The sequence below is a fragment of the Varanus komodoensis genome, unplaced genomic scaffold (assembly GCF_004798865.1).
Source record: "Varanus komodoensis strain SLA01 unplaced genomic scaffold, ASM479886v1 scaffold2, whole genome shotgun sequence".
In the NCBI taxonomy this organism is placed as follows: Eukaryota; Metazoa; Chordata; class Lepidosauria; order Squamata; family Varanidae; genus Varanus; species Varanus komodoensis.
Window position 1 is genome coordinate 116,751 of NW_025335568.1, and position 68,128 is coordinate 184,878.

The 68,128-nt window shown below is 59.3% G+C and overlaps 3 protein-coding genes across 3 annotated transcripts in view; 2 read left to right on the forward strand and 1 right to left on the reverse strand.

The window, feature by feature from the left end:
* Positions 1–10,761: 10,761 nt before the first annotated feature.
* Positions 10,762–31,218, forward strand: LOC123022580 (meiosis 1 associated protein). Its single transcript, XM_044428416.1, has 9 exons — positions 10,762–11,007; positions 19,093–19,278; positions 20,871–21,237; positions 22,651–22,827; positions 28,394–28,544; positions 29,406–29,547; positions 29,906–30,106; positions 30,733–30,876; positions 31,090–31,218. The coding sequence occupies exons 1-9, from the start codon at positions 10,762–10,764 to the stop codon at positions 31,216–31,218; spliced, it is 1,743 nt and encodes a 580-aa protein (XP_044284351.1).
* Positions 31,219–32,183: 965 nt separating this feature from the next.
* On the reverse strand, positions 32,184–38,506 carry DOK1 (docking protein 1). The gene is made up of 5 exons (XM_044429453.1): positions 38,407–38,506; positions 34,910–35,206; positions 34,476–34,572; positions 33,970–34,142; positions 32,184–33,487 (listed from the first exon to the last, which is right to left on the reverse strand). The coding sequence occupies exons 1-5, from the start codon at positions 38,476–38,478 to the stop codon at positions 32,402–32,404; spliced, it is 1,725 nt and encodes a 574-aa protein (XP_044285388.1). The 5' UTR covers positions 38,479–38,506; the 3' UTR covers positions 32,184–32,401.
* Positions 38,507–46,956: 8,450 nt separating this feature from the next.
* Positions 46,957–68,128, forward strand: part of LOXL3 (lysyl oxidase like 3) — a 23,026-nt gene continuing 1,854 nt past the window's right edge. The window contains exons 1-12 of the mRNA XM_044429452.1: positions 46,957–47,075; positions 49,824–50,150; positions 50,516–50,679; positions 55,437–55,648; positions 60,482–60,710; positions 63,343–63,523; positions 63,831–63,985; positions 65,371–65,526; positions 65,697–65,856; positions 66,145–66,388; positions 66,507–66,622; positions 66,830–66,966. Of these exons, the coding sequence (XP_044285387.1) occupies positions 47,063–47,075; positions 49,824–50,150; positions 50,516–50,679; positions 55,437–55,648; positions 60,482–60,710; positions 63,343–63,523; positions 63,831–63,985; positions 65,371–65,526; positions 65,697–65,856; positions 66,145–66,388; positions 66,507–66,622; positions 66,830–66,966 (2,094 nt within the window). The 5' untranslated portion in view covers positions 46,957–47,062. The remainder of the gene's footprint in view (positions 47,076–49,823; positions 50,151–50,515; positions 50,680–55,436; positions 55,649–60,481; positions 60,711–63,342; positions 63,524–63,830; positions 63,986–65,370; positions 65,527–65,696; positions 65,857–66,144; positions 66,389–66,506; positions 66,623–66,829; positions 66,967–68,128) is intronic.

Genomic DNA, 68,128 nt, shown 5'->3' on the forward strand with positions numbered 1-68,128 from the left:
ATAAATAATAATAATATAATTTAAAAGAACAAATATTTAAAAACCCCCGGTGCATTCTCGGCTAATTTTAAAATCCTACATAATTCAATAATTTAGCAAAATAAGTTTTAAATAAAAAGGTCTTAGCCTGGCGCTGAAAAACAAATAACGATGATGTCAGGCAGACATCTCTGGGGAGCGCATTCCATAGATGGGGCGCCACCGCAGAGAAAGCCCTCCCCCGGGTACTTACCCTCCTAATATTCACAGAGGGTTCCCGGAGAAGGGCATCTGTTGCTGATCTCAAGGGGCGGGAGGGCATATATGGGTGCAAGCGTTCCTTTAGCTATCCAGGTCCCAAGCCGTTGAGGGCTTTCTAGGTCATAACCAACACCTTGAATTGGGCCCGGACTTCAACTGGAAGCCAGTGGAGCTGATGGAGAACGGGTTATATGAGAATAATGCCCAGTCCCCATCAGCAACCTGGCAGCTCTATTTTGCACCAATTGAAGTATCCGGACCATCTTCAAGGGTAGCCCCACACAGAGCGCGTTACAGAAATCTAATCGGGAAGTTACCAGCGCGTGTGTCACTGTCGCCAGGCAGTCGTTCTCCAGGAAGGGACGCAGCTGATGTATCAGCTGAAGCTGAAGGAAGGCACTCTTTGCCACTGCCGTCACCTGAGCTTCTAGAGACAGCTCAGGGTCGAGGAGCACTCCTAAGCTGTGAACCCTGTCCTTCAGAGGGAGTGCAACCCCATTTAGGACAGGGCCCAAGTCCCCCACCCCGAGGCCCTAGCCACCCACCAACAGGACCTCTGTCTTGTCTGGATTGAGCTTCAGTTTATTGGCCCTCATCCAGCCCATTACCTCAGCTAGGCACCGGTTCAGCACAGCCACTGCCTCACCTGGATTGGTGGAAAACGAGAGGTAGAGCTGGGTATCATCAGCGTACTGATGATTCTGCAGCCCACACCTCCTGATGACCTCTCCCACTGGTTTTATGTAGATGTTAAATAGCAAAGGGGACAAAATGGACCCCTGCGGAACTCCATGGCATAACTGCCATGGCGCAGAGCCATAGTCCCCCAGCACCACCTTCTGGAATCGGCCATTGAGATAGGAGCGGAACCACCGCAACGCGGTGCCTCCAACTCCCAATCCCGCTAGCCTATTCAGAAGGATACCATGGTCGATGGTATCGAAAGCCGCTGAGAGGTCCAGGAGAACTAACGGGGACGCACTCCCCGTCTCTCTCCCTGCACAGGTCATCATACAGGGCGACCAAGGCAGATTCAGTGCCATACCCGGGTCTGAAGCCAGACTGAAATGGGTCCAGATAATCAGTTTCATCCAAGAGTGCTTGGAATTGTCCCGCCACCACCCGCTCTAGCACCTTGCCCAGGAACAGGATGTTGGCCACCGGTCTATAATTGGCAGCCACCTCTGGATTCAGGGATGCCTTCTTTAGGACTGGCTGGACTACCACCTCCTTTAAAGGGGCAGGTACCTGGCCGTCTCTTAAAGAGGCATTGACCACCTCCAGGATCCAGGCCCCAACCCCGTCCTTGGCTTTCTTAAGTAGCCAAGATGGGCAAGGGTCTAGTAAGCAGGTGGTAGAACGTACTTGTCCAAGCACCTTGTCCACATCATCAGGCCGCAACAACTGAAATTCATCCATTAATTGTGGACTCAACGGCGTCGATGGCGTCTCCCCAGCAGAATCTGATTCAATAGTAGAGTCAAGCCCATGGCGAATCTGAGCGATTTTCTCCCTGAAATGCTTGGCAAAGTTGTCACGGCGGGCCTTCAAGGGTGGCACAAGATCTTTCTTCGAGCCCGGATGTATCAGCCCCTGCACCACCCAAAAAAGCTCCGCCGGACGGCATTGTGAAGTGGCAATGAAAATGGAGAAGAATTTCTTCTTCACCATCCTCACTGCCACAGCATAGGCCCGATAATGGGCTCTTAAGTTTGTTCGGTCAGAATCACCCTGTGATCTCCTCCACCTACACTCTAGACGTCTCCCAACCTGCTTCATCACCTGTAATTCAGGTGTATACCAAGGAGATGAACGGGCTCTGCCAGGTGGGAGAGGACGCTTGGGATCAATCGTGTCAATAGCCCTGGTCATCTCCTCATTCCACAGTTCAACCAGGGCATCGACAGGATCACCAGCCTTGTCAACCAGAAAATCCCCCAGAGCTTCCAGGAATCCATCAGGATCCATCCGGCTCCGGAGGCGGACCAATACAATCAGGTCCACACCCTTGCAGAGGGAAAGGCCGCTCTCGAGCTCAAACCTTATGAGGAAGTGATCTGACCATGAAAAGGGCGTCAAGCTTAAATTCCTCACCCTCAGATCACCCTCTTCCTGCCCCGTCGAGAAAACCAGGTCCAGAGTGTGTCCACGTTCATGGGTCGGGCCAATGATGTGTTGAGACAGCCCCATGGCCGCCATGGAGGCCATGAAGTCCTGAGCCGCCCCGGTTAGAACCGTCTTGGCATGGAGACTGAAGTCCCCCAGGACCAACATCCTAGGAGTCTTCAACACCAGGTCTGAGACGATCTCTGTCAGCTCAGGCAGGGAGTCTGTTGGGCAGAAGGGTGCATGGTACACCAACAGAATCCCCAATCTCTCTCGGTTGCCCAACACCAAGTGGAGGCACTCCAGCCCCAGTCTCGAGAGGACAGGAAGCCCCACAAGGGAAATAGAAGCTCGATTTTTACCTCCTTTGTCAAATGCCAGCCTTATTCATACTCCAGCACCAGACTAAGACATGTTTATTTAAGGAGCATTTTAATTGTTGATTATTTTAATTGGAATTTAATTTTAATTATAGTTAATGTAAAATAATTTTAATGTAATGATTTTTATGCAGCTGGTTTTTATCCTGTAAGCCGTCCAGAAAGCCATGCGGCTATGAGGCGGTGTGCAAAAGCTATAGACAAGCAACAGGAGCCCCACTGGCCCTCCCAGTGACTTGCTTCCATTTCATGCATGCTCAACATGCAGTGCTCATTTTTATTCAGAAAGTGTATCAGCCACCGGAAAAGGCCAGACAGAGACGGGACTGATGTCATATCTCAAGTGCCCGAATGACATTCTAAGCAGCTCCTGCCTTCCCTTGACGGGGGGAATGTAGGTTAAGGACTGATGAAGGCAGCATGGATCAGAGGTGCAGCAGGGTCCTTTGCTGGGGGGGGGGGGGGCAGCGGGCCCCCCTGGGGGGCAGATGCGGGGGGGGGGGAGGGGTCAGATTAATGTCAGGGCTGCCGTGGGCCACAGGGAGGCCCTCCCGCTCTGGGAGAGCTGAGGATTTTGACCCCTAATACCACCGCCGCACCTCGGGGCTCGTAGCTATTGCTCATTGCCACTAATATTCACGTCACAGCCATCCTCGTTGGCTTCCGGTTCATTTGCACCTCAGTGCCAGGGGCCGGTGCTTACCTTGAAGTTCTGCCGGGCTCAGGGCCCTGGTGCCAGAAGGAAGGCCTGCTTTCGCATCGGCTGCCCGTATGCTGGGTTACCTGCAGTTAGCAGGTGTGCCGGGTGGTGGCTCCTTTGCTGCGCGGCCCACCCGGCACCAGGCTTCTCTGCGCTCTGCTAGTCAGACGTGAGCACCAGAAACTGAGCAGCAGCCACAGGAACTCAAGCAGAAGAGCACTGGAAACACTGCCTCTGCTCTTGCAGCTCAGTGTATTTGGGGGCAGAATTTCTTTGGGGATCCTTTGCAATCGCGGGGGTGGCTCCTCCCCGTGGCGGTACCTCCCCAGCCCCTTTCCTGCCAGCCGCTGCCGCTTCCTGCGGGAGGACAGAGCTGATCGGCTGGGGGGGCCCAGCCTGGCCGCAGGAGCCTGTCTCTGGTGAGGAAACAAGCCAGGCTTGGGCAAGTGCAGGCCGGGGCCTTTCCTGCTGCCCGCTGCAGGCGGCCTGCAGCCCACGCCATCCTTCCTTCTCCCCTCCAGAGTCCCTCCCCAGTTGCGGCCTGGCTCCCCATTGCCTCCAGGCGCTCAGAAGGCCAGATCTGCCCCCAAAATGGCAGGCCCGCCCAGCCAGGGGGCCCCGTTGGAAGGGAGGCAAAGGCAGGGGCCTGGCCATGTCGTGCAGTGCAGTGCAGTGCAGTGCGGCTCGGCTCGGCTCGGGTCGGGTCGGCCGGCTGGCCTGCCCCGCCCCGCCAGGAACCCCGCGGTCCTTTCAGTTCGGGGCCTTTGCTGCACGACGCGGCTGAGGGGGGCAGGGGCCGTGGGGCTGCTCCTGCCTGCTTTCCTGTGGGGACAGAAGGGTGCGGGGATGGCTAGGCGGCCCGAGACCGTAGCCTGCTGCCAGTCCGGGGGGGCTGCCAGCTGTTGAGGAACCCCGTTTGGTTCTCCTTCCTTGGAGGCAAGAGGCCCCCTGCCACCCGGCCTAGGGAGGGCAAGCCCCTGGCCAGGAGGCTCGCCAGTTAGGCGATGCCAGTGGCCCAAATGGGCCGTGGAGTAGATATCCAGGGGCCACTGGGCTTTGCCAGGGGGAGTGAAGAGGCTGCTGGCTTGTCCTCTGGATCCCCAGTTCTGCCCCTTGAGCTGCTGGCCCACCGATGGAGACCACGCAGGCCCCCCAGTCCCAGTGACGGTTTGCTTTGGGCAGGGCAGGGGAGCAGTACGTCTTCCTTCTCCATGCGGAACCAGCTGCCGGGCCTGCGGCTTGCGTCTGTAAACTCCTGCAGGGAAGTCCCTGGAGGAAGTGGGCAGCCGCCTGGGCTGGGCCAGGCCAGGCCGGGCCGGGACCTTTCTGGGATTCGCCCTCCACTCCTGCCTTGCCGGCAGTCAGTCTCAGCCATTCCTCTCTTGCATCCTGCGTTGGCATTCTGGTGACCGGCCTTCCTTTCGCACAACTGGTAAGCGGGATGTGGGGCTCTGCCGTTTATCTCCACGGGAGAGCAGGTTGGCGAGTTGCCAGGCAAGGCTAGTGTGTGGCAAGGCCAGAGGCTGCTGCTTGTTTCTGAGAGTAACCTCACAACCGCTTCCCCTTTGCCTCAGCCATTTCCCGCTCTGGTCGCCGGCTAGGCCGCTCTGCAGCTGTGGCTCCGGCTTATTAACAAATCCATAAGAAATGTGTACACTGCCCTCCCGCCAAGCGCTCAACCACTTAAATTTAATGTGAATAATAATGAGAATACAAAATACATTTGCAAGATTACAGTGCAAGCCACAGAAGCATTAGAAAGAACTGGCATCTTCAGTACCTGAGAGAAGCAGCCTGGTTGCCCCTGCCTCCAGAGGAGTCTTCCGGGAGAGGGGATTCCTGGGCCGGCCCCACCACCCAAGGTTCCCTCTCCGGGTGCCGCCTGCCTTGTTCCAGCTGGCAATGAGAAAGAGCCCCCAGGCACGCAGGCTGAAATGGGGCAGCATCACCCCCCTTCCTTTCCCACCTCCCGCTCCTGCTGCCTGAAATGCTTGCAAAAACTGCTACACCATGCCCACTTCCTGTGGGTTCAAACTTCTCCTTGTCGTTCTTGGTGGTGGTGCTGATGGCAGGACAGACACCTGTGCAGCTTCAGGAGGATGGGATTGTACAATTTTGCTGGGGGGGGTATCTGTGGATCCTTGGCCCAGCTTGGCTTAGCAAACGCTTAATTGTGCAGCAGCTACATCCCTGGAGAACATGAGCCTGAACTCATTGGGTAGCTATTTCATTAGGCACCGATCACTTCCTGTAGAAATCGGTGCATTTTCAGGCAGAGATGCAGAACTAGCACATCAAACTTCCTGAATTTAGCTTTGCTTTTGATTCAAAGAGTAACCTCTACCAGCTTGCAAAGAATGTCTAGAATATCATAGATTCATGGAATAGATGACTTGGAAGGGGCCATCAGGTACAACTTCCTACTCAGTGCAGGACTCCAGGTTCAAGCATCCCTCACAGCTGCATCTCAAATGCCTCAAATGCCTCCCAGGGTCATGGGCTCCATTGTTGTACTGCTCTGTCAGGAATTTTTTTCTGATATCGACCCAGAATCTGGCTTCCTGTGACTTGAGCCTGTTAAGTCCATGTTCTGTACCTGGGATGACTGGGAAGAGATCCTGTCCTTCCTTGTTCTGACAACTTTTCAAGTACTATCATGTCCCCGCTCAGTTCTCTTCTCCAAGCAAAAACATGCCCAGTTCTTTCCACCTCTCCTCACAGGGCTTTGTTTCCAGTCCCTGGATCATCCTTGTTGTCTTCCTCTGAACTCCTTCCAGCTCGTCTGCATCCTTCTTAAACCGTGGTGCCCAGAATAGGACACGGGACCCCAGAGGAGGCATAACCAAGTGCTGAGTAGAGGAGAAGTGATCTGGAAGAGATGTTCCTATAATGCAGCCTAAAATAGCATTTGCCCTTTTTGCAGTCACATCACCCTGGTGACTCTCATTCAGCTTATGAGATACAACAATCCCAAGGTCTTTCTCACATGCAGTATTGCTGAGACAAGTATTCCCCGTCTGCAAGGATGCCGTGCCTTTCCTGCTAAAGCGAAAGACTTGCCATTCTCCTCCTTGTGTGGGTCTCTACCAGAAAGGGTCACGGTGCTTCAGCGGCTGTGGCACTGGACTCGCTGCCTTCTTGTCCTGTCAAATAGTCCCCCCCGCTCCTCCTCCTCCTCCTCCTCCTCAGGAAGAGATGGCCTTAGAGGGAAGGAGGTGCTGCTGAGCTGAAGGAGATCTCATTATCTCATGTGATCTAATTTAAACCAGTCAGCTCTGCCTTTTGGAATGAAGTCAGCACATCTTTTCAGCTTTCTTGCTAGAATGATGCCTCTCTTGAAGTGCAGATTCCAAGACTGGTCCAAATATTGGGCTGTTTAGGTGGGGGAAATGAGGGTGCCTGCAAAAGAAACCCTGGCTGGCTGCTGACTTTCTGCTCTAGGGAAGCCACTTACAATGGTCCTAATCCCACAGCTCATGTAAGGAATGCCACTTTCTTTCTTCTAAATGCTCCACACCTGCTCCAGCAAGCCAACCACTAGGGTGGACTTGCTGCCTCTTGTTTACTGTGTCACCAATGGTTGGTACATCACAGCTGAAAGCCCCTCCCTTGATGCCACCCACATCTTCTCGCTGGCTCTCTTCCCCTCTTTTGCCTGAAGCTTGAGATCTGCTTACGGACTGCTCAGTCCCTGAGCACAGCCAAGGGGTCACGCAGCTTAATGGAGGTGGGAAGGGCCTCGTGCTTGCTCCACAGTGAGTATTCTGCCAGCTGAAAGCACAGGAGACCCTGTGATGGAGCCCCTGCTTTGCATGCAGAAGATTATTTGCAAGCCCTGGTGGCATCTCCAGGGAGGGCTGAGAAAAGGGGTCTTACCTGAAACCCCAGTGTCCTGCTTTACAGGATCATGAAGTGGGGGGTAAGCGACAGTGGCCAACCTCCCTGCCACATGTATCAGAGGATGTTGCACAAGTCTCAGGAGTCCCGCATTGAGCAGGGGGTTGGACTAGATGCCCTTACAAGCCTCTTCTAATGCTACTGTTCCGTGGTTCTATGGTTCCACGCTTGCTGGCACAGCTTGCCTGGTTGGGCAAACCTAGAGAGGGTGGCTCATGATCACAGTTTCCATAGCTTGTTAGCCAGACCAACAAGCCACCCTTTCTCAGCAAGCACCACGTGGCAAGTTGCACTGGTGAGAATAATCACGCCGTTCCTCCCAGCATGCAACCAACACGTGCAGCAGGAGAAATCACAGTATCACAGAGTGGGAAATGGCCAGAGGGCCATCGGGTCCAACCCCCTGCTAAGCGCAGGACACCAAGTTAAACCGTCCCTCAGACGGCCGTCCAGTTGCATCTTGAATGTCTCTAGTGCGGGAGAGCCCACAGCCTCCCTAGGCAACTGGTTCCACTGTCGTATCACTCTGTATCGTCTGCAGATTTGATGATCATTCCTTGTACTTCTTCATCTAAATCAGTTATGGTGAACCTTTTCAAGACCGAGTGCCAAATTGCAACCCAAAACCCACTTATTTATCGCAAAGTGCCAACACTACAATAATACCTGAAAACTGAGGTTTTAGTTTAGAAAAAACAAGTCAACCAATCCAAGCAATATATATATATATTAACTGGCATGTGAAAGCTCGGACATGTTGCGGCTCGTGACATCATCGCCAAGTGCTGCTGCTCCTTTCTGAGCATGCGCATGGCCCATATGTGCACTGTTATCCAATGCTTGACTGCTGGGGCAATGCTGGGGTGACTTCTCAAGCGTGCTGACAGAGAGGGCTCTGCATGCACGCAGTGGGACGCATACCATAGGTTCACCACTACTGCTCTAAGCCTACCATGGTACATTCCCCTCAACCTAATAGAGGGCGAATGTTCCATTGAAAGGGGGGCGATTTTGAAAAAGCCTTCCTTAAGTAGTCTTTTCTCACAGCTCATCATTTCTGCCCATTCTGAACACATTCCAACCCTCAAAATCACGCCAGGACGCCTCGTTTTTCTAACCCTAACGCTACCCCAGCGCAAACCTAGCCCTACTTACTATAGGGCAAAAGTTCCATTGAAAAGAGGGTGATTTTGAAAAAGCCTTCCTTGAATAGATTTTTCTGCACTGCTCATCATTTCTGCCTTTTCTAAACACATTCCAACTATCAAAATCATGCCAGAACACCTCATTTTCCTAACCCTAACCCTACCCTGGTGCACACCCCAAACCCTAATATATGGCGACAGTTCAACTGAAAATAATGCAATTTTTAAAAAGCCTTCCTTGAGTAGCTTTTTCTGCACTGCTCCTCATTTCTGCCCATTCTAAACACATTGCAGGCATCAAAACCATGCCAGGAGACCTCGTTTTTCCAACCCTAACCCTACTGTGGTGCACACCCCTAACCCTAATATAGGGCGAATGTTCCATTGAAAAGAGGGCAATTTTGAAAAAGCCATCCTTGAGGAGCTTTTTCTGCAAAGCTTATCATTTCTGCCTGTTCTGAACACATTCCAACCATCAAAATCATGCCAGGACACCTCGTTTTTCTAAGCCTAACCCAGTGATGGTGAACCTTTTAGAGACTGAGTGCCCAAACTGCAACCCAAAACCCACTTATTCATTGCAAAGTCCCAACACTGCAATCAAACCTGGAAACGGAGGTTTTAGTTTAGAAGAAACAACTCATAGCCAGTCCAAGGAAATATATATCCTTGGCAGCGCACTGACTGGCCATGCGCAAGCTTGGATGAGTCATGGCTAATGAATCATGGCTCGTGACATCATCGCCTGGCGCCGCTATTCCTTTCCAAGCATGCGCACGGCTCCTACATGCACTGTTATCCAATGCTTGGCTGCTGGGGTGATGCTGGGGCGACTTGGCTCTCATGCTGACAGAGAGGGCTCTGTGTGCCTGCTGTGGCATGTGTGCCGTAGGTTCGCCGCCACTGATCTAAATCATTAATAAGGATGTGGTAGAGCCCTGTTTCTAGGGCTGAACCCTGCAGCACCCCAATAGTTACCTTCCTCCAGTTTGAGAAGGTACCATTGAGCATGCTTCCTGACCAAATTTGGAGGCCTGATAGCTTTTCTGTCTGGTCCCCATTTTGCTAATTTGCTTATCTGAATGTCATGGGGCATTATGTCGAAAGCTTTGTTAAAGTAGAGATTGATTATGTTCACAGTGTTCCCTCTGTCCATTTGGGAGGTTATCCAGTCAAAACGTGAGATTAAATTATTCTGACAGGATTTATTTTGATAAATCCATGTTGGCTTTTATTAATCTCTGCATTTTCTTTGATGTGCTTACAGATTGATTTATTTAAACTTGAGCCCATTGTTCCATGTCATAGTATCACAGAATAGTAGAGTTGGAAGTGTCCTAGAAGGCCATCAGGTCTGCCCTCCAACTGTTGCCCTGTGAGGAGAATTCATTGTCATGTCTGGTTTGTTTACATGTTCATGGAATGAACTTGATCTCAGAACCCACCAACTTCCAGCACCATGGGACCTTTGTGGCATAAGAAATCTTGCAAAGGCAGAACAAGCTGTTTCCTTGACTGCTGGAATTCACTCTTCCCCAAAGATACGTATCAAGTGACCAGATGTTTCCAGCTAGATACTTTTCATGAATTTGCCCATTTGCTCAGCCACAGAATTTTAGAGGAGGCCCGGGAGTTGCTGAGGCTCCATCAGTGAGGGTGTTCAAAGATAGGCTGGACATGCACATGGTGGGCATGTCATGAGCGGAGCCAGGGGTCAGACTAGATGGCCCGGGAGACCCCTTCTGACTCGCTCTGTTTCTCTGTTTCTAAGTTTCAGCCTTCAGTTTGTAACACACTGAGCTTTCCCATCACATTTTCCATTTTTGCGCAAAACATCTATTGAGGAAGAAAAGACGGGATCGCTGAACAAGTTTTCGGGGGGCAGCACTAGAGATCTGCCGCTGGAAGCACATTGTGTGGGCGAGTAAGAAACCCCTTGAAATCCCTCCTTTCGGCCTCTGTAGACAGAACTAGGGATAGGAGCTGAGCATGCTGCGCCATGATGTCAATTACATAGAAACGTAGGAACAGAGCGAGTCAGAAGGGGTCTCCCGGGCCATCTAGTCTGACCCCCTCCTTTGTGCCTCCTTCTAACCTTGCATTCCCCCGGGGGATAGATGTGAGCGAGGTGCCTGCGACATTCCTCTTTTCTGTGGTATCTTGCTGAAGCTCACCTTGCGTTTCCTTCCATCTCCCCTGCCCTCGAGATTCATCCACAGACAATGAAGGTTGAAAGAGTCATGTGCATTCTAGCTCCTCTCTTCCAGGGACCCTCAATTTCACCTGGAACAGCATGAAGGCCGGAAGACGAGGAGGTGCTGCTAACAAAAACATGGCCATCGCAGCTCGCTCCCAGCAGCCCCCACGGATCCTTGTGGTGGACATCCGACCCCCTCACTGGGCCCACACCTCTCACCGGCTCTGTGATGCCCTGGAAAACGTCTTCTCCCTGGCTTGTGGCTTGGCAGGTCCTCCCCGCATCCCCCTGTTCAGCCTCTATGTGGCCCAGAACCAGCAGGAGTGCCTTCTGCCCTTTGTGGTGAGTGCAGAATATGAAGGCGCTCGCTTGTTGACTTGTCTGCACTCCCCACACAAGCCCATTCCAAAGGGCTTTAAATGTCCGCTCTGAAGCAGTTTGTTCTGTTTCTTTATTTTAATTTTCTGGAGGGGTAAAGCATTGGCAATGCAAAGCACAGTACTCCTGGGGGAAGTAGAGATGCTGCTAGAGCATCTGAAAGTGGCTGACTTCCTGTTACTTTACCTATTTTAAAAGCATTGCAAACATCAGTGCAGCTGAGGACAGCTTTTCCCTGGGAGCTCCGATGGGCAAGGGAAAGCCACGCCATTTGGCAGTGGGTCCCGTCAAGCCCCTCCCACTCCTGCTCAGGCCGAAGGTGGAAGGAGCTGGCTGCTGCTGGCAGAGCCGCTGCCTGGCCGTGGGGAGGTCCAGAGGAAGCCCGCGAATGCCAGGCTCGGCCCGTGAGCGCAGGGAGCATCGCAGAAGCCCATGCGCAGGAGCTGGTGGTGCTGCCCATCATTGCAGTGCACACCTGGAGAAGCAGGCGCCCGTGGAAATGCAGCCTTTGCTGCGGTGGTGGCCATGCACCGCCGGATGCAGCAGCTCTTTCCTGAAGAGGGCCAAGCAGGGCTGCTTCCTGGGTCATGATAAGTGGGGGCATCGACTTGGTGGGCTCCCCGCTGCTGCTCTCCGGCCGATCCAAGCTGGAGCTGCACTGTGCCCTCCCCAGCCCACGGACACTGAGGGGGCAGGAAGCATCCTGCCCCACCGCCCCGCCTGCAGCGTCTGGCAAAGAGCAGCCCCCTTCCTCTGCACTGTGGCATTGGGGGCGACCACGGGACCCCCACCTGGGCCCCCCGGCCCGCGTATGAGACCCTTCCCTGGCTGCCCCTACCCACTGAGGTGGCCCTTTTCTGTAAGGAGCAGCCTTTTTCGACTCAGGAATGTCCTTTTAAGGGGCAGTGAGCAGAACTGTACGCAAGTGCAGTCACACCAAAGACTTGTACGAGGGAAGTTCCAACTTGGCAGTTTTATTTTCAACACCGTCAGTTCCTTTCCAAATTACGCCTAATATTGAGCTTGCCATTTTCACAGCCACTGTGCGTTGGGTTGTAACGGAGCTGCCCACCACAACCGCAGGGTTCCTTTCCTGCTCAGCCACTGCCAGCTCAGATCCCAGCAGCCGATACTTGGGCTTTTTGCTCCAACATGCGTTACTTTACACTTGCCTACGAGGAACTGCGTTTGTCGACTTGATCCCCATTCCCAGCTCAGAGGGCTCCCTTAGGCGCTCCTCACAGTTTCTTTTGGTTTTAAGCACCCCAAATAGTCGGGTGTCATCTGCAGACTTGGCCACTCCCCTGCTTACTCCTGATCCCAGATTAATTATGAATAGGTTGAAAAGCATTGGCCCTATTACAGAACCCTCTGGGACCCCGCAATTGGCATCTTCCCGTCAGGAGACGTTACCATTCATCCCCACTCTGTGTCTTCTGCTCTTTAACCATTTACTGATCCAAAAGAGGACATGCCTCTCTACCGTTTTTACAATCCTATTATCATCCTGTTTTTTTAAGGCTTAAAACGGAGCTCTCAGTTTGTTATTTTTGTTATCTCTGTCCATACTATCTTATAAGGTTGCAATATAATGCTTGGTGTAAATTTTATTTGATTTGCTACATAATATCATATTTGGAATACCCAATCCTCTCATTTTTTGTGACTTATACCATCTTTTCTTCCTAATACTTGCTTTCTTATCTCCATTACAAAATATATTAGTCATATTTTGCCAATCTTCCAATTCTTTCCCTAATATCTTAATCAGTAACATCTCAAATAAAAAGTGAATCTTGGGTAAAATTTTCATTTTACAAACTGCTATTCTACCAAACCAAGATAATGCTATTTTTCTAAATTGCTTCATTTTCTCCTTTATTTTGGATTTCAATATTTATATTGAAATTAATAATTTAATAATTTTACATATCTTAATTTGAAATTTATTCTTAATTCTCTCCTTTTCTTCTTAAATCAGCAACATCTCAGATTTATCCCAATTAACCTATATACCCATTATCTCTCCAAATTCCACTAAATGATTTGTAATCTCATCCATAGCTGTAAATGACTCTTTAATTGTTCACAATATATCATCAGCAAATAAGCTAATCTTAATTTTATTCTTAAGTCCAGTACCTTTTATAGTACTGTCATTTCTTTTACTATTTGGAAACAATTCTATAAGCTAAATACTCTGTATGATACAAAATCCCTGTTTGATTAATTAGCCTAATTGTCTTCTTGTGGTCTGATTGCATAAATGATTTCAGGAAGAAATGCAGCTTTGTGTGTACATCATGAACCCAGTGATCAAGCAACCCCTCACGGTCTCATGCAAGCCCAAATTCCAAAATGCAAGGAAGCTGGAAAGCAGGCTTGGCGCCAGCTGGTGTGGGGCGTGCTCTGGGGAGGCCTCCAGCGTGGCCCAGCCACCCCTGGCTGCTTCCGCAGCACCATCAGCATGCTGGGCAGGTGACGGACTATGGCAAGGGGGACCCAGGGAAAGACACAAGGCCCTCGTCCCCTCCCAGCAGCTTGTCAGGCTGAACTTCCACGGAGCAGGAGTAGTAGGAGGCTTTGTGCTTGGGAGGGAGAAGGCACTGCTCCAGCTCCTCCGCCCGGAGGCTCCTGGCCATGGGGTGGGCAAGAGGTCCCCTCCCTGCCCGCTACAGAGGCTTTCCAGCCCAGGCTGCCCAGAGCAGCAGCCCAGGAGGGCCAGCCAGGCTGCGCCATTCCGTTTGTCTCCCCACAGAGCAGCCGCTTGCCTCCACTCCCCCCCTTGCACTCTGATCAGCGGTGCTCCGCAGAGACACTACCCGGAGCGGAGCGTTTTTATGATAGAGAGTCCATAGGCTCTCATCCCATGTTTAAACCCTGTTTTTAAAAATTTGCAATCAATTTGGCAAAAATCAAAATAACAGCTCACCAACTACAATAGAAGAGGAATCTTCCTGTATCAGATAGTTATAATTCCTTCATAAAGAGTGTGCAAGCAAAGTCAATTTCTCAGTGTTAACTCTGAACAAATGGGATTGTTTTTCTTTTAAACTCTAAACCGCTTTTTCTTCCTCATTGTTGCTCCAATCTTCCTCAAATGTTTAGGTGATGTAATTCAACACTTCTTTCTGGCACATGTAAATGTTAGTAGGATTAGTGCCACCATTCCAATTTTATTAAGGCAAGTCTGATCAAACCCTCAATTATCATTTTAAAATAATGGAGCCTGTTTTTTAATGACCCTTTACTAAACGGAGCCCGCCCTCAGTGGTGCGGACAGCACGCTGTCTAGCCCACACCTCCTTCTCTGTGGTGGAAGCCCCCGCCGGCTCGGTCTGCGCACTGTGAACAGCGGCAGCGTGTCGCCTCGTGCAGTTCGGTCTCTGCCCAGGCAGGGCCCCCTCTCAGCCTGGCCCTCGGTGCTGTGGCTGCTTCAGGGAGCTCAGGGACCAGATGCTCGCTGCACAAAGGAGAACAGCTTGAGGGGCCTGCCTGGAGAAGGAGGCCAGGGATTAAGAATTAATCCTGGTTTCAGGCCCCTCCCCATGAGCCAGCTCAGCTCAGGCTTAGAGGCTGGCCTGCTGAACTAATGAAAGTGCTGTCTTTCCAGGGTGCTGTCTTTGTGACAGTCCTCTCTGCAGAGGTTTTCAGGCGCATCTGTTGGGGATGCTCTCATAGGAGATCAGCTGAATGGCTCCCAGCACCCTCAGGACATCTGGATCCTTTCCTTCCTCCAAGCCTGTCTGTGAGTCACCAAGGGCAGGGAAGACCCTGCTTCCTAGTCAAATGGGGGCTTCCCTTAGGCCAAAGTGCCGCTTCCTTCCTCAGGGGATTTCCTGGATGTGCCCCCCACTCCCTTTCCTTGCTTTCTGCACCACCAAGCTGGTGTGGCACTGAGCATGCGGCTGTGCACACGCTAATATCCTTAGCGGAGAAGGAAATTAAGCAGAGCCCGACAGTCACCAAGCCCTTGACTATTTCAGTCCGTGTGAAAAGCAGCCGACATCGCACTCTGTCTCAGCCGGAACTGGGTAACTTTGCCACCTGCAGCACCAGCCACATGATTCTGATGGGCCGTGACCACACTTGGCAGGGCTTGCTTTCCTCCCGTTAACGGCGAGGTTCGACTTGGCAGCATATTGTGCATTAACACTCACTTCCCGTTCAGGCATGCAAAAGGACAGCTTGCTGGACCCACCCGCAGCTCCGTCACTGCTATCCAGTCATCACGCTCCTTGCCAATACGCAGAGCTGCTAAATGGCAGGCCTGTCCAGCATTTGTTTCCACAGCTTGCTAATGGCTTGCAGCTCGAAGCCTCTTACGTATCTTTGTTCCTAGATTCCGTTGAAGCTCCCAATATTGGGAGGAACGCATTTGTTATGTAAAACATTCCTATGCCACCAGTCACTTCAAAATTTGCAGGGCTCTTCACAGTGGCTACTGAAAACATGGAGAGGCGATGCTAACAACAAACAGCACGGCAGAAAGGGAAATGCATTCTGGGAATCATCTGGGAAAATCAAAGCCCGGCACCTGCACAACCGGCTGTGTGGTGGCCAGGTGAGGCTGCCCAGAAAAGAGCACTTTGGAAGAAACGGGCCAGTGCAGCTCTGTCAAAAAGGAGGGGATGCGAGGGGTCTGGATAAACGCACTTCTGATATGTTAATTTATAACTGGGCTCACTGGTGGAAAATATTAAAGATAAAATCATCGAGCCTATAGAAGGACAAATCTTGCTGAAGAAGACTTAGCATGGCTACTGCAAAGCTAAGTCCCTCTGCACAAGAGTCCTTCGAGGGTGGGTGGGAGGGTTATCTGGTAGACATGAGTTATTTGGACATAGAAATGTTCCCTGACACAGACTTGTCAGCAGGCTTAGCAGGGATGCAGTAAGTGGAAGGTCCCCTTGCAGACTGACCCGCCATCTCCAGTGCCAGAATATCAGTTGCTGGGGGACACGGGTGGGAAGGTGCTGCTGTGCTCATGCTTGGGCCACCTGGTTGTCCATTGTTTGAACAGAATACTGGCATAGCAAGGCCTTTTCGTAGTTCAGGCTTCCAGGCTCTTCCTATGTTCTTAAGCCCTTTCTCCTACTCATTGTCCTTTTATGCCCTGTCATTGCTTATCCCATTTTTAGCAGCATGGCTGCTAATCTGTGGCCTCTCCGAAGCCTGTCCCACCCCAAAACTGTCTCCCCTCATCTTAGAATCATAGAATTCTTAGAAAAGTTGGAAGGGGCCAGGAAGGCTCCCGATTGAAGTCCAGGCCCAATTCAAGGTGTCGGTTATGACCTATAAAGCCCTAAACGGCTTGGGACCTGGATATCTAAAGGAACCCTTGTGCCCATATATGCCCTCCCACCCCTTGAGATCAGCAACGGATGCCCTTCTCTGGGAACCCTCTGTGAATGATATTAGGAGGGTGAGTACCCGGAGGAGGGCTTTCTCTGCGGTGGCGCCCCATCTATGGAATGCGCTCCCCAGAGAAGTCTGCCTGGTGCCGTCATTATTTGTTTTTTGGTGCCAGGCTAAGACCTTTTTATTTAAAACTTATTTTAATTGCTAAATTATTGTATTTATTAGGATTTTAAAATTAGCTGAAAATGCACCAGGGGTTTTAATTTTTTTTTCTTTTAAATTGTTATATTGTTATTGTTTATGTATGTTTTTTTGTATTTTTTGTAAGCTGCCTCGAGGCTTTGTTGCGATGGGGGCGGCATAGAAATGTTTTAAATAAACAAACTCCCTCCTGCTACAGGACACCAATTTACACTATCCCACTCGGAGGGCTGTCCAGCTTCTTTAATGTCTCCAGTGTGGGAGAGCCCAGCGCCTCTGCAGGCAGCTGGTTCCACTTTTGTATTACTCCGGCAGTGAGGAAACTTTTCCTGAGATCTAGCCTGAATCTGGGGTACCACAGCTTGACTTGATGATTCCGTGTCCTGCACTCTGGCATCAGCAAGACGAGATCTTGACCCTCTGAGGTGCTTATAGAGGGATATCACATCCCCCTCCATCTTCTCTTCTCAGGGCTGAACATGCCCAGTTCTCTGTATCTCCTCACAGGCCAGCGTTTCCAAACCCTGGATCATTTTTGTTGCCCTCCTCTGGGCACTTTCTAATTTTTCTGCATCTTTCTTAAATCTCAGTACCCAGAACTGGACAAAGTATTCCAGATGACTAGATTTGACTAGTGAGGGGTATAGGGGAACTACTACTTCTTGTGGTTTGGAAGTAATACTTCTGTTAATGTATCCCAAAATAGCATTTGCCCTTTTGATGGCTGCATCACATTGTTGGCTCATACTTAGCCCATTGTGCACAATTACTCCAAGATCTTTTTCTTTTTTCAGTTCTGCTGCACCACGTATTCCCCATCTTTTATCAATGCCTTTGGTTTCTTTTTCTTGGGTGGAGGACTTGGCACTTGTCCCTATTGAATCTCATTCTGTTGCTTTCAGCCCAGTGTCCAAGTTTATCAAGATCGCCCTGGATCTTCATTCTGTCTTCTAGGGTGTTTGCTATTCCACCCAGTTTTGTACCATCTGCAAATTAGATTCTCTTTCCTTGTACTTCCTCATCTAAGTCTTTAATAAAGGTGTTGGAGAGCTCTGGGCCCAGGACTGAGCCCTGCGGCACCCCACTAGTTACCTCCATCCAGTTTGAGAAGGTGCCATTGATTAGCCCTCTTTGTGACCAATTTACCAAGTGATTTTGGATCCACCTAATAGTTGTCTATCTAGTCCAGCTTTTACTGATTTGCTTATCAGAATGCCATGTGGCACTGTGCTGAAATTCTTGCTAAAGTCCAGGTAGATTATGTCCACAGGTTTCCCTCTGTCCATTTGGGAGATTACTGAGTCAAAAAATGAGATTAAATTCTTCTGACAGGATTTATTTTGATAATTCCATGTTGGCTGCTCTTAATCACAGCATTTTCTTCAAGACAGTTGCAGATGGATTTTGTAATAATTTGCTCCAGAATTTTTCCAGGGATTTCTGTCAGACTAACTGGTCTGTTTTTCCCAGTTTCATCTTTTTTCCCCTTTTTGAAGATGGGGCAACATTAGCCTTTCTCCAGTATTTTGTTGGGATGCATGTGAAAATCAGTCAAAGCACAATTGATGGGGAAATGTGATGCCCCACACATTTCTAACTGTGTTTATTTATTGCTTCCACCGTCTTCTTTCAAGTGGCATGGCAGAGCTTTGTGCTGCGGTTGGTTCCCTGCACTATATGCTGACCAGACCATTTCCTGGTCCTTCGTACTCTCAGTGTGTACCTCTTGCTGCCCAGCCATACAGCTGATAGGGCCCCAAACAAATCCCCTGAATTCTGAACCTGGCCACAGTATTCTGGAATTGGAGGTAGGCGGTCTGGTTTCCTGTTTATTTTATTTTATTTATTTTTCGATTTATATCCTGCCTTTTTCCTACAAAGGACTCAAGGCAGCTTACATCATTCTTCTCCTCCATCTTATCCCCACAACAACAACCCTGTGAGGTAGGTTGGGTTGAGAGTCTGTGACTGGCCCAAAGTCACCCAGTTGGCTCCATGGCTGAGCGGGGACTCGAACCCAGATCATCCCATGCTCTTAACCACTCCACCACACTGCCTCTCATCTTCCACAGTGGAGGTCGCCACTCCATGTTTTCCATGGGTTGTGCAGTTCCTGGTGTAGTGCTGTGACTTGTACCGAGTCCAGGCTGAAAGACAGACCAGCCCCATGCCCATAGCTCCAAAGGTGGCTCCAGGTGGAGGGCGCTACCCGACCCAGGAAAAGCCTCCGTGAAACTCTTCCATCCCCTCTCCTGTAGTGGATCTTCTGAGATGGGGAATTGGTGGGGAAACTACCTGCAAAACCTGGTGGGTCACCGGTGGAAGATGTCCCCATCGTGCAATTTCTTAAGGAGGCAAGAAGATGGTGCGAGAAAAGCCTCACCTGGGAGCCCCCCGCCCCCACACCTCCCTTCTCATTCCTGCCTCCGTCCCGGGCATGGGGCGGGGCACTGAGTGGGCCTTGGGTCCCCTCTTCTGTCTCCGCAGCCCGTGCGGGGATGCTTTTCTCGGCTCCAGCGCTGCATCGCAGAGCTGCGCAGCTTCGCGGCGGAAGGAGCGTCCCGGGCTGGTCAAGACGTGCTCAGCCGGGCAGTGCAGGACGGGCTGCAGCAGTTCAAGCAATACACCGGGCAGGGCTTGGCAGGTGCCTCACGGTGCGGCTCTTCTGTGGAGGTAAGCTGGGCACGAAGCGTCATGTGTGGGTGCAAGCCGTGGGGAGGGGAGGGCCTCCCTACAATTTGCTGCCCAGCCCGTACCTGCAGAGGCTGCCTCAAGCACCAAGAGCAGGACACCGTGGACTTCACGGCCCCTTGCTTCCATGCCAGTGCCGCAGGGCTCATGCGCAGGCGCTGGGGCTGCGGGGCTTCCCTTGGTTCATCATGCAGGGAGAACCGCTGGCAGTGTCCAGACTCCACAGGCCCGTCTCCCCTGGCCTGCCCACTCTGTCAAACCCAAAGCTGTCATGGCTTAGGGAATGCCACTAATGTGCGGAGAAGAAGCACGTTGGGTCATAGAAACAGAGTGAGTCAGAAGGGATCTCCTGGGCCATCTAGTCTGACCCCTGACTTCAGCCATCACCACTCATGACATGCTTGCCATGTGCATGTCCAGCCTATCCTTAAACACCTTCACCACTGGGGCTTCAACCACCCCCCGTGGAAGCCCATTCCTTACCTAGGGGCCCTAACCATGAGGAAGTACTTCCTGGCATCCACCCTAAATCTCGGTCCCCTGAGCTTTGCTCCACTGGAGCATGTCCTGCCCTCCACTGCAGGGGGAAAAAGGTCATGCCCCACCTCTGCGTGGCACCTCCTCACGTACCTGTGTGTTGCGAACAGGTCCCCTCTGAGCCTCCTCCTCTCAAGGCTGAAAGGACCCAGCTCCCTCAGTCTCTTCCCATATGGCTTTCCCTGCAATCTGGCCACCATCCTTGGGGCCTTCGCTGCACTGACTCCAACCTTGCTATATCCCTCTTGTAATGTTGGGCCCAGAACTGAACACAGCACTCCAGTTGCGGGCGCACCGGAGTCGCACAGAGTGGCAGTAACTCCTCTCTCGATGTGGAAGCCACGCTTCTGACTATGCCCACACAACACCCAGTGCGTTGGGTCTCTGGACTCAAGCCTCAGGGACGCAGCCCTCTGGGACAGGCACTCTGGGAATGGGCTCAGAATAGCTTCCCCCAGTTCTGCCTTTTCTTCTGAGGGGTGTTACTTGGAGTGCTGTTACTGGCTTCATTTCTGCACTGCCCATGGCCAGAGCTCTCTGGGCAGTTTGCAGCAGAGAGGAACCGGCGACACTGGTGGGAGCACTGGGTGTCACTAGCTTTTCGTCCGTTCCTGCGAGGAGCTCCCTGCCTCTTTCCGCACCCGCTTTATGCGCTTGACATCCTTGTGAGGCACGTCTGGCTGACCATGGGACCCCTTTTTCAGGATGGTCACAGATCTTCCTTTGAGAGGAGGCTGAGCCAAAGTGGAGGCTGAGCAGTGCTGCCTTTTCTGTCACTGGTTCTCTTTTTCTGAACCACCCTGAGCAGATGGACCCTTTGCTTTTCCAAGGTTTCATCCTCGTGTTCTCCATGGCTGGGCGGTTGGTACGAGATGCCAACAACGGGGTCCCTTTTATCCCTTGTTCCATGTGCATTAACCCAGATGCTCTTGATGGGGCCCCTGAGCAGCTCCTCCTGCACTTCTCCGCAGTATATGTGAATGGCAGCCAGCCTGTCTTTCTCCCGCAGAGGTGCTGTAATGTGGCTTTGCTTTCAGATCACGGTCCTGACTAGCCAGCTCGGCACAGAAGTAGCCAAATGGTTGGAGGCAGGGCTGCGAGGGGCCAACCTGGCCTGCCTCCAGCAACTGCAGGTGCTGGCCCTCTCCAGAGGGGGCGCCCAGGAGCCCTCGGAAGGTGAATGGGCCCACCCGGCCGGGCAGGGGCCCAATGGCAGCGGTGAGTGCAGCGGCCCGGTGGCTCGCAGCGGGACGCGGCTGCCTCTGCGCTGGGCCCAGGGCGGGTGGGCGTGGGTTGTCCACAATCAGTGGGCACACAAGAGAGTGCTGGCGTTCCAGATGTCACCTAGCAGAGCACGAGATTATCCGGCCGATGACCCATCCCTGGACCAGCGCCTTCCCGGAGGTCTGGCCTAACGTTCCCCTCATGGCGAGGGGTCGCTGGAACGTGTGCTGCCCCCCGTGGACCCGGGACCCCGCGTCTCTTTCCGCTCCAGCCACGAGGCACTGCAGGGCAGCCGGTGTGGCTTGGGAGCACGGCACTGGGCGGGGGTGCGGGGCCGAGGGGCGCTGCCCTCCCTGGCTGCCCCTGCTGTGAGGACTTCCCTGGCTGAAGGCGCTCCCTCCACCCAGTCCTCGGAGAGCGGATTTCAGCCGCGCTCGTTTCGCTTCCTGTTGTCGCTCTGGCTGCAGCAGCTGCTCATCCCAACCCACCTTCTCGAGGCACAGCGGCCCACCACCCACCAACGCTTCACTGGTCCCCGAACTCGGGGGAGGGTCTAATGATGCGCCTGCGGTGGACTGACGGAAAGCGATGCTTCGTGGCGTTGCACAAGCCCACTTATCGTGACTTGTGTGCAAGATGTACAGCCTGGCCCGAGTGCTCGCCCTCCCCTGCCTGGGGTGGCGCAGCCCTCCACTGCCACCTCCCGGGCAGAGTCACCATGTGCAGGCACTCTGAGTGGCCCCCTCTGCCTGGACGCAGGGCTACCTCCGGGCTGCCTGGCCCGGGACAGCAGGCAGCCTCTCCTCCCTTGTAATCTGGAGCCACGCTCTCCCGAGGGGCTGGCCCCTCCTGCTGCCCCCCCTCCATTCTGTGACTGGTGCCCTTGTTTCTAACCAGCAGCTGGTGAAGCTTCCCTTCGCTGCGCTTAAGGGTGTGCGATTCAGAGGGTTAATTTCTGAGAGGGTTAGGACTGGCTTTTTGCAGATGGCTGGATCCACCAGGGGAGAAATTCGAGGTGCTGGAAAAATGCCCACTCTCTCAGCGCATGATCTGCCAGGGAAAGCTCAGGCTGTTTAAGGGGTGGAAAGAGCCGGCTCAGTGCATCAGGGCTCTTTCCTGGACCAGGAGGTCTCTCGTGGGATCCGCTTTTGTGAGCATGGCCAGCACTTCCCAGGTGGAGTGAGCCAGCCTGTCACCCACCCACGTGCTCACAGGACACAGCGTCCATGAGACACAACCCTGCTTGGCATCCTGTGAAAGGCACGGGGTATGTTCAGATTTGGGGGTACCCCCCAAATGAGGATTCTTGAGGCAAGTGCAGGAAATGACACATCATTACTTGGAGGCTGGACACCAGGCGGCCTGGGAAGCTCTCTAGATGAACGTGGGGAGCTTATACCCTCCCTCTTGAGGCTCCAGGGACTCGCTCTGAGTCTGAGAGCTGAGCAGCAGGACCACCCAGCAAGCATCTAGCCCCAGCCTTCAAAGGGTCTTTCACTGCTGTTGGGCTGCCGTCACGGCAGGACCCTGCCAGGATGTCCCAGCTGTGGGCGTGTGGAGGCTGCCTGACTTAACTTTCTCCTTGCCTTGCAGGAGGCACTGCGATCCTGGGCACAGGCATTGACCTCCAGGCTGTGGAGGATGACACGGTGGCCCTGGAGATGTTCTTCAAGACCTGGCTCCATGATCATGACACCAGTCAAGAGCACCTCCATCTCCTCCTGCCCTCTGGAGCCCTCGGTCAATCTGCTGTGCCCCGAGCCAGCCAGGGTAACTTGCCTTCCCTGCTGCTGCCAGCCACTGCCCTCCTGAACCCATGGCAGTCACACCTGCAGCCCCGACTGAGGGAAGCTCTGTTCCCTGGAGCCGTGCCTGCTGGAGAAGGGCACTCGGTCTGTCACCGTCACCATGCAGGCCCCTGGCACTGGCAGCCTTTGCACACGATGTGTGCCAAAAAGGCCCCCGCAGGGGCACGCACTCATCTCGCCAAACCTCTGCACCTCCAGGGGGTCCTCTGCCCTTGAAGCACCCTCTTGGTGGCGTCCTGACCATGTGCCTGGCTGGTTTTTCCCAGCTGCTGCCAGGTGTTTTGGAATGCCATTCAGGTAGGTGGAGGAAGGCTCTGCTGCTTGGGATGGATCCCTGAGTAGGGCTGGCAGGAATGCTACTTAAGCAGGCTGTCAGTGCCAGCGAGTCAGGATCCCAAGTGCGTGAACCTGAGCGGCCAGCAAAATTCACAGGGTGAGACAAGCTTGCCAGGGAACCCAGACCCGAGGCATGAATGGACCCCTGCTGGCAGACATCAGGGTCAGGAGTTCGGCAGGCAGGTGAGGAGCGGCAGGGCAGGCAGCCAGGGCAGCTCGCCACCCCCTTCCTGCCTGTCTGGCTTGTTGAGTTTTCCAGGTAAACGCATTCTATAAGGAAACGCAGCCAAGAATGGGTCAGGGGAGCAGAGGCTGTCGACACCGATGTGAGGTGGTGGGTGGGTTGTGCAAGTGCACAGACGACACGCAGCGAACGTCAGTTACAGGTAAGCAACTGAGCCATCCTCTTTGTGGCCTCCGCATTCCACATGTGGGCAACTGGTGAGCTTCCCTCAAAGCAGAGGCATGCGGTGTCGTCAGCAAAGGCAGCCAAGAGGAGCACCCTTGCCTGGTGCTGGCATCGCGCTGGTAGTGCTGGACGGAAGCCGGAGGAGTGGACCATGCCACTGGTCCGCAAAGGCCCTACAGGGTGCCAGCGTGCAGCGCTGTAGATGCTGCCAGCGCCCTAGACGAATGTGTCCCTGGTCCAGCTAGCTGGTGAGCCATTTTAATGGTCTCCATGATCCAGGGAGCGAGTTGCTGGGTACTGATGGGCTCAGCTTTGGACTGTTCACTGTAAGAAGCAAGTCTCTGGAACTGGCGGGAGGCTTCAGCGCAGGACCAATGGAACGCCAGCACCAGTGGAACCAGAGAGTAACCTTTGGAATGACTGTGCAGCAGGCTGCATAGCTGCCTTGTCCTTGTGGAAAAGAAGGAACAGCGGATCGATGCACCAAGTGTGAAGTTCGCTTACTGGCCTGGCCGAAGAGATCGCCCTCAGAGAAGCAGCCTTCCACGAGAGAAGGCACAGGCCCGGAGTGGCCAAAGGTTCAAAGGGAAGCTCTGCAAGATCCTGTTAAACCCACCAACGGGCTCCCTCCTGGCACGAAGGACTGGATGGGCAGGTCAGGCTGTGCAGACCTCTAAGGAACCAACGGGACAGAGGGGGCAAAGGACTGAGAAATGGTTGACCGTCCCAAGAAGAGATCGTGCCATATTGCCTCTGATGGAGGACCGTTTGAGGCCTCTGGGGATATGTGGGGTGGATGCCTGATAAAGATATAGGCTTCCGCCTGGGCGAAAGCCACAAGGACACTCTGTTTGGCCATGCACGAGCGCCTGATCTTTGCCTGCTGGGCCACGTCCAGGATTGCCTGTGTTTTGGGAGGGAGATGGTCCTCCTGATCTAGCAGCCAATCCTCCACACTGTCGAACAGAGAGGCTCTACTTCTGGATGAAGAATCATCCCCCAATTCTGGGAAATGATGTCCAGTCTTCTTGGAAGGCGGATGAAATTGTGGTCGGACAGACAGAGGAGGTGGGCAAACCACACCTGCTGGGGCCACCATGGAGTCATGAGGCTGCAGGAGGTGCCCTCTCTCCAGACCATGGCAGGCACCATCGGGATCAGTGGGAGTGGTGAAAGCAGGTAGAACAGGCTCTCCTTCCAGTGGAGAAGGAACACGTTCCCCATCAAACCAGCCCAAGAGCAGAAGGCTTTGCATACTGCATTGAGTGGTAAGGCGAAGAGGTTCATAGACAGGGTTCCCTAGGCCTTGAGTTGCCGCTTCAGAATGTCCAGATGCAGCTCCCAGTCATGGGTCCTCTCAGGCCCCCTGCTCAGCGTGTCTACTTTAACATCATCCGTTCCGGCTACATGGGTGGCCATGATGCTAATGTCCCATTCCAGGCACCATTCCTAGATCTGTAGTGAGACGGGTCGGGGATGCCGCTGGGGCTGCCTTGTTTGTTCTGGTAAAACACCGCTCCAGCTTTATCCAGGGCAACCTGAGCATGTTTGCCTCTAAGGAGTAGCTGGAAAGTGACGGGTGCTCTTTGTACCATGAGGAACTTGAGGTAATTGACAGGTTGCAGGCGAACCCAATCAGTCCACAATCCTGGAGTCTTGCAGCTGGCACAGTGCGCCCCGTCCCAGATGCAACACGTCTGCTCAGGGTTCGGCCTGGTTCCTTGGACATGAAGGCAATCATGTCTTCCAGGTTATGTTGGCAGGTCCACCACAAGGGGCTCGCCCAAGCAGAGCATGGGAGCCCCAACTGCTTCCTGACTGAATCACGCTGGGGCTGGTCAATGTGTGCAAACCAAAGCTGCAGTGGCTGCATCCATGGCCTGGTAAACCTGGACAACTGTGACCGTCACTGCCGTAAGTCCCAGGAGCCAGTGTACACACTGCGCCATAGTCCTGGGCTTGACCTGCAGAGCCGAACTGACTGGCACCACCACACCTCTGCCGTCACGGAGTCTAGCCTGACTCCAATGTAAAGGTTCAATTCCAAGGGAAGAAGCACAGATTTCTCAGTGTTAATGCACACAGTTCCAGTCTCTCCAAAAGATTGCATGTATCCTGGATGGAGTCCAATAGATCTTCCTGGGATGGAGCAGCCAGCATCCAGTCCAACCTGGATCCCCTGCAACCAGAGGTGGGTGCACACCATGACCATGCATTTGGTGAAGAACTGGGGTGTGTGGAAAGACCAAACAAGAGCACAGAAAACTCAAAAGCATCAGGCCCAGTTTGGAACCAGAGAAAATGCTGACAGCCCTGGCGAAAGGACTCATGGAAACATCCATCCCTCAGATCAACCGAGACAAGCCAGTCCCTTTGGCGCAGCAGCAGCAGCAACAGCAGGTTTTGTAGCAAGACAATGTGGAACTTCTTGTGGGGAGTGAAAAAGTTCATGTCTCACCAATCTAAGACAGCGGGCTGCTGTTCTTCTTTGGAACAATGAAGTGCCACGAGTAGAACCCACAGCAGAGATCGGAAGGAGGGGCAGGTGGAATGGCTCCCTTTGGCAGTAGCATAGCGACCGCCTCTGCCAGCAGAGAATGGTGCCCTGTCCCGAGAGGTGGAAGGGTGTCAAATTCGACTTGTTACCTGCTCTCCACAGCGGAGAAAACACACAGATCTGATGTTACGGCTTCCCATGCGGGAAAGTAGATGGTAAGGCAGCCTTCACACCATATTTGTGCCACGGGAGCGGGGCTGGCTCACTGCAGCAGTCAGTGGTGCTGCCTCTTGGTTTCCAGCTCCTTTTGGGGATGCTGTGACTGAGAGGAGGCGTCCCTTTGGCATGGCTGCGCAGGCTGCGGTCGGCGTGCAGGCTGGTGCTGTTGGCTCCAAGACTGGAATGCGGATGGGCCCAAGGCCACTTGCGTGCTCTCGACGGCTGTGAGAGCCCACGGCCCACCCGCACCGCAGCCCTGGCGTCCTGGACTCTGTTCGGCTTCTCTTCTCTCCAGGCACTGAAGAGGCCCTTGACTGCCTTTCAAAACAAGGGGGGAAACTGCTTGCCTCCGAGTGGCCATCAAACAGGTGATGCCCTTTGGCATCGCCCTTCAGTGGCCACCCATGGTCCCTGCCCCTGCGGTTGGGCAACTACAATAGCAGCCCAGCCAGGTTGTCCCTGCCCCTTCCACCTCCCAGCACACCACCCCATCAGGTGGCCAAGGTGGCCACATGTGTGCTGGCCAGTTGAGCTCCCTCAGCCCCTGGCAGCAGCTGGGCAGGGAGGGGAGGAGGGCAATGGTGGCGGTACCCGTGTTCTCGGGGGTTCTAGGGAGGCTCAGAGGGCAGCATTCCACAGCGGAGGGGTGGCTGATGGAAGTAGGTGCCACTGGGTGAGAGAGAAGAGAGGCGGAGAACGTTTCTAAAAAACTGAAAAAGAGAGGATGATAGTTGTTTTTTTGTTCTTGGAAAAAGCTGGGTTTGAAAAAATGATTGAAAAGAGTGCAAATAGAATAGGAAATACAGACTGCAAGATGGATAGAAGGTTCTGAGAGTACAGGAGAGAAAGCCCTGAGGCACCCAGGACTTCAGCTGTCAGCAGGTCCAGCCGGTGTGGCCAACAGGAAGGAATGCCAGGAGCTTCAGTCCAAAACCCAGGAGGGGACCTGCTGGCGAAGGCTGTATTAAAGACACAGGCAGCCCGATTTGTGGCAGGTACGCAGGGCTCCCTGGGAAACGGCCTGCCTGGTGCAAAGGCTGCAGATACAATGCATCTGAGGCAACCTGGTCATGGGGTGGGTTTAGCCACTGTGGTGCGTGTTGGAACCAGTGTCTGGGGGACATGCAGTCACGACATCCTGGAAATTTCAGTTGCTAGGCAAAGGTTGAAAACCAGACTATCAAGATGGCTTTCTCTGAAGAGCCACCTGTTCCACACGCCGGGTCAGCAAGCCGGTGCAGCTGAGGGGTCCCAATGTGTGAAGGAGACGGTGCTGTAGAGAGGAGGGGTTCGGGTTTGTCAGACTCTGGGGAACATTTTGAGGCAAGCCAGGCCTGCACAAGTGGGAGGGGCTGCACTCAATTCAGAATAGGATTAGACCGCTAGTCGGTCATTGCCATGTGCCCTCGAGTCACCTGCAACGTACAGCAATGCTAAAGCCCCACTCAGCCCTCCAAAAAAGATGGGGAAGCAGGTTCCATTTGAACTCTGCTTGAGGGAAGCGAGGAGGAGCTGGGACACATTTGGCCCAGGAAGAGCCATGCTGGATCAGACGCTGGCCTGCCAGGTCCCGCACTCCACACACGCAGCAGCAACCCAGCTGCCCAAAGCAGCCCTTTTGCAGGATGGGGGTGAGACCTCCTGCCCAAGCGCTTCAGCAGCTGCTCTCTGAATCACCCGGAGTGAAGGTGTTTTCCATTGCCTGGAAGCTGTGCCCAGCCTGGTGCAACAGGAGTTGGCTCGATCCACGTCAGACCGCTGGCCTCTCTCCAGGCCAGGGCCGTGCACTGGTGCCTCTCTCATCATGCCCTGAATTCCCTTCCGTGCAGGTGCTGAGGCTACCTGTGGCTGGGTCCTGGTGGTCCCCGCCGATGCCAACAACCTTGCTGGGGCATGGGTCCTCCCAGTGGTAAGGCACTGTTAGAGGAGACCACGGGGATGAGGAGGATCGCACACCTGTGTGTGTCCCCACGTGGTAGCAGGCAATGCTCACGGACCAGCAGTCCATGCCACCTATCCCTGTCTGGACTGCCAGGGCTCCGACACCCAGTCTTCTTCCCCCGACAGTGTGTGTGAAATGCGACGTCCAGGAAAGGCTCCTCAGCCCCACTCTGCTTCCTGCGGACTGCGGTGGGACAGCAAGCGTGGACAATGCCACCAGTCCCTTCTGGGCAGCAAGGAGCCACGGGCAGACACCTCCAAAGCTCCGAGTGCTCAGGTACCTGGCTGAGCATGAGCAGGGCCTTGAGGCATTCATAGAATCATGGAACAGTGGAGTTGGAAGGGGCCAAGGCGGCCATCCGCTCCAACCCTCTGCTATTGCAGGACACCAATTTACAGCACCCACTCAGATGTCCAGTTCTGGGTACCAAGATTTAAGAAAGATGCAGAAAAATTAGAAAGGGTCCAGAGGAGGGCAACAAAAATGATCTGAGGTTTGGAAACACTTCCCTGTGAGGAGAGACAGAGAACTGGGCATGTTCAGCCTTGAGAAGAGAAGATGGAGGGGGATGTGATATCCCTCTACAAGCACTTCAGAGGGTGCTTATAGAGGAAGGTCAAGATCTCTTCTTGCTGATGCCCGAGTGCAGGACACAGTATAATCAATTCAAGCTGCAACAACCCAAATTCAGGCCGGATCTCGGGAAAAGCTTCCTCACTGTCAGAGCAAAGGGGCAGTGGGACCAGCTGCCTAGAGAGGTGGTGGGCTCTCCCACACTGGAGACATTCAAGGTGAAACTGGGCAGCCCTTGGAGTGGGATAGTCCTGTCACAGCAGCAGGGTGGACCCAATGGCCTTCATGGCCCCTTCCATCTCTGCTATTCTCTGATTCTGTTTTGTACCTTTCCCGTGTCCTTTCCGGTGTCCCCCATTCCTTCCCTTTCTTCATTTCAGGTAAGAAAAAACTAGTGGCAAAACCCGACCGGTCGTGCCCTGCAGCCCTGGCAGCGTGCTTAGCCCTTCTGGGTCAGCAGTCACAGCAGCCTTCACTGGCGCCCTATGCAAGCCATATTGTAGCCCCCCTGCACCCCACAGGGGCTGAGGAGCCACCCAAAGCTTATGGGAGTTGCCACTACAGGGCACTGAAGACTGAAGGATTGTGTGAATCGGTGCTTTTCGGGCTCCCACTGGTCATCAAGCCCACAAGCTGCTGGCAGATGAACTGGGATGAACTGGAGGCCAACCAGCACACTTTCCAAGCGCTTTGCCACTGCCTGAGGGTGAGTGTGGGGCCTGCGAGGGACGAGGCTCCCCAAGGGGGCTGTGTCTACACACGGCAGCACCGAGCAAGCTGCACCCAAGACCAGGCCGTTCCTTGGGCCGGGCCAGCCCACCTCGTGCCTGTAGACACCCCTCCCCGTGGGCATACTAGCCCAGCCCTGTGAGGAAGCCCGGTATTGAGCCCGTCTGTCTTTCCAGAGGACTTGGTACCCTCTAGCAGGACAACCCCACCCTGCCCTCATCCTGGTGCACTACAAGGGGCTCCAGGAAGGGCTTCCCCATGCCAGGGAGACCGGGGGCGGGGGTGGGCAGGCACTCCACAGACCCGGGTCACTGAATCTTGGCTTCCTTCCTCAGGAGCGGGAATGGCTGCTCCTGGCCAGGTATGAGCTCCGAGGGGAGACTGGTGGGGCCGGCGCAGCAGCCAGCTATCAGGTCCTCCTGCCCTCGGGCTCCTCGCTGCTGCTGCGCCCCGTGGCCACCCGAGAGCTCCTGCTGCCCTGCTCCTTTCCTCTCCTTCCTGTCAACGCTCCCGACACTGCACTCTGCACAATGGAGGCAAGTACCAGGGACCCCGAATTCTGCCCCAAATTCCCATCACACCTGGGCAGCATAGCCAAGGGCAAATAATGGGGCAAGCACCCTCAGGAGGAGCACAAGCCACCCCCCCCCCCCGGGTTACAAGGACGCACTGCCCATCAGGAGATTGTGTAGCACAAGGACAGGGCTGGGCCTTGAGTCACAGGCGCACACAAGGCCCCAGGAGCGCTGAACCCGGATCGCACCCAGTGCGGGACATGGCCACGTGCCCCAGCTCTCCCCCTCCATTTCTTCTCTCTTAAAGCCTCCCAGGCTGGTGGCCATCACAGGACCTTGCTCAAGTCCTCCTGCCTTAACTTCCTGCTGTGCAGCTGTGCTGCCTTCAGTCTGCCCTGAACTACCCACCTGCTGTTAGGACCCTTCACTCCTCCCTGCATGTCCCAGAAGGGCCGTTTTCCTAAACAAGAATGCAGCCCCACGGGGCGTGCAGCCAGCCCTTATCCCTGGGGGCTGCCCTTCCCCTAGAAAGCAGATTACAATCAAGGCCTGCATTCTTGCAGAGCCCAAAGCTTGTGGGTGATGTGATGAGACGAAACAGATGGCGGTGCGAGGGACAAAATAACACCCCCCCCCCCAATCTCTAGAGCATCCTGGACAGCCTGGTAGTGGAACCTGCCTACAACCCCTTGAGTGTGACCACACACCTGTACGGGGTGCTGAGGAGCAGCTCAGGCCAACCGCCTGCGCCCCGGCTTCAGCGACCGGCAGAATGGCCCTTGCCACGCCAGGTGCAGCACACCCAGCCACCCCGGAACAGAGCGGGGAGAGGACCCGGGCGGGGGGTGGGGGGGCCTCTGCGCTGGAAGCCTGCTCTGGGCGGTGTCCTGCTCTGGGATGGGGAGTACTTGCCGCACCCCCCCACCGGGATGCCAGAGCAGAGGCGCCTGGGGAGTCGGGCAAGCCGGCGCTCTCGGAGGGTCACCGGCTCCCTCTGCCCACAGCAAGCCAGCCGACCGCACCCGAGCAAGGCCAGGGCGACTGTGGCTCCGCTCCGCATGGCTCTTCCTGCTGCCGGCCTCGCGTCCTCGCTCCCCTCGGATGAAGAGGAGGAGTTCCTCGCCTCCACGTAGCAGCCACCCTCAGCCCTCCAGCGCATGTCACGGTTCGGGGCGCCCTCCTGCTGAAAGTCAGGCTCCCTTGCTTCCCCCAGAATGCCACCCCCACCAGAGCGTCATTGCAGGGTCCGAGTTCGTGCTGCAGCCCCCCCCCCCCCCCCCGGGGCCCAAGAAGGAAGAACAGGCACCATGTGGCTGCAGGAGGAAGAGGGGGCGGCTGCTGGAAGCCTCCCTGCCCCTGCTCTAGCCTGGGGGCGCTGGGTTATGTCACCGTCCAGCTTCCTCTTCTCAGCCAGAGGCCTCTTCCGGCCTGCACTTCAGTAACCCTCCCGGCAGCTCCAGGCACAACTGAGGCTGTGTTCGGAGCCTCCTGCTCCAGGCGCTTCGGCACCCTCCCCCCCCCGCCCCCGCCAGGGCCCTTCCCCACTTCCTGCTGCGCTCGGCTCTGCTCAGCTCAGCTGGCTCCTGAAGGGGAAGCTGCTCTGGTGGGGCCTCCTGCAGCAGCCCACTGGGAGAGGGGCAGCAGCCCCACTGCAGGTGCCCACACCTTGATCTGCACCCCTCCAGCCCACACCTGGAGCTCAGGTGCTGGAGGCAGGTGCCCAAGGCGGGCCAGCCGTGCTTGGAAGGAAGCCACTCAGCTCGCAGGGATTGAGAGTGTTTCCCAACAGCCTGGGCTGCCCCCCACGGCCCCCGAGGACGACTGGAAACCCACTGCCCACACCCTGGAGGGGGAGGCCTGCTGCCAGTCGGCGTCAGCAGTGCCTGGCTAGACATACAAGGGGAAGCGGGCCAGCTAGCTCCCTCAGCTTCGCTGTCCTCCCTCCCCCCCAGGCCTCGGAAACCCCACAGTGGAGGAGAGGCGCCCGCCCACACCTGTCCCAGGCCCGGCCTGCATGGGCTTCGGCATGCCCTGGGTGCTGCAGGCCAGAGGCAGCAGGATGCCCCCCCCCCCACCCCCGGCAGGCAGTGCACGCAGCTCCAAGAAAGGCTTTAATACCAAAATAAACTTCTCCAGAAAGATGCGTTGCGAGCATGTCTGGCTGCCTGCAGGAGGGCCCAGCCAAGGCTCTGGCTGTGCATGACTGCGGGGGGAAGCGGAGCACCGGCCACCAACCGCGTGCCTCAGGGCCCCGGGGACCCCAAAATGCCCCCGGCCCAGGAAGCCAGCAATGGGGAGGGTCCAGCTCAGGCGGCCTCAAATCTCGCCCAGGTCCTCGTACACAGAGGCCGGCCGGCTCCCATCCACCGACTGCTCCGGCCCGGGGTGGCCGGCCCGGCCTGGTGGCAGCCTCAGCACACGGCTGTACAGGGGCTCCTCAGTCCCATGCTCCCCCGCCAGCAGCTCGCGGGAGGCGTTGCTGTTGTTGTTGCTGCTGTTGCCGGAGCCTCCCAGGAGCCCATTCCTCTCCGGTGCCGATGGAGCGCGCGGCGCGCCGTTGCTGCCTGGCTGGGGGGACTTCCGGCGGGCCCGGGGCAGCTTTGGGGCAGGGCAGGGCTTGGGAGCCTTGGGCCCCGCTTTCTGGTGGAAGGCTGGAACTGCATAATCCCCAGCGCCAGGGAGGAAAGGCAGTTCGTAGCCCGCCTGGCTTTCCCTAGCCTGGGTCCGCCAGGCCTCGCAAGGGAGGCAGGCCTCGTCGTAGATGGCGGCCGGGGCCGAGGCCGGGGCAGGCAGCAGGGCCCGGCCTTCCGGCTCATCGTAGATGTGGACTTTGCCACTCGAGAGGCCCTGGTGGCTGCTGGGCCCCGGCCCCACCTGCTCGTACAGCACCTTCGTGGCCTGGGGCCACGACTCCTGCCCCACGCCACCCTCACGCCTGGTGTCCACAGGGTCGGCGTAGAGTGTGTCCGGTCTTGGCCGGGACCCCTTGACCGCGTCCAGGGGCTCTGCGTAGACGTTGGCCACATCCTCCGAAGGCACCCCGGGGAGCGGCGAGCGGGGCGGGGTGCACGGCCACTGTGCCGGAGGCTCTCGCACAGCTGTCTCCTTCTCCAGGGCAAGGCTGAGCTTGGCAGTCAGGGCCTTCCTGGTCGGCCACTGCTCTGGCCCAGGGCCCTCGCCCTCCAGGCCGAACAAGTTGGCAAGGGTGCTCTGGATGTGGGCCACGCCAGCAGCCTCCGCATCCAGGGAGCCACTGCTCTGCCGGTTCTCTTCCACCTGGGCCTTCTGAGCCTGGATCGCAGCCTGCACAACGTGGAAAATCTCGTTCCCCTGCTTCGTCTCAAAGGCAAAATTGCCGGGGCCAGACTCGCAGCGCCGGCCGGCTTCAAAGGAGAACATCACCTGCGAGACAGAAGCCGGCTCAGTTCCTCTTCTGGACCGCCGCGGGCATGGCAGAGGGGGTGGGCGAATGCCAGCCCCATGACATGCACCAGCCGCTTGGCCCTGGACTGCAGGGTCGGGACAGGCCTGATCCCCACACGGCCCCTTGGCCCGGGCCCAAATCGGACGGTGGCCCATCGCTGCACAGGCTGTCCGGACGGCCTCTGGCTTGAGCACCTTCCCATTCTCTGCACGGGGCAAGCGCTACCGGTGCTTCGGTACAGTGGGCAAGAGGCTGCCCCCCCCCCCCCCGCAGACAACCCCAAACAGGAGCCTCCCTGGTCGCCCTGCTGCACAAGGCCCATGCCTGGCCCACCCTGCTTTGGCCAGCTGCCGTGATGGCACCCAGGCCAGCAGGCAAGGCTGGCGCCACCCCCATCCCCCTCCTTCCCCTGTTCTCTCTGCCCCCCCTTACACCCGCCCATTCTTCTCCTGTGCCCCACCTTGTCCCGGCCATATCTGCGGAGGAGGCGGTAGGGCCAGGTGTAAAGTGGCGAGCTGGAGTGGGGCTCCGCGAGGGCGAGGCTGCTCCGGGACGCCCTCAGCACGTACGGCCCCCGCAGCCTGCAGCGCTCCGCTGCCTCCGTCTTCTGCACCGTCACCCGGAACTCGCTCACTGTGGCAGACGGGGAGAGCTCTGCAGGAGCACCTGCTGTCCATCAACCCCCCCCCCCACTTGTGTATGTACACACACACACCATCTCCTCTCTCTCTCGCTCTTGCAGAGCAGAGGAGGGCCCATGGGGAAGCCCCCCGTCCAAGCTCTCCCCCCACCTGGCAATCCCGCGCTCCTGGCACCAAAGGCGGCCCAAAGGGCGTTTCTGGCATGCTGACTTGCTCTGCTGCAGCCGATCTCTGCCGCTCCCCCCCCCCGCCACCCACCCCCATCATGCAGGGAGGGCTTGGAATGCACGACGTTTGGGGGGCTCGCCTGCCACGGCACTCCTACCTTCCTCTCGTGAATCGTAAATGGAGTTCGTGGCCATTTCCAGCGCCCGCTCTCTGCCCCGCTCAGCAGGAGGCTGGCCTGCCTGGCCAGGGCTGCCCTGCAGCAAGATGGGAAAGTGCAACCCTGAAGGGGGAGCAGGGCTCCTCACTCAACAGCCTCTCCTCCTCCACCCCAACCAGCGCTCCAGGCTCAGAGCCGCCAGACGAGGCTTCCCGACTGTTCCCGTGCCGGGATCTAGAAGGACAGCCAAGGGGCTCTGCGGTGCAGCATGCGTGCTCATGCCTCTGCCGCTGCCACAGGCACCGCCTTCCTTGAAGAGAGCCGATGCGCGAGCTCAGGCCCGGCCATCTGTGGCCCAAGGCAGACCAATTCGCGATCACTGCTGCCCACCAGCCCCTGGCAAGGCGAATGGCCAGAGCTTCCAGCCCGCTCACCGGGAATGCAGTCTCGCAGAGCCTGGCTACCCACTCGGTCACTTCCTGCGGCTCAGCGGCAAAGACATAGGTGCGCTCGCTGGTCTCGAGGCGGAAGACAGAGAGGCCTTCTTTGGCGCTGCATTCCGGGGCAGGAGCTATGCTCACACAGTCCGCTAGCCGCACGATCTTCTTGTCCAGGCGCTTGGTGCAGACTCTGTCGGCCGCCACGGCACCCTCTTTGCAGTCAAAGAACTCCAGGCGGGCCACACCATGAGAACTGGCTGGGTACAGCACAAACCAGCTCTTCTTCCATCGCTGCAAGCAGACACGGCAGGTGAGTGCTGGGTGAAAGCTGGGGGGGAACCGGCGGGATCCTGCTGGCCCCCTTTATGCACCTTAGAAGCCCTTCACTCCAACCGGGAGCCTTGTGTGCACTTGTGGGCAAAGGCTGGAGCTAGGCCTGGACTCTCTGGCACTCTGGGTTGCCCTGGCTGCCCCCAAGCAAATTGCAACATCTATAACAACAGTATAAAAAGGCCTAGAAATGACCTCAAACCCTGAGCAGGATCTGCTGGGGGCTTCCCAGGCCACCCCGTTTGATTGAATGCTGGACTATATGGACCTTCAGCCTGATCCAGCAGGGCTCATGCTCCTTAGAGGGACCTAATGCAGATTGCGTGCACTGCTTGGGGAGCCTCAGGGTGAAACACAGTATAAAAAAGCAGGCGTTTCCCTCTTGCAGGCTGTCCTCAAGGGGATCCACGCCTACCCAGCCACAGAGTGCTCCAGCTAAATTGGAATCCACTGCCACGGAAGTAGTGGCAGCTGCCAGTCTGTGTGGCTTTAAAAAGGGATTGGAGAGACTCATGAGGGAGGAGGCTATTGCTGGCTACTAGCCTTGCTGGCTCCGAGCTTCCTCCTTTACCAGAGGTGGCATGTCGGCATAAACCAGTTGCTGAGGAGCTTGAGCATGCGAAGGTCTTGCCCCCATCCTGCTGGAGGGAACCTGAGGGCAACTGGTTTGCCACTGTTTGGCTTGCCCGGCTGCCCTGTTTTATCAAAATGCTGGATTAGATGGACATTTCGTCTGACCCAGTGTGGCTTTCATGTTGTAGGAATTGCTGTCCCGTTACCGCATGCTGTAGGAATTGCTGTCCCGTTACCGCTTCACAAAACATGGAGTGCAGGGAAGCTGTGCCGAGCCTGCCTGTCTCCGCTCACCCTTCATCACCTGGCATCCTCCAGATAGTTTGGACTTCAATTCCCATCAGGCCCAGCCAGCACAGCCAACAGCCAGGAATGCTGCAGCTGTGCTCGCCAGACATCGGAGGACACCGGGATGGTGAAGCCGCTATAGTTCCCTGGGCACCCAGAGCAACACGTGAGCCTGGAGGGTCTCCACATGACGATGTCATAGCAAGAAAGCAATGGGAGGCCCGGGGTGGGTTGCAGGAGGCATTCAGCGCACAGGAGCCTCAGCAGAGCCCGTGTGAATGGGCCCTTGAGGCGGGGGAGCAGCTCACACAACACCTGGCCACACTGCAGGCCTATTAAAGAGCTGACGTGCTGTTATTTCAAACAAAACCGTCTCCAGGAATCCGACTTTTGCATATGTGAGATGGGAGGCAGCGGTGGCAAGCTGAGGTTAGCAAGATGGAAGGAAGCCAAACCCACTAGCTCAGTCACCCTCAACATGACAAACAAAGTCGCTGCGTGAAGAAGAGTTCGCTTGAAAGGAAGGAAGTCGGACTCCCGCTCCCGGCGCGATCCAACGGGGCCGGCGCGTTTGCAAATGAAGCCCCAGATGGATGGCAGGCCCTGGTGGGACGCACGAGGCAAATCCCCCAGTTCAGGCTCAGAGCTGCTTCCCTCCACAGCAGCACCACCTGCTTCGGGACTTGAGCAGTGGCCCGAGTACTCAGGCTTAGCAAATGTACCTGCAGTTGGAGTACATGCCACTGAGTCAGAAGCCTGAAAGTTAAGTAGCCGTTCAGCAAAAGCCACTCGCTGAAGGAGAGGAGGTTGCCTCCGGCACAGCTCAAGTTTGGCTTATCTTGCGGGTCCCTGCACTTGCTCCGTACATTAGCAGATCACTGGGAATCCAGGAGCACAATCCCATGCCATTAAAAGGGCTCCAGGTAAGTCAAGGGGCAGGTAACGGCAGCTGTCCAAATGTACAGTCCGGGTTTGTTTAAGCAAGCAGAAAAACCAGACAGAACACAAATGGGGTGAGGGAAGAGGCCCCCCTCCTCCCCAAGGATGCCAGCTATGGCAGACCCCTCTTTCTGAGGGATGAATGAGAGGTCAAAATCCCCTTCAGACTGCTTTTCATGGGAAACTCCATGGCTGGTTCATCTCTGATGGCGCAGGGAGGCCTGCAGAGTCCAGTCAATCCTCAGGCAGTGGTTGATTTAACTTATATTCCGCATTAAGTAGTCCAGAGAACTAAGTGAATGCTCGGACAAGATCCCGAAGCAGGTGCAGATCCATGCTAGTCTTGAGGGTGCTGGAGATCATTTCCTCCCGTGGAAGCCCCCCACAGGGCCACGGCCGGGAAGTGGCGCCAAGAGGGCAGCCACAGCTTCCCTTTTCCCCAGCCGGCGGAGCGCAGCAGGCTGGCCGCGCAGCGCTTTGCTCGCAGGAGACCTCAGGGCAACAGCCTGACGCGCGGGAAAGGCCTCGTGGCAGCTACGCGGAGGGGCCGCCTCGCGGGGCAGGGGCAAGCTACGGGGTACCGCGGCAACAGGCCCTCGCGTCGGGGAAGGCCTGGATCCCGCCCCAGCTGCATGTGAGCACCGCGCCGGATGCAGGACAGCGAGCAGCCGCGCCGCGCGAAGCGGCCCCACGCCCCCCCCCACCTCCGCTCTGCTTCGGGGTCGGCACCGTCAGGCGCCCGCTGGCGGCCCACGGTTCCTGCTCCCCCTCGCGCGGGGAGGCACGCGGGCTCCGCCACGCCGCGCCCCTTTCCTCCCCGCCGCGAGGGCTCGGGCCGGGGATGCCCGCCGGCCGGCGTCTTCCGGGGGCAGCCTCGGCCGAGAGCCCCTTCCGCCGCCTCGCCCAGCCGGACGCCCGAGGGCCGCCGCGTCCACTGTGCGCACCCCGAGCCGGGGCCGCGCCCTGGCTGCGCGCCGCGAGCGGCGGGGCCGGACGCCCCACTCGGGCGCCACTGGCACGCGGGGCGCGCCCCCTCACCCTTCCCGGCAGCGAGGCAGCCGCCGGCCGACGGCACGGGGGCGTCCGTGCGCACGTCCGTGCGTGCCTGGGGCTGCAAACAGTCGCCGGGGCCGAGGCGCGCAGCGAGCCCGGAAGAGCCGGGCGCGCCGCCAGACCCGCGCCCCCGGGCCGGCCCGGCCGGCCCGCCCCGTCGCCCCCCGGCTCCCCGCGTGGTGCCTGGCGCGCCCGTGCTCCCACTCCCACCGAGGGGCGGCGTCGCCCTCCGCGGCTCCGGGAGCGCACTTCCCCTTGACCGAGGACAGGCGAGCCAGGCAAACCCAGCCCGCGCCGGGCTCGCCTACCTTGGCCCCGAGGCGCAGTCCCCCGGGCGGCTGCTGCAGCAGAAGCGGGCCCGCCTTGACCGGGGGGTCCATCCGGGCGAGGCCCGCGAGGCAGCGCTCCGCAGAGGAAGCGGAGCCGCTCCGGAGCCGCCACTTCGGAAGCGGGGCGGGACTCTCACGAGGGCGCGGCCCAGCCCCGCCCCCGCCAAGGAGGAAGACGGGGAGGGGCGGGCCGCTCGCTCGCGGCGGGTGGGGCCCCGGGGAAGCCGGCCCTGCGCCGCCGGGAGCGTGTGCAGAACGCTCCGCTCTTGCGTGCCCGCCTGCCCGGAGCGGCCGTGCGGAGCAGGGGCCGCTTCGGCACTTCTGCGCTGCACGCCGTTTCCTGCGGCTGGGAGGCCTCCGGGCCGGCCGGCCGGCCTGGCCAAGCTGTGGGAGGGGCTGCGGGAGGCCGCTCGCCCCAGCGCGGGCCCCGGCCACTGTCCCGGGGCCTCGGCGCGTTTGCTGCTCGGGCCGGGCCGGCCGGGCCGGGCCATCGGACTCGGGCTGGAGGGGGCGTCACAGGAGGGGCCGCGGAGAGGCGCCTCCCGCCCGGGCATGGCAGCGGGCGCCTCCTCGGCGGAGGGCGGAAGGCGCTCCGCGGCCGCGCAGCTGGCATCCCCGACGCCGGAGGCGCGGAAGTTGAGCGCCGGCGTTTCTTGGCCGCGGGCCGGACGTGGCTCTGGATGGGAGGGGCGCGGGACGCCCACGGAGAGTCGCTCGCCGCCCGCCCGATGCCTCGTCCCTCCCGCCTGGCCGCCCTGTGCTGCTGATGAGAGCCGCGGGCCACGGCGCGGCTGCTTCGCGTGTAGCGGAGGGACGTGCCGCGGATGCCTCTTCCACGGAGAACTGTGCTGCCTTTCCGGGCTCTGTGACTTGCTAGGCCTGCAGGGCTGCACTGGGAATAAATACACCCAGGCTTATATCTCAGCTTAGTCTCAGACTTGCAGGTTCTCAGGCCGCGTGCTGGTAATAGGGCTCCGCGACCGGCGGCGCTCTGAGGTGAGCAAGGAGTGGGGCAGCCGCCTATTCGTTGCCAAAGATGATGTCCTGAGCAGCAGATAAAATACGATACCTGTTGTGTAACATGCACGTGCAAATTTGTATATACTTTCGCGTTCAGAAATACCTTTTATTCAAACAAATGCAAGACACATCATACTCAGGAATACTGAGCCCAGGTGACTTGCACCCCTTTCCATGCAGTTCTCCTGTGCTGACTTGAACAGGCAATTTCAAGGTCTCACTTCGTACGGCGTTTCGATTTCAAACCAAATGTGTACTGTGCAGGCCTGCCCTTTGCCAACTCTCTGCAACAGAGGACTGCCCAATAGGACACCTGGACACCCTGTGCTTCTGTTTAGACCAGCCACAGGTCACCAGCAAGGGTCACAGAAGCAGAGCCTCCTCCGTTCTGCAGCACTCTGTCCTGTGGGCGCCAGGCCTAGCCTGGAATCCCACCTGAGTCTCCAGCCCCTGTGCCTGGAGTGCAGGTCGCCCTCTGCATGTGGTGCACAGACCAGCACTGCAGTGTGACTCAGCCGGGAGGCACTGCTGCTCTCCTCTCGCAGCCCACACAGTCCCAGCTTTGATGACAGCGAGGCAGAGCATCATTACACATTCAGAATGGGAAGACGGTTAGGGTTTGGGCACAAAGCAGAATGTCAGTCACTTTCACTGCACAAGCAAAATCAGCAGCAAAGAGCAAATTAAATGGTAAAATGCTGTCTGGCCATCCCACCCTGTGCTAAGATGCCCCCCTGGTTCTCTGAAGACCCTGTAGAAACACAGAAACTGCGCAAGTCAGAAAGAGGCTCCTGGGCCATCTAGTTTGAGCCTGGCTCTAGCCGGCTCCACTCATGACATGCTCATGGCCTCCTATGTCCATGGCAAAACTCTCCTGGTGCTTGTGTCAGGTACTTACACAATATTTGTAAGTAATTGTGATGCATTTCTAATCCTGCTATTTATGACCTATGTTGTTATTGTATTGTTGTTGTAATTGTTGTATCTATTTTATTTGTTTTTAGGCGTGGGGAAAACCACACCTGGGCACCTGTGCTGGAGAAAACTCACGTCTCTTCTGCACCTGCCTCAGGCTCTCTTCCTAGGACACTTGCCCCTGGTGCACATGCAGGAGGAGGAAGAACCCCCTTCCTTGTTGCTCTGGGGGAGATGCCGGGGAGCCTCTCACTTGCTGACTGTCCAGGAATGGCTTGTCCCCAGCTCAGCAATGGAGGCTAGAAGATTTCTTCAGGCAGGAAGGATGTAGCCAGGTTAGAGTCAGTGCAGTGCAGGGCCACAAGGATGGTGGCCAGATTGCAGGGGAAGCCATATGAGGCGAGACTGAGGGAACTGGGTCTCTTCAGTCTGGAGAAGAGGAGACTCAGAGGGGATCTGTTGGCGACATACAGGTATGTGAGGGGGTGTCACACGGAGATGGGTAGAGACCTGTTCTCCCCTGCAGAAGAGGACAGGTTGTGCTCCAATGGAGCAAAGTTCAGGGAACCCAGGTTCCATTTGGATGCCAGGAAGCGCTTCCTGACAGGACCCCGAGGGTATGGAATGGGCTTCCACAGGAGGTGGTTGAGGCCCCATCGGTGAGGGTGTTCAAGGATAGGGGAGACATGCAGTTGGTGGGCATGTCGTGAGTGGAGCCGCCTGGAGCCAGGGGTCAGACTAGATGGCCTGGGTGGCCCCTTCTGACTCTCTCTCTTTCTGTTTTCATGCTACCTCCCCCCAGTTTGAGAAGTTGCCACTGAGGAGCACTTTCTCAGTCCGATTCTGTACCCAACTGTGGATCCACCTGATTGTTGTTCCATGTAGCCCACATTGAGCTAGTTTGCGAATCAGGATGTCACAGGACACCTTGCCAAGAGCTGTGCTGAATTCTTCTGTCCAGAGCATTCCCACAGTCCACCAGGGAAGTTATCCAATCAAAGAATGAAATTGGATTAGCTTGGCAGGATTTGTTCCTGAGGAATCCCTGCATGGCTTTCAGGGTGTTTGCAGACTGACTGCCTTATATTCTGCTCCAGAATCATCCCAGGACTGATGTCAGACGGACTGGTCTGTAGTTCCCAGGTTCTGTTTCTTTTTCCTTTCTTGAAATTGGACATCAGCCGTTCTCCACTTACCTGGCACTGCCCTCGTCCTCCATGATTTCTCAAAGAGAACACAGCGTGGTCCTGGGAGCCCCTCTGTTAGCTCCTTCAGGAACCCAGGGCAGAGTTTACTGGGCCCTGGCGATCTGAACTCACTCAGCCCAGTTGGATGATCCTGGATCATTTGCCTATCAATCTGGAGCTGCCCCCTCAGCTTGCACTTCCCCTTCATCTGGAAAGTCATAGCTCTTCTTCTGGGAGAAGATGGAGCCAAAGTGGGCATTGAGCACTTCTCTTTGTCTTTGTCAACTGCCGTCACTTTCCCATCCACACTGAGTCCTTCAGCCCCATTTCTTTCCTCTGCCTTTGCTTTGAACATACCTGAAGGAAGCTTTTTTGTTGCTTTCAGCATCTTTCACTAGCCTCGGTTCAGCCCTAGCTTTAGCCTTCCTGACTCCATCTGTGCGATTCCATGCTCTATTTCTGTGCTCCTCCTTGGCCTTCCTTCTACTTGCTATCCAGGTCCTTTCCTGTTTTCAGAGCATCCCTAGCCTTTGTGTGAAGCCACCAGGACTTCTTCTGTCGTCTTGTACCCTTTTTCCTTTTAGAAATTGTTTGGGATTGTGCCTTTAAATTAAAAAAAAAATCCCACTTTTCTTGGTGGCCTTTTCTCATTAGAATCACTTGCCATAGGACCTTACTTATCACTGCTGAGTTTATTCACATTGGCTTTCTTGACATCTCTGGTACTCTTTTGGCCTCTGCTTCTCTAGAATCAAGAATTCAAGTCTGACATGGCCACGTTCCCACCAGGTCTTCCCGGTTGGTTAGCACTTAGTCAAGGGCAGCCGCTCCGCTTGTCCTTTCCTGCACTTTCTCTTAAAGAAAGTGATCAGCAACACATGTTAAGAATCTCTTGGAGGGCCCAGTTAGATATTTTGCTGATCCCTCTGGGAATCAGCAGTCTTCCAGGACACAGGCCTCCAAGGTGTCCATCACACCGGTTTGTTCAAGCTATTTCCCTGACTCAGAGCACTGTCAGCTCCCCTCCCCATTATCTTAATGAGGATCTCCCCATCTTATAATTGTTTTATTCTTGCAATTACTTGGTTTGTCTTTTATTCAGACTTTATCTCTGAAGCCATTTTGGAAATCGTCTTTAAAACATGGAAAGCAGAATAGAAAGTATCTGTGATGAATAAATAACTGTTCAGATGCAGGTTAGGTCACATCCAGTTTAGCCCTCACAGCTGGACGTGTGCAAAGGAGGGGCGTGGGGGGTTGGCTAGAGCATGTGATGTGGCAGCTGCAAAGGCCACCATAGTTGTAGTTCCAAGGAAGCCACTGTTCCGTGTTCGGCTCATGAGAAGTCATGGTTCTGATCCATTCCCTTTTTGCCAGACAGTGCCTGGAGTCCAGTTCTGGCCATCACAAATTTAAAGAGGGACCACCTGGATATAGGAGCGTGTCCAGAGGAGGATGGGGAGGTGGTGAAGGGCTGCTCACTGTTTCACCTGGAGGTGAGGCAACTCGGAGAAGGCTGTTCCTGGCCCACGGAGGCCTGTCACAGGGGCGATGGCTCAGTGCCCACCACGTTCCATGGCCAGGGGAGGGACCTCGGGCTCTCCCTTCTTCCTTGCTCTCAGACAGAAGCTGCCCGCTCCCGTCCTGCATGGGCATCACAGCGTTCGATTAGAGCCTCTGCTGTCCCTTCCAACTCCTGGAAGTGCCCACGGCGCCAACCCCTTGATGGGGTCACTTTCCATTGGGCCTGGCCATGCACAGCGCTGGGCACCTTGCCCCTTCCCTGGGCATTACCCTGGGAGAGGCACGGGGGGGGGGGTTACGGGAGCAGACATTAAACAGAAAATACACTGAGCGTAGTCAAAAGGGTGGGAGGCCATCCCAGTGCGTCCCAGTTCCTACAGGGCCAAGGCTTCCCCCACCCGCTCCGTCTGTCTGGGGTGGGGGAGGCTTCCAGTGGAGCCCAGAGGCGCCTACGCGTTCTGTGGAAAGGAGCACGCCCGCGCGCGCGCCCGTTTTTCCTGCTCAGCCAAGCCCGCCATGGCCCTCTGGCTGCGCGGGCCCTGGTGGGCCGGCCAGTCGCGAGGCCCACCGGTTCCCCACCACCGGACGGCCTCCGAGCAGCTTCCACCGGAGTGCAGAGCCCCAAGGGGGCGCCCGCCGCCCAAGGCAGGCTCGCGCGGGGTGCCCGCTCCACCTCGCTAGGCTGTGCCCTGGGACGCCCCGGCCGTCCGAGGCGGCCAGCAGCACCGGGGGCGGGGTGAAGGGGAGGCCGGACGGGGCGGCCCCTCCACGCCTGGCCCGGGCAGCGGCGCGGACAAGGCGCGAGAGGCTGGCGGCGGGCGGCGGCTCCACAGAGGTCAGCCGGAGAGGGGAGGGGGCGCCGCGGCTTTGCGCTGCGCGGGCGGAGGCCGCCCGCGCAGGCGGGACGGGGATGCGGCGGCGGCGGGAGCTGCTCGCGCGTCTGGGACGCGGGGCGCCGAGGCGGGGGCGCTTCTCGGGCCGTCTGGCGGCGGGCGGCCAGCGCCACTCCTGGCCCGGTTTCCGGCCCGCGGACGCAGCCGGCGGGGAGAGCGGGCGGAGGTGGAGCCGCCTCCCGGGGCGCCCCCTCGGGAGGGCCCTCGGCCCCGGGCGCCGCCGCCGCCGTCGCCCCGCGAGGGCGCGGGCCTTCTTCTCGGAGGGCTGCTCGCCAGCCGCGGCCGCGTGGAGGAAGGCCCGGCCGCCGCACGGGCCGCCAGGCACGGCGCAGCGGCGCCCGGTCGGGGCCCGACGGACCCCCGAAGGCGCCGCGGTGCGCGCTTCTCAGCGACGCGCGGCTCCGGGAAAGCCCGGCGGGCGGCCCGGCCGCTCCTCCCCCGTCTGCGCTTCCCCTGCGGGGACGCGGTGGGCGCCGGCCTCGTACCGCTGCGCGCCCCTCGGCTGCCCCGCCCGCAGTTCCGCTCCCGCCAGCCGGATTGCCCCAAGGCGCGGGCAGCCTTGACGGCGCGCCGCCCCGCTCGCTCCCGCAGCGCCTCCCCTGCTGCTCAGATGCCGCCGCCGCCACGAGCTCGTCCCTGGTTCTTGGGACACCCCGCAGAAGAGAGGAAATGCCCAGCTGGAGTGCAGGGAGAGCCCGGTCAGGTCGGTCTGGCCGACCGGGGGGGGGGGGGGGGCTACTGCTGGACTGGCCTCTAGCCCCTGCGTGCCGACTCAGCTGGACAGAGGGCAAGCCAGTTGCGGTGGCAGCGAGCCCTTTCTGCCCCACTCGTGTGCAAACTGTATGTGGGTCAGGAGTGGGGATCAGGGCCTCCTGCTGATGTAGTGGGGAGCAGGAATCAAAATGTTAAGCAGGTGATGAGACAGGATTTCCCTTTGCAGAAGTAACACCGACCTTCTCTTGGTAAGACTTCTTTGAATCATAGAGCAGTGGACCTGGAAGGGGACGTCCTCCTCGGGATGAGGGGGGCACTGCCCGCTTCCCCTTCCCGAATCATAGAGTCACAGGCCAGTAGAGCTGGAAAGGGCCAGACGGCCATCAAGTCCGGCCCCTGCTCAGTGCAGGCCTCCAGCAAGGCGCCCCCTCACGGGGCTGCCCAACTGCCTCTGGAATGCCTCCACGGGGTGGGGGGGAGCCCACAGGCCCCCCCCCGGGTCACAGGCTCCATTGCCGTGCTGCTCTAGCAGTGAGGGAGATTTTCCTGGTGCCTGGCTGGAACCTGCCTTCCCTGTGCCCAAGCCCTGGGGTCAACAGGAAGAGTCCTGGCCCTCCCTGAGTGGCAGCCTTGCAAGGGTCCCGAAAGCTCGGTCCTGTCTCCCCTCAGTCACCTCTTCTCCAGGCTGAACGGGCCGGGATCGCTCCATTGCCCTTCACTGGCCTTGTTTCCGGTCCCCCGATCGCCCTCGTTGCCCACCTTTTCTAAGTGGCCCCTGTGCAGTAGAGGAGGGCTGCCAGAGCAGCTGCCCTCTGCTCAGGGAGGGGTGCAAGTCCACGGGGGCCCCGGGCTTGACCGGGGCGGCTGGATGCATCTTTGCCTTGCCCCATGCCTTATGCGTGACTCGAGCTGGGCTGGGATCTCGTAAGCTTTGCTCTAAGAAAGCTTCAAAGCACTGCAAGTGGGGAGGCATTTGCTGATGAAGCGATGCTTTCCTACGGTGTCACTCCACCCCATACACGGGTGCTTCATTGGGGCCCTTGCAAGGAGGCTGATTGTCATGGGAACACGGTCCATATGTTCGTCAGAGATGCTGGGGCAAGTCCATAGTCATCTGGCCCTCTTACCATGAGTGTTTCATGGCTCGGTTTGCCTGGAGCTTCACTGCTGGCCGACTCTCTTCGGTGCAGTCCCTGGGTACCCACCCACCCCAGCAGTGGTGCCAGCGCCTGCCCCGCCTGTTCCGCAGTGGCTCTTTGGCAAGCCGCACCCCAACACACACCCTTGCTCCTCGCATGGTCTGGGTGCCTCCTCAGCTGCCCTTCCTGCTTCGGGGGGATTCCACCTGTCCGTCATGGGCAGTTCTCTCTTCAGATTCCCTCTGCCTTGCTTTGCCAGAGTGACCCCATTCCCACGCACCATCCTCTCTTTTTTGCAAAGTCCCATCTTGCCTGTTATAACTTCCTTTGCAGCGTCTGTTGTCACACCAGGATCCTGTTGGTTTTGTTCGTACTTGTAAAAACCTAATCAGAGTGTCTAATTAAGAGGCTTTAATTAAGTATGCCCCAAATGCGTGGCAGGGTTGGACTCTCTAGGTGCTTCCTTTCTGCCGCTCTGGCTGTGACGCTCCGTTCTCCTTCAGCAGCTCGCTCTGCAGAGTGTTCGTGGAGTGGGCAAGGGCCCATTCGTGTGTCTGTGCCTGGGGCGGGCGGTGCTGGATGGCATTTTAGTCTCATTTGCAAACAGTTTGACTTGGTATTTGCTGGGTGAAGGCCCCGATCCCCTCTGCTTTCTGTGATGGGTTGAAGGAGGATTTGTGGGGTCAATAAAAATGCTAAAAAGGAGATTTAGGTAGGCATCCCTTTGTTGACCAAATGGATTTATTCTTGAGAATAACCGGCTACCAGCGAATCCTTCCAGATGGCGCACCTGAGCTGTCCCCCGTTGGCCCTTTTAGACATTGTCATTAGAGAGTTACACGTAATACAGTTAACACTTTCGAATAGGCTGTAGAAGTAAAAAGCTACAAGGCGTGATCTCTCCCACTTGCATACCAAGGAGGATGCTGGGGGCGGGGGGGGGGAGCTATTGCATAGAAGGGAAGGAGGACAGGGTGGGCTGGTGTGAACTGCCCTTTCTCTGAGCTGCTGTTATCTGTTTCGTGCTAACTAGTTTTCTCTGGACAGGTGCCTGGTTAGTGTCAGCTGGGTTTCAAAGAGGCATGGGTGCCGATTTCTCAAACAGAGGGTTTTTCTCAGACCTGGTCATGGGCCATTGATTGCATGATTTAACCAGAGAACGTTCTACCTGTTGATTTGTGCATCGCCATCCATTGAGGAAGGTTTGATACGGAAACTGTGGTGGCAGTTGACGTTCAGCTAAATGAATTCTACAGGTAAAATGTGGAATGCCCCCAAGATCCTCCAGGGATGACTGACTGTGCATGGGCTCAAGGCATAGAATCAGGGAATAGTAGAGTTGGATGGGGCCATGAGGGCCATCAGGTCCAACCTGCTGCTGTTGCTGGGCACCGGTTTGCGCCATCCCACCCAGATGGTGGTCCACTTCTGTTTGACGGTCTCTAGGGTGGGAGCCCCCACCTCTCCAGGCAGCTGGTTCCCCTGCCGCCTTGTTCTGACGGTGTGGCAGGGCTGACGGCCATTGTGTGCAAGGAGAGAGATGCCCTGCCCGGCTTAGCTCTTTCTGGCTCTGCCGAGGCTCGCTTCCTGGAAAGCAGGACTAGGGGGGCCGCAGCCTGTGCCCCTCCCCACCTCCTGCCTGCTCTTGCGGTTGGAAAAAGCAGCCCTCTGGCAGAGGAGAGTTTGCCAGCCCCCGGAGAGCATCACGCGTTCTCTGGAGGAGCAGCCCTCCTGCGCCCTCCCTGCAGCTCTCACCAGGCAGAGCAAGGCTTGCTGGGGGCTGCAGCGGGAGGGTGGGAGCGGTGCCAAGCCGCTGATGGACAGGGCTGGGCAGCCCCCTGCCTGCCCTTGCCCACTTCTGCTCACCTGCTGCCCTCCGGTGTGGGGACGGTCCTGCCAGTGCTGCACGGAGGTCGGCTGGCTGGCTGGCTGTGGGGCCATGCCGTCAAGCGTCCTTGGGAGCCGAGAAGGCTGCCCTCGCGTGCTCGGGGGCACGGCAGGAGGACCGGGGCTGCTTTCGCCATCCAAGCTGCTGCGAGGGGCTGACTCGAAGGCAGAGCCCCTGGCTAGCGTCAGACAGCTGCCATCTCGGCCCACCAAGTAGGACCCCCACCCGTGTCCTGGAGAGGCACCCTTGCCAGCCCCCGGCAGCTGGTGGTGGGCCAGGTGGACTGAGGGGCTGAGGCGCTGGAAGGCCGCTTGCTGTGCCCCTCCCTCTGGCCAGGCCAGGCCAGGCAGCAATCCAGAGGTCTCCTGGCGCCTCGGCCCCCCCGCCCGCCCTTGCCTAGCCTCGGGGCTCTGAGTGGGCTGGCTGTGCTTGGTTAATGACCGAAAGGCGAGTTGTTTCCAGAACCAACTCCTTTGCCCTCTGTAACTGGCTGGCTACCTGTCCGCTCTCTCCTCAGGGCTTACCTCTCCTTGACCACCAAGACAGACCCCCCCGCCCCCCTGGAGGCCCCTCATCCCATGCGCCGCAGGAGCCAGTCCTCAGAGGGGGAGGCTGCGCTGCCACAGGCGCCTCAGGAAATTCCAGAGACTTGCTTCCTGGGCTGGTGATCCTCCCACCCCCCCTCCTGTTCCCCTGCCCCTGTTTGCTTAAGGACTGGCAAATGCCAGCCCAGGCTGGGCCGGCCAGACAGCCGCATGCGTCTTACTCATCCGGCACGGGGGAGGGCCTCCCTTCAGCCAAGCCGAGCCCCATGCTCCTCTGCAGAGTGGGGCGGAGGCCCTCCAGGTTCCAGGCAGACGAGGGCCTTTCGTTCCTCGCCCCCCGGCTTGAACCCAGGACCTTCTGGGTGCGGAGCAGGACTCCACCATGGGACCAGCCCTGGGCGGGGAATGCGTCATGCAGCCGCCCCAAGAGGGGCATGAGAAGGGGGGGCACACCTGGCCTCGTGTGCGCCATGCTCCTGCCCCACTTCTGGCAGGGCAACCGCCCCCTGACAGCACAGGGCAGAGCAAGCAGAGCTTCCGGGGGGCTCTTGACTGGCTTGGCACACACACTCAGCTGGGGGGGGCGGCGTATAGAATTGTCCCCCCCCCAATTCCTGCCAGGGAGGTAGGTGGTGCGTAAAGGACCACAGCTAGCCGTGGCCTGTAGCGGGTTTTAGCGACCTGGTCTAGCCAAGGGATCAGCGGCCCCCCTGGGAGGGCAGCGCACAAGCCTCGGGCCAGGCAGGCCTGGCGGACGGTGCTGCCTGGCAGTGGGGTGGGGGCAGGTTCGGAGAAATAGTTGCTGAGCACTCCTGTGAGAACCGGAGGGCTGCCCGCTTTGCTTGCTTGTGCCCTGCGTAGCATCGCCCTCCGGGGGCGAAAGGCTCGTTGCCCTCATGGGAGCGCTTGTAGCAACGGGAACTCCAGCGAGAAGTCACACGGGTGAGGAGCAGCCTGCGGAGGCCATGCTCCGCACAGGAGGCTCCAGGGAAGGCGATGCGTGGGGATGTGGAGACTGGTTGCCGTGCGTTCGGTGCAGCCTGGCGATCGCGTCGGAGTGGGCTGCCCCGGGCAAAGGCCTGAAGAGGAAGCCCTCCTGGCCGGCCGCGCGAGGCTGCTCCCCGTCCACGCCCCGCTGTGCTCCGCAGGCGGCAGAGCTCACGTTGGAAGGCTGGATGGAGAGCCACTGGCCCCGGCCCCGCTCACAATTCCCCGAGACCTCGTGGCATGGCCAAGCAGCAGCGTGTGGCCGCGAGGCTGCTCTCCGGCCGCGGCAGGGCTCCACGAGGAGAGCTGCCGCCGGCAGTGCCTGCTGCCCCGGGGGTGGCGCAGGGGGGAGGCAGGGCCATGGCCAGGCAGAAGTGGGGGCCTGTGGGGCGGGGAGGGGGGTCTGGAGTGCCGCGGAAGGCCAGGGGGCGCTGTAAGCAGGGCACGTGCCCAGCGCCCGGGGGCCAGGGCGGATTCCCCGGGCGCAGGGACAGCCGCGCCCCAGGAGAGCTGCAAGGGATGGGGCGCTGGCTCCAGGGCAGCCCTGGGGCCCACCTGCCCTGACCCCCTCCCTCTGTGCCCAGGTCAGGCGACGAGGAAGATGGGCCCGGCCCCGGGCAAGTGGGAGCTGCTGGGAGTGCTGTGCAGCCTCTGGCTCTGGGGGACCGTGGCCCAGCCAGGCACCCCGGCCCCCACAGGGCAGAGCCCAGGGGTCCCCCAGCTGCAGTTCCGGCTGGCCGGCTACCCCCGCAAGCACAACGAGGGGCGCATCGAGGTGCTGTACAACGGCGAGTGGGGCACCATCTGCGACGACGACTTCACGCTGGCCAATGCCCACGTCCTCTGCCGCCACCTGGGCTTCGTGGCGGCCACCGGCTGGACCCACAGTGCCAAATACGGCAAAGGAGTTGGTGAGTGGGGGCCGGGGCAGAGGAGGGACAGCGGGGCTCCTGGGCAGTGGGGAGCCGTGCAAAACAGCGACTCGGAGCAGAGCCTGGCCTGGCAGCAGAGGCGCCCGCACACCTCCGGGTCCCAGATGTAGCCCTGGGTTGCATCGCAGGTGAAGCTGAAGAACCAGGGAAGTGGTAACAGAAGCCTCTGGCTTTAAAGCATGTGCAGAGTGCCTTCCCCCATCACTGAATAACTGCAAGCTGCTCTCAGGAGCAGGAAGCTGCGTCCCGGAGGTTGCTTCAGGGCAGGGGGGTCCCGTGCTCGTTTGGCGAGACATCCCGCTTCCCCCTCACCGCTCCTGACCTGTCCGGCTGTGCCTGTTTAGGCCGCATCTGGCTGGACAACGTGAACTGCGGGGGCAGCGAGAAGAGCATCTCCAGCTGCCAGTCGCGGGGCTGGGGCAACAGCGACTGCTCCCACGAGGAGGATGCCGGCGTGATCTGCAAGGACGAGCGTCTCCCCGGCTTCAAAGACTCCAACATAATTGAGGTGGGCCAAGTCGGTGGGGCGAGCGGTGGGCACCCTCCCGCTGCCTCTGTGTCGGGAAGACTCTGGGGGCTGCTGTGGCTAGCCCTGGGCTGCCTGCTCGGCCCCCAGTCCCTGGCTTCGGTGCTGTGCTGTCTCTCCTCCCCCCGCCAGCTGACACACCATGGCTGGCTGCCGGCACGGCCAGGCCCCTGCGGGAGGGTGGCCTGCGGTGACTGCCTGGGCATGCAGCTCACATTGACTTTTATGACAAATATGTAAAGTAAGTAGTTAAAATGCAACTATTTAATATATTTGTAGGCTGCCTTTTAAGGTAAAGGTGGCTTCTAACATATACATTCACAATGCAGAGTTCTTAAAATTGCAAAACGGTGTAATACAACTACTGTAATTACTCATAAGAACTAGTGGCAACCTTAAAACTGGAAAAGTGTAGACCTGTACGAAAAATACCTGAGTCACTACAGCTAAAATCCTATCAAATATCCAGCATTCTTTAAGAGAAAGCCCGAGACAAGGAAGAGGCCTCTGGGACCTGCTGGTGGCCTGTGGCACCCCTCCGACCAGCAGGCTCGATGGGGCCATGCCCACCCACAGGTGGCCCCCTCCGCTGCGACAGCAGCCCCCGTGGGCCAGTGCCACATACTCCGCCGCCCGTGGGCTTTGTGGCTCCTTGGCTGGAAGCCGCCCGCCACTGCAGCTTTCAGCGCCACGGATGCTCTCCAAGGACGTGTCACCCACCCGGCAGGACCAGTGGCAGGCCCCGTCCCTGGCCTGTTGGCCAATGCTCTGCCCACGTCCTCGGCAGGCTGCGCACCGTGCGCACACGCCTGCGACTCGTGGGCTTCCTCGGGCCACTGCGAGGCGAGACCTCTGGGGGGCCCTGGCAGCACTTCCCTTCCCGAGACCGTCCCGCGCCCTCCTGTGCCAGTGGCAGGCGTAGGGGTGGGGGTAGGCGGGGGGCTGTTGGGACGCTGCCAGCTGTGCCGGGACTCCCAAGCACAGCTTTCCAGATGCCCCAGCCAGGCCTCCTCCACCATGTCTGCGGCGGTCCCAGGGCAGTGGTGCCCCCCACATCAAGCCGCAGCCCTCTGGTGTTCTCTACAGCTGTGGGTCAAAAATGTGGAGGGGAGACCCCACAGCAGGAGTGATCCCTGGAAAGGTGGGTCCCATGTGGGGCAGGCCCACCCTCCCCCCACTCCTCTTGCAGCTCCGGCTGTGGGTCACGCCGCGATTTGCACACCAGTCCTCGAGTGGCACTAGCCGCCTTCCCCAGGTTTCTGCCCTGGACTGGGCTCTGTGCTTGGTGGCCACGTGGCCCCTTCCAGCGCTGCCGTTCTTGTGCCGCTTCCTCTTGGATCTTCCTCCACCTTTGTTTACAAAAAGAAGGGACTGCGGCGCACCTAAAGCAGCAGTCCCTGGCAGGCCTCCCTTTCGCCTTCCTGCCGAGGGTCTCCTAACCTCACCCTGCAATTAACGACTTAATTTAGGGTTAGGGTTAAAATAGCTACCTTTTTGTCTACCTCACTCTCCCTGGATTGTGTATGGGCACAGTGCGGATCAGATCAAATGCAAGTATTGCAGTGGGGGATAAAAACAGGCCTGGTTTGTGCTCTGAGGGTGGGGAATGGGTGCCAAGCACCCATTCCAGACCCACCTCGCAAGGCCTCTGTGTGGGGAGGGGAGCCAAGGGGGCACGTTTGTCATCCAGCTGCTGGCTGAGCAGACTGGCCTGCCTGGAGAGATTGGGCTAAGAAAGCGACAAGGCAGCAGTTGGGTCTTATCAGGGAGGATGAACGGGCTGTGCAAACCCACGGAACTCTGTGGGCCTGGAATGGGTGCCAAGCACCCATTCCAGACCCACCTCGCAAGGCCTCTGTGTGGGGAGGGGAGCCAAGGGGGCACGTTTGTCATCCAGCTGCTGGCTGAGCAGACTGGCCTGCCTGGAGAGATTGGGCTAAGAAAGCGACAAGGCAGCAGTTGGGTCTTATCAGGGAGGATGAACGGGCTGTGCAAACCCACGGAACTCTGTGGGCCTGGAAGCACACCTTGCTGCCACCCTGGCCCTGTGCTTTCTAGTAAAGATCACTAGAAAGAAATGTGGGGGGGGGCGGTTTGATGATGCAATCAAGCAGCTTGTGCACCCCCTGCATCTCACGCGTGGCAGTGAGAGGCGACACCTGCCACCTCCTGCAGAGCCCGTCCAGCCCATGGGAGCTGCTGCCCAGCAGGAGGGAGGCGCTGCCTGGATTCAGATCGTTGCTCCCAGAAATTGCCTTGCAGCATCGGTGGCAGCAAGGAATTCTCCCGGCTGGACATTTCGGGGTGAATTGGGTGGGGCTTGGGGGCCCCCAGAAGCCAGGTTACTCAGAGGAGGTGCTGGAAAGCATCGGCTAAGGGCACTGTGTGGGGGGTGGGCAAGGGGGAGGGAGGCAGTGCCCTCTGGCTGCAGCCGGCCTACCGTGCGGCTGGGATCCCAGTGTGTTTTAAGGCGGCCCACTGGTGAGGGCCGTTTCCGGACGTGTGGCTGACTAATGGCAATCTCACTTGCACCCTATAATGGAAGTGCTGGAAAATGCCCCAGGCCATCCCTGAGCACCCCTTTCCCCTGTCCTGCCCAACCCGTCACATGTCTGCCCAGCGAAGGGCAACCTTGGGGAGGGGGGGGAGCTCAGGCAGAGCCTGGAGGATGGGAAGGGGCACTGCATGGGAACCGCCCTTCCGAGAAGGGAGGAGGAGGCGGCGCAGCGCAGCTGGAGGGCAGATGTCAAGGCGTACAGCTCCTTGCTGTGGGAGCCAAAAGCCAGGCCTGGGCTGTGGGACCGGTCCCAGAACAGAACAGATTCCATGCTGGGAGCCAGGAGGGAACGTTCCCCTCCGGCTGGCTAGTGGGGCGGGGGGGGGGGGCTTGCCTTGCCCTGCCAGCCTTCCCTGGCTTGGGCCCTGCTTCTTCCTCCTGTTTTTGGCATCCTGCAATCTGGGAAATATGTCTAAGCTACCGGGGAGCTCTGGCGGCCACTGATCTGCCTGAACGATGGGCTTCGACCGGCTCTGGCCTGGGAGGTCTGCATCTTGCCAGCAGCCTGTGCCCGGAGCCCCCCCTCTGCTCCTGCCCGAACCCTTCCAGCCCTTCCTTCCAGGGCGCTCAGGGCTTGCCCAGCTTCCCTCCAAGTGGCTTCTGCTCACCTCAGAGCAGCAGTTCGGTTCGTTCTCCAATTGCTGGAGAAATACGAGACGAAACGGCTGGGACGGGGCGGGCGGGGGGGGGGAGGCAGGCTGGGCTGGGATGACACACTCCACCCCCACAGCATTCCTCCTTTCCATTCGTCAGCCAAGCAGGAGGAAGCGGGGCCTGTCCAGCTTTACTTTGGAGAGCGAAAAGTGCGTGGTGGCTCAGCAAATAGGTCTCGGCCTGCAGCGAGGGGGCGCCGCGGACTCGTGCCTTTACCCTTGTTGCAGGAGTGGCTTTCTGCCTCTGCCGGCAGATCCCGCAGCCCCTGGTCTGGCTTCCCCCGTCGTCTTGGGGAGAGGGCCTCGGGGGCCCTCCCCTCTGTGGAGGCCAAGCCGGGCCAGGGCGCTTTCGGTGGTGCAGGCGCTTCCACCTCCAGCTGCCCCAGAGCAGCCTCCTCGTCCTTGCCCTCGCCCGCTGCTGCTCCCCCCGACTTGTTTTGCTCGCCTGCATGCAAGTTGGGCTCGCTCCCTTTCGTCTGAAAGCGGAGGGGTACCTGGCATGCAGGAGGGCCGACTCTTGTCCCCGTAACTTCCCCTGGGCTGGGCCTGATCTAGCGCCTGGATTTCGGCCAGGCTTGGAAGACCCTGTGGGTTCTGGCGAGGAAAGCAGGTTGGGGGGTGCGTATGGGTTTTCCTCCCAAGACGCTGCTTCGCGGAGGGACAAGGCTTCGGCAGGCAGGCAGGCACATGCTGCCCCCTTCTCTGCCATTTGGGAAGCTCCTGTTAATGGAAAGGGGGAGGGGGCTGCTGTCCTGGCATTTGTCTGTTTTCCGTGCCAAGTAGGTTCTTCTGGGACTGAACTAGAATTGTTCCGTTTGAGGAGGCTGCCTGCCAGGGACTTCTCTGCTGCAGCCGAACTAACATGGCAGAGACCAAGAGAATCTTCCCGCCATGTGCCCTGCATCGCTGGCATTTGAGCCCCATGACACAGCAATGGTGCCACCCTGAATGGCTTTGGAGGGAGCAGGAGGGGGCAGCTGCTGAGGCTTTTGGGCGCTGGGCAGCATGAGCCGGCAGGCTGCGCAGTTGGCTCGTGGGCCTGCCTGGCCCTTCCCATGTGGCCATCGGGCTGGCCACCGTGAGGGAGCAGGAAGCCCGGCTAGCAGGGCTCAAGCCCAGTTGGGATTCCGTGCTTGGCTTGTGCTCTCATGCCTGCTTTGCACCAAAGAGCCACAGGCACTCTCCGGACAAGCAGAGGAGGGGGCTGCCATGCCGAGGGTTGTGCCTAGCCAGTGGCTGCTGCAGAACAGGCTTCCTCCCCTTTCGAGATCAAGCCATGGGAAATTTGCTGTGGGAAGCAAGAGGGAGCAATGTCAGCTTGCCCCCATCCACAGTCTCTCCATGAGGCGGCCCAGGCCTGAGGCCCTGAAGAGCTGGGCGGAGAGAACAGCTCCCCAGCCTGCCTGCAAGTGGGACAGGCCAGGTGGCCTTCCTGGGGGGGACCCAGGGGCAGCTGCTGCGAGCCTGTGGGTTGGGGCCGCAGGGCTCCCGTGTAGGGCTGACCCCTCTTCCTCCCTCCCTCCCTCCAGACAGAGCAGAACCATGTGGAGGAGGTGCGGCTGCGGCCCGCAGTGTCCCACGCCAATCGGCCACTGCCTGTGATGGAGGGTATCGTGGAAGTCCGCCGGAGGAGCGGCTGGGCCCAGATCTGTGACGAGAACTGGGACAGCCGGAACAGCCGGGTCATCTGCGGCATGCTGGGTTTCCCTGCCGAGAAAAGAGTCAACCGCAATTTCTACAAGTGAGTGCAGGACGGCGTGTCTGCGTGTACCACGCACGCCTCTGCGTGCGCGTGGACTCCGGAATGCCCGCTTAGCCTGGCCGTGGAAGGACGGTCTCGTTGTTGTGTGTGGGGCTGCGACAGTGGGGACGGGGCAATGCGCTTGCCTTAGCCGGTGTGTTGGGTGCCTGCAGGTCTGGACACACGTGTGTGCTCTCCAATGGCCGGAAGGCTGGATGTGCGCAGAGACGCCCCGCTCCTTCCTGCTCTGGCAGCTGGCGCAGTCCCAGGTGGAACCACATTCTGAGCATGCGCTCCAGGCCTTGCTGGGCTCCCTGAACTGCGGCAAAACTGGCTGGTGGCACCGTGGCCGAGCGCCCCTTGGGCCAAGCTGGGCTGTCTGTGCGGGGGCTGGGGTCGCACAGGGGGCCTGCCTTGCACTCGACCGGTGAAAGGTCCCCAGATGGGAGCGTGCTTGGCCAGAGGGGAGGCCGGCCTTGGAAACTCGCTTTCAAGGTGGGCGGGATATGGCCAGAGCAAGCCTCAGGTGAGGGGGGCTGCTGCTGCAGGACTGCCACCCGGGGGTGGGGGTGGCACTGCCTGGTCCACAGTTCAGCTGAAGTAGCATAAAGGAAGACCTCTGTAGCGCTTGTGGAGCCTGATAGGTGAGCAGAAAGGTTCAGGCCCAGCTGTCTCTTGCGGTTCTGCGAGAGATGGATCTGCAGCCAGGTGGCATGAATCAAGCCACACTCCAATGTGCAGGGGAGGGCGGCATGACCCCTCGCCCCCGGAAGGGACTCCGCAGTTCACTTCTGGGGTCCACCCATTTGCCATAATCATTGCTGTCCCTCGAGAACAATGGAAGAGTCCAGAATTTTAGTGTAGTGGGAGAGGCACTGCAGAAACTCCAGCTCCAAAGGATCAGCAACCGGCAGTACGCCCCCGGCCCCTGTAGCAGCCCCCCAGCAGCAGTGGGAGCAGCTCGTGCTGCCCCCCCCCCCGCTCTTATGCAGGCCTGGGGGGCAGGAGCCACCCTCCATGTGAGGAAGTGGAGCCGAGCCCTGAGCAGACACGTCCGGAGTGTGCTGCTGGTGCTCCGCCGTGAGGTCCCCCTCCTTGCCTTCCTTCTGGCAACCAGCCCAGCCCTTCCTGGGCTAACTAGCTCCGTCATCCCCTCCCGGGAGCCCTGCGCAAGTGCACCCACGGTGGTGGCACACATGCTGCTTGTGAGGTGCTGCTCATGGGGCTGGCTGGCCCGGCCCGGCCCGGCCCACCTCGCCTCCCCTCGCCTCCCCTCCCCGCACATGCTTCAGGGGAGCAGCAGGAGATGGAGGCGCTTTGGCGTTCCCCCCACATGCCTTTTCAGGGAGCACTGCCTCGGCCTCACCCCCACATTGAGGGGGAAGCGGAGGAGGCTGAGGCAAGAACGGATATTTGGACTGGCCTTCCTGCCCACGGAAGGTCTCTTTGAACACCACTGGGGCCCCCTTCAAGCAGGTGCAGAAAGAAACTCCCCTGCATCCAGTGCGCCTTGCTCCCGAGTAGACACATCCGGCCACGTCCACCGTTCATGTTTCTTTCTTTCTGATAGTCGTGCCAAACACAGAGGGGCATGAGTGGCGCTGTGAGAAGCCAAAGGGCACTTGCGGCTCTGGGCACACGTGTCCATGTGAGGCCTGGGGCAGCCTGCAGGCCACGCGTGGCCTGGCTTCTTGCAGCGACAGACGTCTGAGGTGTCCGCCATGCAGCCCTCCCAGTGTTCCTTATCTCATCACCTTCATTTTCCGCCTTCCCGCCAGGGGCTGAGCACCTTGCCGGTGTTATCCTCACAGCGACCCTGTGGGGTGGGTGGTGCTGAGGCAGCGGCCGCTGGGGCCGCCAGTGGGAGATGGGGCACACCTGCCAGCCTGCCTCAGGGGGCGCAGCGTCCTGGGCGGCCCTCGCTTGGGGTGCAGCACTCTCATGCTCCCGAGAGTCCAGGGCCGCTCCTGAGCGTGCGCATGAGCAACTCCTCCTGCGTGCCTGCACACCGTTCTGGCCTTCTCCGTTGCGCCCATGGCACTGCCCCTCGACTTGTGGGAAAGCAGGCAGGACGAGGCACGGCATGTTGTGGGGCGTCAGGGGCTTGTCTCGCCTGTGCATGGGCGCCCCGGTGCCGAGGCGTCGCTTCTGCTCCAGGGCTGGAGAGGGCTGCCCCGGGGCCTTCAGTCTCCAGCTGGCCCCGAGAAGGCCCGGGGAAGTGCCACCGGGGAGCGGCACATGACCCCACACCCCACTCAGGGACTGCCCCACGGAGCCATCCCCCGGGCCAGCCCGGCAGCGCCTTTGCCCCCCTGAAGAAGCTGCTGGCTTTCCTTCCCAGGCAGTTCAGGCAAGCAGCCAAGGGCCGGAGGAGGCCAGTCCCTCAGAGGAGGTAATGGCGGGCCAGGCGGGCCCTGCCTTGAGGCAGTGGGCCAGTCAGGCACCGCCTGAGCCGCCGAGTCCAGCTGCATGACACTGTCCGACCTGGATTGGGTGCTGTGGATCCGGCGGCGGTGGAAAGGCCATGAACTTCATCCCCAAACCAGGGGGCCCTTGCCGCTTGCTTTCCGCCGCGGGCCAGGCCGGCTGGCAGGCCTGCAGTTTGGTGTCATGGGCTTCATCCGGACTCGGGGACTCTGCTGAATGGCTTTTTTTGGGGGGGTGCTTTGTGCTTCTTGCTTCCCCAGCCTCTGGGCCTTGCACTCGGTGAGTGTGCCGGGAGCGGCCCTGGAGGAGGGTGCCATCGTAGGAAGGGAAGGCCTTGCCCTACGTGAGCCACACAGACGGCATGTGTGCAGGGGTGGCTGAAGCCGGGGGGGGGGGGTTGTTTCACCTCTGTGACACCAGTGGGTTCCGCTTGGCAGGGAGCAAACCGCTTAGACCGAGCGAGCGAGAGCCATGTGTGTGCACAGGCTGCCCCCTAGTCCAGCATTTCCAGCACTGGCGGGCAGCAGCTGCTCCCTGGGCCCCACCTGGCAGCGCACCCTCTGCCGCCCAGGGCCAAGCGGATCCCAGCATGCCCAGCGAGGCGCTGCCGCAGGTCCATGCCCGCCGCCCCCCCGCAAGCATGGGGCATTGTTAGTGCTTTTGCCTCCCGCACCAGAATCCACCTCTAGAGCCCCCCAGAAATGCCCAGGGCAGGGAGGGTGCGCCGCCTCCCCGCGGAGTGGCGCCGGGCGCAGGCAGGGCTCGTCCGCTCGCGGCGCGGATGCGGCCCGGGCCTAGCGGGAAAGCGCCGCGGAGTACCCCCGCTGCCTTCCCCCGGGATGGACCGCGCCTGCTCGGGAGGGCGCTGCGAGAAAGAGCGGGGGAGCGGATCGGGGCCCGCAGGGGCGGCTGTGCACAGGCCACCCCCCTCCCCTCCCCCGCAGACCGGCCGCTTCGAGCGGGCCCGCCGCCGCCCCGCGCCCGGGGAGCCCCTCGAGCTGGCGGCGGCCCCGGAAGGGGAGCCGCCACGGGGCGAGGGGGGCGGGGGCGCGCGGTTGGCCGCTATCGGAGCCGGCCGGGCTCCCGTCCCGGGGCAGCGGCGGGCAGCCGCTCTGACCCGGGCAGCGGCGGGCGCCTCTCCCAGCCAGCGCGGCTGCCCCGCGACGGACGCGGCCGGCCGTGCCGGCGCGCCGCTCCCTTGCGGCCCCGGAGGGGCTGGCGAGGCCTGCGCGGGACCCGAGCGCCCGCCCAGGCCAGACAAAGCCCGCAGTGTGCGCCTCCCGCCCGGGAAGAGTGACTCACCCGCGGGCAGCGCCCCCGCCCCCCGCCGCCGGTCTCGAAGAAAGCGCCTCTTTGCTGCAGCGGCGGGGCGGGGGGGGGGGGCGCGGCCGCACAGTGCGCGTCTCCCGCGGGGGCCGGCGAGGGCCTGCCCGCCCGCGGCCGCTCCCGCCTTGCCTTGAAAGGGCCCACGGGGGCCGAGGAGGCACCCAGGCGCTCCCGCCCAGCGCCCCCGTGAGGCCACGGGGCAGATGCGGGGGGGGGGCGCTCTTCCCGCCTCTCGTGGGGGGAGGCGAGATGCCCTCCCGCTGCCCCCAACGGGGAGGCAGGCGGGTCAGACAGGCCCCCTGCTGCGCCGGCCCCTTGCTCTCTTCTCGGGGCGGGGGGACAAGACCCCCATGCCCGGTCTAGAGAGGAGGCCCGTTTCCCCCCTCCCCATGAGCGCCCGGGTACTGGGCTTGGCACTGTCTGCCCCAGCACCTGGAGGCTCCTCCCTCGCCCCTCCCCGCTGCTTGCTCAGGGCAGCTGCTGGAGCCCAGCCAGCAGAGGGGCCGCTCTGCCTCCCTCTTTGTGCTCCCTGTTGTCGGGAGGGGTAGTTGCCCAGCCGCCCGCCTGTTCTTCCGTGTTGGGGGGCAGGCATGGCGGCAGGCGCCTGGCAGGTGCCCCGGCTGGCCCCTCGCTCTGGCGCAGTGGCTGCTCTTGCATGTGCCTCCGGCATGGGCACGGGGCTCTTCCGGCCGGAGCGGCGCCTGCGGAGGGGCCTTTCACGCTCTTCTTCTGTCTGTTTTCCAGGCCAGTCTCCAAGCCTCACCCCAAACATGGAGGCAGGAAAGACTTTAGGGGCGGCAAGAGGTAATGGGGGAGCTGCTGCTCTGCCCGGGGGCCGGATGCCGTGCCTGGGCTGGCGCTGGCTGTCCGTGCCAGGCAGCCTTCAGGAGGCGCTGGAGGGCAGCGCTGAGCAGGCCTCTCCTCTCCTCCTTGCCCCGAGCCCCAACGCTGGCTGTCGGCGAGCCCAGAGTAGCTGTGGCCTGGAGTTCTGGGGGCCTGGGGGGACCGGTGAGTGCACGGCCGGCATCTCATGGCCCCTCGCAATCCCGCGCAGTGACCCCCTGCCCGGCTTCCTTTCAGGCTGTTGACGCAGCACCAGCAGCTGAACTACTGGCTGCACTCGGTGGACTGCCGGGGGCACGAGGCCCACCTCTCCTTGTGCTCCTTCGAGTTCTACAAGGGCAACACGACTGGCGCCTGCCAGGGCGGGATGCCTGCCGTGGTGAGCTGCATCCCTGGGCCCCTCTTTGTGCCTGCCAGCAACACGCACAAGAAGAAGAGGCGGCAACAGCAGCAGCAGCAAAGGCCGGTGAGTGAGTGGGGAGGCGGGGGCCCTCACAGGGCACCAAGCTGGCTGTCTGGCTTGCTAGAGGCACAGGGTGGGTGGGCGCAGAGGGCACCACACTCAGTGGCTGACCGCCTCCCTGGACCTAGTCAGAATAGTAGCCTTGGAAGGGTCCCCCGAGGCCACCTCCCAGGCAGCGCAGGCCACAAGCTGAAGCCTCCCTGACAGAGGGCTGCCTCCAGTGTGGGAGAGCCCATCATCCCCATGATACTGCTCTGCTAGTCGGGAAATCTGGCTTCCTGTGGCTTAAGCCCATTATTCCGTGTCCTGAACTGGGATGATGGAGAAGAGATCCTGGCCCTGCTCGGTGTGGCACCCTCGCACCCCCATCGGTCTTCTCTTGAGGCAAAACATGCTCGGCCCATCAGTCTCTCCTCACAGGCTTTGTTTCCAGTCCCTGGATCATCCCTGTTGCCCTCCCCTGACATTTTTCCAGCTCATCTGCATCTTTCTTCAACTGTGGTGCCCAGAATTGGACATGGGACTCCAGAGGAGGCCTCACCAGTGCTGTATAGAAAGGAACTGGTACCTCACTTGATTTGGAAGTGGCACTTCTACCAACACAGCCCAAAATAGCACCTGCCCTTTTTGCAGCCACATCACCTTGTTGACTCATACTCCACTTGTGAGCTGCAACAATTCCAAGATCCTTCTCACCTGCAGCCTTGTTGAGCCCAGTATCTCCATCTTGTAGTGATGCTTTCGGTTCCCTTTTCCCAAGTGCAGGACTTGGCATTCATCCCTCCTGAACGTCATTCCGTCACTTTCAGCCGAGCGCGCCAAGCTATCAAGATCTCCCTGAATCTTGGTTCTGTCTTCCGGGATGTTCGCTCTCCCATGCAGTGCTGTGTCCTCTGCAAATCTGACCAGCATCCCCTGCACCTCTCCACCCAAGTCATTAACAAAACCATGGCAGGGCACTGGGCCCAGACTGAGCCCGCAAGCACCCCACCCATCGCCCCCCTCATCTGAGAGGGTGCCATTGAGGGGTGCCCGCTGAGTCCAGTTCCATAGCCAGCTCTGGATCCACCTGACAGTTACTCCATCCCAATCATTTTAGCTGGCTTGCTGATTGGAATGTCATGCAGCACTTTGTCAAAGTCTTCGCCGAAATCAAGGCAGCTTATGCCCACAACATTCCCACAGTCCATCAGGGAAGTCACCCAATCAAAAATGAAATCAGATTAGTCTGGCAGGACTGCTTCTTGGTAAGTCCATGTTGGTTTCTAGTAATAACTCCATTATCTTCAAGGTGCACACAGACTGACTCCTCTATTATCTCTTCCAGAATTTTCCCAGGGATCGATGCCTGGCTGACTGGGCTGTAGATCCCAGGGTCTTTTTTCCCATCCTGGAAGACCGAGACAACATTAGCCTGCCTTCAGTCATCTGGCACGTCTCCCATCTTGCATGATTTCTCAGAGATAATAGAGAGTGTTCTGAGAGCTCTTTTGCCAGCTCCTTTCCTATTCTAAGATGCAGTTTGTAGGATCATAGAAGTGCAGAGTTGGAAGGGGCCAGGAAGGCCATCAGGTCCACCCCGCTGCTGTGACAGGGCACCAGTCCACACCATCCCACTCCAAGGGCTGCCCAGTTTCTCTTTGAATGTCCCCAGTGTGGGGGAGCCCCCCACCTCTCCAGGCAGCTGGTCCCACTGCCCCTTTGCTCTGACAGTGAGGAAGCTTTTCCTGATGTCCAGCCTGAACCTGGGTTGTTGTAACTTGAGCTGATTATTCTGTTTCCTGTGCTCTGGTACCAGTCCATCAGGCTCTGGAGAGTTGAAGCCCTTCAAAGAAATTATATTCCTTGACCATTTTTTCATTAAACTGAAGCTTCAATCCAGACCCTTCATTTGTACTTCATTTCTGCTTGGGATGTCATAGACCTGCTTTTGAGAAAGGCAGAACCAAAGGGGAAATCGAGCACTTTGGGGTTTTCGGCATCATCTGTTCCCAATTTGCCCTCCTCACTGAGAAGCTGAGCCACCTTTCCTTTCTCTCGTTTACTGTGAACTTACCCCAGAAAGGACTTCTTGTTGGTTTTGGCTAGCCTCAGCTCATTCGCAGCTTTAGCCTTCTTCCTGACTTCATTCCCGCACCTCCGTGTCACTTGCCTGGAGTCTTCTCTTGTTATTTGGCCTCCCTTCCATACACGTCTTGTTTGTTTTTAACTCACTTCCAAGATTCTTGTGGAGCTACACCGGTTTCTTCTGCCATCTGCTGTCCTTTGTTTCTGTTGGAATTCTTTGTCATCGTGCCTTAAAAATTTCCTTTTAAAAAAACGCCCTCCCTTCTTGGATTCCTCTTTCCCTCGGGATCACTTGCCACAGAACCATACTTACCATGGTCCCGGGTTTATTAAAATTGGCTCCCCCAAAGTCCAGAGCAAGCGTACGGCTGCCCTCCAGTGTCGCTTCCCGTACAATCAAGGACTCGGGCGTGCTGAGGCCACCCTCCCCAGAGCTCCCGTGGCTTCCGCTTCACCTGCGCTCCCCTCCCTCAGTCGGGGTCGAGCCGAGGGCAGCCGGCCCTGTGCTCCCTCGCCGCCTGCCGTGCAAGGGTGGCGAGAGCTCGCACGGCCTCTGTGTCGTCCACAGCAGCGGGTCAGGCTGAAGGGGGGGGCCCGGCCCAGCGAGGGGCGCGTCGAGGTGCTGAAGGACGGCGAGTGGGGCACAGTCTGCGACGACCGCTGGAACCTGGTGACGGCCAGCGTGGTGTGCCGCGAGCTGGGCTTCGGGAGTGCCAAGGAGGCCCTGACGGGGGCGCGCATGGGCCAAGGTGAGCGGCGGCAGCGCCCGGGAGGACCCGGCTGGCCGCGGCTGGCCTCGGGACGAGCCCAGCTGGGGCTCGGCTTCAGGGCCCCGCTGCCTCCGGCCGCCATCCCAGTCGCCTCCAGGCAGGGTGGTCACCTCCCCTGAGCCCCGGAGCGTCTGCCGTGGCTGTGCTGCCCCTGTGCCCACCCCGCCCTGTCCCCACAGCCCTCTGGGCAGGGGCTCCCTGTGGGCCACCAGCAGCCGTAGGGCCGGGGCAGGCTTCAGGGGCTGCTCTGAGGGGCAGGCACTGATCGCGCCCCCGCCCCCCACAGGCATGGGCCAGATCCACCTGAACGAGGTGCAGTGCCTGGGGTTCGAGAAGACCCTGTGGAGCTGCCCACGGAAGAACATCACCCAGGAGGACTGCAAGCACACGGAGGACGCCGGCGTGCGCTGCAACGTCCCGTACATGGGATTCGAAACCACGGTCAGCTGTGCAGAGGGGGATCGTGGGGGGGGGGCGCTGCCTGCCTTCCCTCTTCGCCCCCCTGCTGGACCCCGGAAGCAGCCCTGGCCCTCCTCCAAAGTGGAGAGCCTCCACTTGGGGCGCCGGGGCTGGTCCAGCCCAGCCCAGCCCAGCCCAGCCCAGGGGTTGCACGCCTGCCCCTGGACACGCCACCCCCTCTGGGCCAGGAACGCGCCGCCCATTGGCCTGTGGAGGGCATGCTCCCCGCTCCCGCATCCCCTTCCCTGCTCCCTTGCTGGGGAGCAGGAGAGGAGGAGGAGGAGGAGGAGGGGCCCTCCCTCCCATGCACTGCAGTGGCTCGGTGGGGCGCAGGCATTTCCCCTTGGCACTCCTCTGACCCTGGGAGAAGCCTGGTGAAGGGGAAGGGGGCTGCCTGGAGCAAAGAAGCCCCTTCCTCAGGCCGTGGGCCGGGCCGAGCTCCCATGCGGCGGCTGCATTGCTGGCACGCCGGCAGGGCACCCTCCTCCCCGCGAATTGCCACCGGGCAGCGTCCTCGGAGGCCCACGCTGGTGGAGGAGGAGGAGGCGGCGGCGGCAGCTGCTCGCCTCGCCCCGCCCCGCCTCGCCCCGGGAGAGGTCCGGCCAAAGGGCGCCACCCCCACGGGAGCCCAGCCGGGGTGCTGCGCGCGTGTGCCTGGGGGAGCCCCCTCTCGTCTGGACAACCACTTGGGTGCCGCCTCGCAGAGGCCGCAGGAGGTGTGGGATTATGGGATGCTGGAGGCAGTGTCCGTGAGACACCGTGACCAGCACAGGTGACCTTGAGGCCAGCGGGAGGCAGCTCGCCTCCTGAGGCTGCCCCCCAAGGAGCAGCCGTGCCCATCCCCACGGCCTCATGCAGGGTGCTGGGCTGCTGGCAGCGGGCAGGGGCCAGCGCCGTGGCCCGCCGGCGAGACCCGCCTGCCACCCGCAGGCCTCGGCACGAGCAGGGCCCACTGGTGCTCCCACCGGGCCACCTCTGCCGACCGGCACCGGCCCTCCCCTTCTGCTCAGCTGCCGCCCCGCTGGAGGCCATGCAGAGCTCTGGCAGGTGGTTGAGCCTGGAGCCGGCACTGCCTTCGTCACTCGTGGCCCTTGGGATGGGCAGGGGCCGCCCTCGTCTGCGCTTCACCCCCACAGCGTTTCCCAGCACTTCTCCTGCCACCTGTCCTGCCACGGCAATGCTGGAGGCCTGGCCTCTCGCACTGGGCCCCGGTGAGCAGCCCCGGGAGGCCCCCCGGACCACAAGGGGCAGGGGGCAGCTGCTGCAGAAGGCGGGCCGAGGCGCAGTCCAGCCGAGGAGGGCCCAAGGGGGAGCGGAGGGGGCAGAGTGGGGGCCCCACGCTCACTCCCTTCCGGGCTTCTCCGCAGATCCGCATAGTTGGCGGCCGGACCACGTTTGAGGGGCGCGTGGAGGTGAAGCGAGCCGGGAAGTGGGGCACCGTCTGCAGCACAGGCTGGGGCACCACCGAGGCCATGGTGGCGTGCCGGCAGCTGGGCCTGGGCTACGCCATGCATGCCGTGACGGTAAGTGGGGTGGCCGGGCTCGGGGTGGGAGGGGGCGGGGGGCCCACCGGGGCGGGGCAGAGGGAGGGCGGCCGGGCCGAGCGGGTGGCGGCAGGAAGCCGCCGTCCGCACCCCGGTGCCTGGGGGAGCTGGCCTGCCACACATCCCGCATGGTGCGCTGTCTCTCCAAGGAAACGTGGTACTGGGACGCCAGCAACGTGACGGAGATGGTGCTGAGCGGGGTGAAGTGCTCGGGGCAGGAGCTGGCGCTCAGCCAGTGCCAGCAGCACCGCGCCGTCAACTGCCAGAAGACGGGGACGCGCTTCGCCGCGGGCGTCATCTGCTCCGAGAGTGAGGGGTCGGCCTTGGCTGGGGGGTCTGGGGCGGGTGTTCCCCGGCTTATTGTGGGCTCGGGTGGGAGCCCCTCACTCGTGGCTGGCCTTGCCGCAGCGGGATGCTCTCCCTGGCCCCGGAGCGCCTCATGGGGGAGCGAGGCAGCGGAAGAGGGAAGTGGGCCGAGCGGGTCTTCCGATGCCCCCGGTCGGAGCAGGGTGCCGTGGCCCAGCGCCTGCACTGCCTCAGCCCGGGTGCAGCCCCATCCTGCCCCACCCCACCCGACCGCCCGTTGCCTCTTCGCAGCCTCTTCAGACTTGCTGCTGCATGCGCCGCTGGTGCAGGAGACGGCGTACATCGAGGACCGCCCTCTGCACATGCTCTACTGTGCTGCAGAGGAAAACTGCCTGTCCAGCAGCGCCCGCCATGCCAACTGGCCCTATGGGCACCGGCGTCTCCTGCGCTTCTCCTCCCAGATCCACAACACCGGCAGGGCCGACTTCCGCCCCAAGGCCGGGCGCCACTCCTGGGTCTGGCACGAGTGCCATGGGTAAGAGGCGCTGCCCGGCCTGGCCTGGCCCGGCCCGGCCCGGCCCTCGCTCCCCAGGGGTGGGGGCCTCCCTGCCTCCCCCAGCCCTCCCCCAGCTCACCCTCCTGGCTCCACCCAGGCACTACCACAGCATGGACGTCTTCACCCACTATGACCTTCTGACGCCGAATGGCACGAAAGTGGCCGAGGGGCACAAGGCCAGCTTCTGCCTGGAGGACACGGAATGCCAGGAAGGTGGGATTGCTCCCGGGGGCGGGTGGGCCAGGCGGGCGGCTGTGGGGGGCACCCTGCCAGAGGGCCTGGCTGTCCGTCAGCACGTGCCGAGGCAGCGGCAGCTCTGCCCTCCCTCCCTCCCTCCCTCCCTCCCAGGGCCCACGTCCATGAGGGGAGGAGTGCCAGGGACCCACAACGGGGACTGACCCCCGCCCTTCTCTTGGGCAGACGTGGGCAAGCGCTACGAGTGCGCCAACTTCGGGGAGCAGGGCATCGCTGTGGGCTGCTGGGACCTCTACCGCCATGACATCGATTGCCAGTGGATCGACATCACGGACGTCAAGCCAGGCAACTACATCCTGCAGGTGAACAGCGGGTGGAAGGGAGTGCGTGAGGACAGGCCAGTGGGAACGAAAGGGCCAGTGGGGGCCTGTTTGCGGGAGTTGGGGGGCACAGCGGTGCCTCCCCTCGCTAGGCCGGGAAAGGTTCGCGTTGCCTTTTGTGGTTTGCAAACAAAGCGGCTGTGGGGTAAAATGTTTATCAGCGGCAGCAGCAGCGTTCGTATTTCCTGCCTGCCTGTTTCAACTTCAAGCTGCCCAGAGCAGCATCGCTGCACAAGCGCGAGCAGGATGGGAGAGCAGCAGGGAGCTGGAGGCAGGAGACAGTGGCCCCGCAGCTGTGGACTGGGCTGGAAAAGGCCCGGGCAGCTTCCAAACATCGTGGGGGGGGGCAGCGCTTTGCCAGGAGCACAGCAGCACCCCACTCTCTGTGGAGAAGGCTCCCCTCTTGCACTCCCAGCCGCCGCGGCCCAGATAGGAGCAAGGCCTGAGGCGGCAGAGCCTCCTGCGAGGATGGTCCGTGTTGTGCGGGAACGATGGGCCTGCAAGCGACCCCGTCCCAGGCTGCTGAGGGCCGAAAAGTGAGGCGCCAGCACGAGGCAGAGGGTCTCCACCAATGTAGTCCTGACCTGAGCTGCCCTGTGTTGCTCCGGCTGCGTCTTCCTTCTCTGGGAGCAGTGCAGGTGGCAGTCCAGCCCCCGGAAGCACCTGGGCCACGGCTGCCCCAAGCATCTGGCACCCTCCCAAACTGCACACCAGCTTTTTCGGGGAAGCACAGCCAGGACAAAGCCCGCTCTGGCGCTCTGCTCGGACCACCACAGCAGTCAGCAGAAAACTGGTTTGTCCCTCATAGAGCAGCCTCATCAAAGCATCTCTGGCAACGAAGGACGGCGACTGCCCCGGACATCCGGCAGCCTCCAGCTTCTGTCTTTCAACATGGGACAGCCTTCTGCAGCTGAAGTGCAAGAGTGACGCACAGTTGGCCACGTCGCACTGATGGCCTGCGGCACTGATCCGTTCATCTTTTTCGGTTGTGGGACAGGTGCTCGCTCCCCACCTGCCCAAGCGGCCTCTCTCCTCACTTCCGTTCTCCCTCTCCCATTACGGAAGCTGGAGCTGAGCGGGTGCCTGGAGCTGCTGGCTTGGAGGAAGCACTGGCAGCACAAACACAACCGGAAGAATCTACCAC

Coding starts and splice junctions, on each gene's coding strand:
- DOK1 (XM_044429453.1), bottom strand. CDS start 38,478: ATGGACCCCCCGGTCAAGGCGGGCCCGCTTCTGCTGCAGCAGCCGCCC. Junction 35,207..38,406: donor GACTGCGCCTCGGGGCCAAG/GTAGGCGAGCCC, acceptor GTCTGCTTGCAG/CGATGGAAGAAGAGCTGGTT. Junction 34,143..34,475: donor TTACGATTCACGAGAGGAAG/GTAGGAGTGCCG, acceptor CGTCTGCCACAG/TGAGCGAGTTCCGGGTGACG.
- LOC123022580 (XM_044428416.1), top strand. CDS start 10,762: ATGAAGGCCGGAAGACGAGGAGGTGCTGCTAACAAAAACATGGCCATC. Junction 21,238..22,650: donor GGACCAGCGCCTTCCCGGAG/GTCTGGCCTAAC, acceptor CTTGCCTTGCAG/GAGGCACTGCGATCCTGGGC. Junction 22,828..28,393: donor TGTGCCCCGAGCCAGCCAGG/GTAACTTGCCTT, acceptor TTCCCCCGACAG/TGTGTGTGAAATGCGACGTC.